The sequence below is a fragment of the Corvus moneduloides genome, chromosome 24 (assembly GCF_009650955.1).
Source record: "Corvus moneduloides isolate bCorMon1 chromosome 24, bCorMon1.pri, whole genome shotgun sequence".
Lineage (NCBI taxonomy): Eukaryota > Metazoa > Chordata > Aves > Passeriformes > Corvidae > Corvus > Corvus moneduloides.
Window position 1 is genome coordinate 1,225,164 of NC_045499.1, and position 58,028 is coordinate 1,283,191.

The 58,028-nt window shown below is 59.0% G+C and overlaps 4 protein-coding genes across 13 annotated transcripts; all 4 read right to left on the reverse strand.

The window, feature by feature from the left end:
* Positions 1-5,848: 5,848 nt before the first annotated feature.
* On the reverse strand, positions 5,849-17,437 carry TNNT2 (troponin T2, cardiac type). 6 transcript variants are annotated; one of them, XM_032133121.1, is made up of 18 exons: positions 16,965-17,437; positions 14,680-14,727; positions 13,758-13,768; positions 13,624-13,641; positions 13,020-13,049; positions 12,229-12,285; positions 11,680-11,712; positions 11,166-11,201; positions 10,881-10,902; positions 9,910-9,970; positions 9,689-9,805; positions 9,000-9,077; positions 8,787-8,897; positions 8,302-8,411; positions 7,699-7,789; positions 7,266-7,306; positions 6,622-6,627; positions 5,849-6,061 (listed from the first exon to the last, which is right to left on the reverse strand). In XM_032133121.1, exons 2-18 carry the CDS (start codon positions 14,715-14,717, stop codon positions 6,013-6,015), a joined length of 909 nt encoding a protein of 302 aa, XP_031989012.1. In that variant the 5' UTR covers positions 14,718-14,727; positions 16,965-17,437; the 3' UTR covers positions 5,849-6,012. The 6 variants fall into 6 exon arrangements, with proteins under 6 accessions (XP_031989012.1, XP_031989013.1, XP_031989009.1 ...); XM_032133122.1 differs by lacking the exon at positions 13,020-13,049; XM_032133118.1 differs by lacking the exon at positions 13,020-13,049 and having other exon boundaries at positions 12,229-12,357.
* Positions 17,438-17,530: 93 nt separating this feature from the next.
* On the reverse strand, positions 17,531-28,637 carry LAD1 (ladinin 1). 2 transcript variants are annotated; one of them, XM_032133117.1, is made up of 10 exons: positions 28,161-28,637; positions 24,927-25,067; positions 23,183-23,678; positions 22,632-22,772; positions 21,871-21,920; positions 21,005-21,077; positions 20,545-20,676; positions 20,128-20,217; positions 18,946-19,023; positions 17,531-18,626 (listed from the first exon to the last, which is right to left on the reverse strand). In XM_032133117.1, the coding sequence occupies exons 1-10, from the start codon at positions 28,196-28,198 to the stop codon at positions 18,618-18,620; spliced, it is 1,248 nt and encodes a 415-aa protein (XP_031989008.1). In that variant the 5' UTR covers positions 28,199-28,637; the 3' UTR covers positions 17,531-18,617. The 2 variants fall into 2 exon arrangements, with proteins under 2 accessions (XP_031989008.1, XP_031989007.1); XM_032133116.1 differs by having other exon boundaries at positions 22,632-22,775; positions 28,161-28,634.
* A 7,124-nt stretch (positions 28,638-35,761) lies between these two features.
* Positions 35,762-42,827, reverse strand: TNNI1 (troponin I1, slow skeletal type). Of its 4 annotated transcripts, XM_032132941.1 has the most exons (9): positions 42,656-42,811; positions 40,153-40,181; positions 39,439-39,442; positions 39,299-39,340; positions 38,650-38,781; positions 38,474-38,563; positions 37,827-38,003; positions 36,445-36,555; positions 35,762-36,132 (listed from the first exon to the last, which is right to left on the reverse strand). In XM_032132941.1, exons 1-8 carry the CDS (start codon positions 42,794-42,796, stop codon positions 36,448-36,450), a joined length of 723 nt encoding a protein of 240 aa, XP_031988832.1. In that variant the 5' UTR covers positions 42,797-42,811; the 3' UTR covers positions 35,762-36,132; positions 36,445-36,447. The 4 variants fall into 4 exon arrangements, with proteins under 4 accessions (XP_031988832.1, XP_031988831.1, XP_031988830.1 ...); XM_032132940.1 differs by lacking the exon at positions 39,439-39,442 and having other exon boundaries at positions 42,656-42,827; XM_032132939.1 differs by lacking the exons at positions 39,439-39,442; positions 42,656-42,811 and having other exon boundaries at positions 35,762-36,129; positions 40,153-40,386.
* An 8,835-nt stretch (positions 42,828-51,662) lies between these two features.
* On the reverse strand, positions 51,663-56,765 carry PHLDA3 (pleckstrin homology like domain family A member 3). Its single transcript, XM_032132943.1, has 2 exons — positions 52,738-56,765; positions 51,663-52,357 (listed from the first exon to the last, which is right to left on the reverse strand). Exons 1-2 carry the CDS (start codon positions 53,087-53,089, stop codon positions 52,236-52,238), a joined length of 474 nt encoding a protein of 157 aa, XP_031988834.1. The 5' UTR covers positions 53,090-56,765; the 3' UTR covers positions 51,663-52,235.
* Positions 56,766-58,028: the final 1,263 nt, after the last annotated feature.

Consider the following 58,028-nt stretch of genomic DNA (forward strand, 5'->3'; position numbering starts at 1 on the left):
GTACCCAGTGCTGCTGTTCCACCTTCCTCTGGAGGGGTTCCACAAGGACTGGAACTGGGAGCTCTGTGTGTGTGGAGGTACCTGCGTGTGTCTGTGTGTGCACACGTGGGATACTGCACACGTGTGTGTGTGTCTGTGTGTGCAGGGCAGCCCAGAGCAGGAGGTGTCAGCAGAGAGCAGCAGGAATGTCCTGAAATCCGTGGCCTCAGAACCGCAAGGGTGGGCTCTGAGCCCTGTCCCTGAGGGGTTTGCCAGAGGTGACACCCTGGGGACAATGCTAAAGGCTCCTGTCTCACACTCACTGCTCCCGCCGAACCTCGTGAGCAGCTCAGCCGGGGTGAGTCCTGCCTCCCTGGGGTGAGTCCTGCCTCCCTGGGGTGAGTCCCAGCTCCCTGGGGTGAGTCCTGCCTCCGTGGGGTGAGTCCCATCTCCATGGGATGAGTCCTGCCTCCCTGGGGTGAGTCCCAGCTCCACGGGATGAATCCTGCCTCCCTGGGGTGAGTCCCAGCTCCACGTGCCTTTGGCAGGGGCGTGGGCTGGGAGCTGGGGCTGAGCAGGACCAATTCCCTGCAGTGCTCCAAAAGTGCCCGTGCCATCCCTTGCCTGTGACTGCCAGAGCCACCACTGCAGGGATCACTTTGGGGCTCAGGTCGGGCCCACAGGGCAGCATCACCTGCACCAGTCAGGGGCCTCAGGGACCCAGTGCTGGGCAAAGGGCGGGTCCCAGCTCCAGGCAGGACTCGACCCCCTGGTTCTCCTGCCAGGGGCTGCTGCCCTACGTGGAGGAGCAGAGTTTACACCCGGGCCCCACACTGAAACCAGGGCGTGAGAGCACACGCAGAGGCAGTGATTCACACATCACCAGGAAGCTCATTTTCCTTCCACCAAGTGCCAATAAAATGCTGCTTCCAGACAGCAGCCAAAGCCTCTTCCTTGCATCCCAGAGCATCGCTGCCTGCTGTGTCAGCGGGGCTGGTCTTACGGACACGGGGCATTGCGTCGGTGCCAAACCCAAACCATGCTTGGGGTGCATTAAAGTCTTCATTGGTGACTTAACACATCTGTGGAATCAGCAGAAACCATGGGTGACTTTAACCAATTAAAGGCCATTAATTGAGACCTGCGAATTAGCTGCTACGGGCAGTGATTTACAGGGCTAACGCTCAATGAAACTGGAAGTTTTATAAGGCATTTAAAAACAATCATGAGAAACTTGCAGACGTCAGATGTTTGCAGGAACAAACGGAACTGGGCTGCAGGGGCTGTGTGAGAAGGCCATGGCACAGAAACACCAGGACTTGGGGCTCTGAGGGTGAGGGCTCCATGCCTAGAAGGTGTTGCAAAGTTCAGCTTTTACATCCTTTTTGTCTTTTAATCTGCAGGTGGTTGTTGAACCTGACCTGCAAGAAATCCAAGGCTGTGCTTCTCCATTTTCTGCAGTTTTTGGTTGTCATTTGGCCTTGACTCGAGCTGGAGGCTGGGCACCCACTGCTTTACGTGGGGACAGTGGCACTGTGGATCAGGGCAACACAGGCACCCTGTATATGAATTCATGGGTGCTGGAAGCTATGAATCCCACAGGACATCTAAAGGATGGGCAATTCCAGCTGCCCACAGCAATGGCATCCAGGGCCACCTGCCCTGTGCTGCCCTGCACACACTGGATGGCACCAAACGCAGATCTGGGCAGTAGGGACTGTGCTAGCCCTGATCCACCACGGGCACAGCAGTCAGGGCTTGTTATCCTGCAGTGCTCTGCTGTTCCCTAGCCCTACAGGACCCAGGTTCCCCATTCTGCACCAGGAATGGGGCTGATGGGCTCCCCAGGGAGATAGGCAGGAGAGGCAGAGCAGCCCACCCACCTGGGATGCCCCAACCTCTCCCTGCTTGAGCAGGGAGGTGGGACTGGATCACAGAATCATGGACTCTCCTGAGTTGGAAGGGATGCACACGATCATCCAGTCCAACCCCTGGCCCTGCACAGACACCCCAACAATCCCACCCTGGGCATCCCTGGCAGCAGTGTCCAAATGCTCCTGGAGCTCTGGCAGCCTCGGGGCTGTGCCCATTCCCTGGGGAGCCTGGGCAGTGCCCCAGCACCCTCTGGGGGAAGAACCTTTTCCCTGAGATCCAGCCTGACCCTCCCCTGGCACAGCTCCATCCTAGCAAACCTCCCTTGGCCCCTCCCAACCTTCACCATTCCATGATCTGCCATCTCTGAGCTGGAAGTGAGGGGATCCCTCACTCTGTGCCCCAGCTGATGGCCCCAGTGAGAGGCCCCACATCTGGTGAGACCCAGGGGCCCTGGCAGCATTCCAGCTTCAAGAGTTTCTGCTCCATTGTCCCACAGGGTCTGTGGGCCACTGCAGCCCCATCCTGGCCCATAATGCTGTAAATGGTGGCACTTGCATGACCCTGGTTCCTTGGGACATGCATTGGCCAGACGGCCCCAGAACAGCAATCCCAACATCTCCCATGCTGCCCAGAGCGCCCCTGGGTAGCGGGAGCTGGCCAAAGGCACGAGCAGGCAGTTGCTGTGTGTGGATGCAGTGGCAGCACCAGGCTCTGCAATATTTCACCGTGGCTTTGCTCTTGATCTTGAGGCAGAGAAGAGCACAAGGCTGCCTCACTCCCAGCGCTGCTGTAGCACAAGTATGGCCTGAAACATCGCCCCAGGATTTCTCATCACCTTTTCAATACCAAATACATCCTCCCTCACATCCATTCCACCCCATGGGGACAGTGGGACGCTGGGGAGCACCCTGGTGTGGGAATGCATCAACAGACCACGAGCTGCAGGTTTGTGAGCCCTGGCACAAGTCTGCTGCAGGCTGGGCTCCTCAGCAGTGCTGGGACTCCTGTGGTGGACACTGCGGAGGAGGATTTGTACCCTGGGCTGGCAGCAGCCTCTGGAGCTTTGAGCTCCTGCCAGGACATGGGCACCACCCTGGGGACGGCACAGCCCTCCTGTGCCACACAAGCCTTGCATGCAGCCACCAGCACGCAGCATACCGCAGCTCCTGCCAGTGTCTGCACTGAGGAGCCCAGAGCTCCCGGCAGCCTGCACTGCTCAGACCCTGTGGGACACAGCCTGACCCCGGTGCTCGGGCTGAGACTCCAGAACTCCTTGAGCATGCACTGTTCCTGTGAGCTGTGCTCCAGAGAGGCGCTGCACAAGGGGCTGCTCCTCAAAGGACCACAGGATGGAGCTGGAGCCGGACTCAACGATCCTTGTGGGTCCCCTCCAATGCAGGGAATTCCATGAATCCCTATGTCCGTGTCCCATGGCAGAGATGCCACTCCTCTGCAGCCTGTCAGGAAAGTTTCACCTCACAGCTCCTGGGACTGTGCCCTGCTAGGGAAGGGCAGAGCTCCCTACTCCTTACACCAGAGGCAGTGCCTTGATCTGGCAGCCAGAGGTGCTGCTGCCCATGGGGACAGTGAGACCACACAGCAGAGCTGGAGGACACCAGAGCACTGCAGACATGGAATCACTGAACCACGGAATGAGTTGGGTTTGCAAGGGATCTTAGAGCTCATCCCGTTCCACCCCCTGCCTCGGCAGGGACACCTTCCACAGACCAGGTTGCTCAGATCTCCACAATAAAGCACTTCAAGGCTGTGAACACCCTGCACGACCCTCCCCAAGCTGCTCCTGGGGTCCCTCACTCTGGGCTCAGCAGTGGGGACATTCCCTGCTCCGTTGTGCTATCCCAGACTCACCCATCTGCACCTCGTGCTCCATTGGCAGGCGGGGACAGCTGCACACCACAGAATCTTGGAATGTCCTGAGCTGGAAGGGGCCCACAAGGATCATCCAGCCCAACCCCTGGCCCTGCACAGACACCCCAACAATCCCACCCTGTGCATCCCGGAGAGCCTTGGCCAAACGCTCCTGGAGCTCTGCAGCCTCGGGGCTGTGCCCATTCATTCCCTGGGGAGCCTGGGCAGTGCCCAGCAGCCTCTGGGGGAAGAACCTTTCCCTGATCTCCAGCCTGACCCTCCCCTGGCACAGCTCCAGCCCCTTCCATGGGTCCTGTCCCTGCTCACAGAGAGCAGAGATTGGAGCTGCCCCTCGGGAGGAGCTGCAGCCCCTGGAGAGGGGTCTGGGGCAGAGCTGCTCCCCAGCACCAGCACAGAACTCGTGCCATGCTCCAGCCAACCTCGACACAACCTCCTGAACCACTGCAACCACCCCACAGCCCGTGCAACACCCGGGATGTTCCCAGCACCCAGGGACACCCCAGTGAGCACCCCAGGCTGCTCTGCCGTGTCCCAGAGGATTGCAGCATCCTGCTGCCACTCTGCCGTTCCCGAGCACGGCAGCAGCGCGCTGGGAGTGGGAATGCCCGGGCTGCGATGGGCGGGGGCCAGGGCCGGGCCGGGCCGGGCCGGGCGCTGACTCAGCTGCGGAGCCCGGCGGTGCCAGCGCGCAGCGGGCGCACGGAGGGAGGTGCCGGGCGGTTTCGGGCCCGGCACAGGGATTCGGGCTGGAGCGGGGCCGGGAGCTGCCGGGACAGGCAGCGCTGTGGGAAGCAGGGAGTGCCCGGGTACCCCCGCCCTGGGCGCTGCCAGCCCCAGGGACGGGCAGAGCGGCTGCGGGGTTGCTCTGCGGCACCGGGCACCGGCACGGCCCTGCCTCCGCCTGCCGGAAAAGCTGGGACAGTGGACCCTCAGAACCTGCAAAAGGGGTTATTGTTTTCCAAGGCAGACACAGCTGAGCGCCCCGAGCGCTCCTGTCTCCTGTTGCCATGCATCAATCAGGCAGGGTGGGAATGTCACTTGCTGGACCATCGCTCAGCCACCCTCTGGATATTTCATGTCCCAGCTCTGCCACCCTACCCAGCTCTACCCTTTGCCCTCCACACCTCGGTTTTGAGGAGGTAGGTGGTGGGGAGCTGGTTGTCCTCCACTTGTGCCTCACTGATTCTGAGCTTCCCAGAGCCTTATTCCCCAAAACCTGGTGGTGTGTGTTGAAGTAGGGAAAACAAATCCTCATCCAACAGGAGCACAAGGCAGAAACCTGCAGGACACCCCCACATCACCAGGCAGGGAGGGGAGGACAGGCAGCCCCAGCAAGGGGGGACACAAAACATCTCGCCAAGGAACAAGATCCACCACCCTGTGCATCCTCCTTTCCCCAGTGCTCTGGGAAAGGCTTCACAGATGCTGTTTATCCAGGGCAGTATAACAGCCCTCCAGGACTTCTGGTGCCTTGGGCTGGCTGCCAGTCCAGATCCAGGTCCAGATCCACCAGGAACACTGGGGGGTCTGCAGCTGATTGTCCCCAGGGACAGCACACATGTGACGTGCTGCAGATCCCCAGCCCGATGGAAGAGATCTGCCCCTAAAGCACAGAGAAGTGGCCTCTCCACGTGGCTTTATCTCCAGGCTTCATTGCATGCCTTCAGTAACATGCAGAGGAGGCAAACACGGCTGCTCAGAATGGAAATAGGAATGGAAATGGCCTGGAAGGTGAGTTAGTGACTACTCCGTGGGCCAAGAGGCCTGGAAGCAGTGCCCCTGTCCATGGTGTCCCCCAGGGCCAGCTCTGACCAGAGAGGAGCAAGGGGAGCTCTGGTACAGCAAAATCAGAACTGAAGTGGCCATGATGAGGATTGCCCCAAAGTGCAGCAGGAAAAGCAACTCAGACCACTGAGGTCTCTCACCAAACCAGCCAAGGACTGCAGCTGAGATGATGCTGGGAGGCACAGGGACAGTTACTCAGGGGGTCCTGCGTGGTTGCTGTGACCTCTCAGAGCCCGGGGAGCAGGTGGGCAACTCGGTGAGCTGTGCTGAGCCTGTGCTGTGCCCTCTGGGATCAGAGCCTCAGCATGGACACCACACCTGCACCCCCTCACCACCTCTTTATTTACAGACACAACACCACTGGGGGGTGGAGATGGGAAGCTCAGGAAGCCTGAGCTGCCCCCCAGAGCCTCCGTTCCTGCAGCCAGGGTTCTGTGCAGCCGCTGCAGCTCCTGGGGCGCGGCCTCCTCTCCCCCTGAGCTTCTACTTCCATCGGCTGCCCACCATGGTCTTCCCACGGGCGCCCTTGGACCTGCAAGGGAAGAGGAAAAGCACGTGCCAAAAGGCATCAGTGACCACACGGAGGATGAGGTGGGTGCTGTCAGTGGTCCTGCAGCCTTTTCCCGTTGGATGTGCACTGCCCTGGGGGCCGAGGGTCTTCACTGGCCCCAGGTAAAACCTTGGGACCTGAGTCAAAGTGTCTTGGGACTCTCTGGAAACAAGCTCATGCAGTTGCCAGGCGATTCTAAGGACCCACCATTTCCTTCCCATGTTTATCCCCCCCAAAAATCGTTCAGAGAAGAATTGACAAGTTGCATCTGTGGCTGCAGAGGGATAAAAGCAGCTGCAGGATCCTTTGGGACCCAGCACATCACTCCCTTGAACCAGCCCAGGGGGAGCAGGCACTGCTTGGGCACAGGGCAGCACAGAGGAGAAGGAGGAGAAGGTTTGGGTGGGCAGTGAAGGGCATTTCTGGGTGCCAGTCCTTGGGATTGCCTCGTCCCTGAGCCCTGCTGCTGCTCTGGGGTCCCAGTGTCCCTGCAGCACACATGCAGGGGGACACACACAGGCCTCAGAAATGCCTGTACTCACCCTTTGCTGCAGGATCAGGCCGTGGTGGGGCAGGAGAGAAGAGAAACTTGGTGTGAGCGGGTGGGAGATGTTGCCCCTGACACATGGGGTGGGCTGAGCACCTCCCACATGAGGGGGGGTGGGATGGGGATGTGAGAGCACCAGGGTGCTCCTGGGAGGAGGGGTTAAACACCCTCCTCCACCCTCTTATGAAGGGTTCCCCAGCCACATGCAGGGAACATGGGCACGGGGACAGGCTCCCCTGGCCTTGTGGGCCTGCACAAATCCCACAGCCCATGGGATTTCCCCTGCTAGACAAGCTGGGATCTCCAGCACCTTCCTGAGATGCTGGGCAAAGCCCCTGCAGGGATGGGGTGGCTGGAGACTGGAAGGACCCCACAGGACACAGAGCAGAGGTGGGGTCTCCCCGGGGTCCATCCCCAGCTGGGGTCTCTGGGGAGGGGGAGGCCATGGAGGAGCAGAAGGGCAGGGACTGAGGTTCCTGGGACAGACCTGCAGGTCCAGGAACGCCAGGCACCAGCAAGACCAGAGGCAGGAGGGGGAAGGAGAGGAGGTGGCTTAGCAAGGGAGATCCATAGGGAGGGAACTGGGGAGCAGGAGCTGGAAGGACAGAAGATGTCGAGGAGGGATGTGCAGCCACTTACACCTTCTGGTGGTCACTGATGCGGTTTCGAAGGACATTGATCTGCAAGAAAAAATGGTGGGTGGTGAAGTCTGGCAAGGTGCCCCAGGCTGGGGACAAGGGCTGGGTGAATATGCATCACTGCTCTCTTTTCCCCAGCAGTTTTTCTGTGGGGTTTAGAATCCCAGAATCTCAGGATGGTTGGGGTTGGAAGGGACCTTCAAGCCCATCTCATTCCACCCCCCGCCATGGGCAGGGACACCTTCCACTGTCCAGGTTGCTCAGGGCCCCATCCCCGCCTGGCCTGTGATGTGTGCTCCCTGTGGTGGTGCCAGGTACACGTACCCACGAGCTGGGAGATCGCTTGGACGCCCCAGCTCATCTCCTGGCTGGGGAGCTGAAGGAGCAGCCAGGAACACAGAGGGTGGACAAATCACAGAGGCCCCGGGGCTCACCTCATATTTCTGCCGCTTGAACTTCTCCTGCAGGTCAAATTTCTCAGCCTCCAGGTCATGGACGTTCTGCCACAGCTCCCTGGCCTTGTCCCTGCAGGAAGAGCCAGCTGGGGACGGGGCAGGGAAGGGCTGTGGCTCCCAGGGAGCTCAGTGCAGGGATGGGGCACTGATGCCAACCCCTCACCTGCCCCCTGCGATGGGGCTCTGGAGGCTCCCAAGCAGGGATGTGTTACCCAGGCAGTGAATCCGGGGACCAGAGCCACGGGGGAGGTCAGTACAGATGGGGACACACGTCCTACCCGTGTGACCCTCGGGACACACCTGTCCCATGTGTGAGCGTGGCTCCCTCAGGACACACCTGTCCCACCCGTGTGACCCTGGCTCCCTCTCATGGCTGGTGCCATCAGCCGCAGCCCGGCCGCGGTGGCCCTGCACAGCCTCGGCGCCCGCGTCCCCCGTGGGGTGTCACAGCCCATCTCCAGCTGTGCCATCCCCCTCGGCTGGAAGCCCCAGGGAGCCGTCCCCCACCCGGGATCCTGCCCAGGAGCTGGGACCCAGCACAGAGCGTCTGCCCTGGCCATCCCTCCTGCAGCCCATGCTCACCTCAGCTTGTCCTCGCTGAGGTGGTCGATGTTCAGGGGCTTCCGTCGCTCACCGAGGATCTTCTTCTTCTTTTCCCGCTCCGTTTGCTTCTTCCCCCCCTTTTTCTCTGACTGAGGAAACCATCAGTCCACTGGAGAGAAGGAAGTCTGCCCAGCCTTTGCTCTCCTCCATCCCCAGTTCTGCACCCAACACCCTCAGCTTTTGGAACTCAAGAAGCACGTGAGGTCCTTGAGGACATTTTGGCAATAGTGGACAAGACACCTTGTCCTTGTCTCCATCCCCGTCCCTGTCCCTGAGGCAAGACTGGAACTGCACATCTGCAGAGCTGAGCTCAGGGCAGCTCTGAGCTCCCTTTGGCCCTGTAACCCCTGACCCAAGAGCAGTTCCCTGCCCTCTCCTGCCTGGAAACCCCACAGTGTCACATGGATGAACCCTTCCCAGGAGCAGCAGTGGCTCCATCACAGCCCCCTTGGGAGGGGTCCCACCTTCTGCATGTAACCCCCGAAGTGCAGCATGTTGGAGAACGCCTTCTTCTTCCGCGCCTCCTCCTCTGCCCTCTTTCGCGCCTCCTCTTCCTCCTTGCGAGCTCTTTCTTCCTGCCAGGGTCAGAAGCCGGTCAGCAGTGGACAGATGGACACACAGCTCGCGTCCCCAGACTCCCCAAGCCCATCCCAAGCCCCATTCCAGAGGACACTCACGGCCATGCGGGCCTGGCGCTCCTTCTCCCGCTCGCTGCGGATCCGCTGCTGCTCTGCCCGCTCCGCTCGCCGCTGCTCCTGCACAGGGAGGGGATCTTGGCTTGGACACCGCAGGGAATCTGCATCCTCTCTGTTCCAAGGGACAGATCCCTGACCCCAAGAGCCCTGAGAGCCCCAAGGGAGCCTGGGGACAGTGATCCCAGAGAGAGGTGCATCCGCATCAGGCACCGCAGCACCACAGCAGCCACACCAGGGGCATCCCAGTGACCGGGGACAGAGAGGGAATGGGTGGAGCTGTGCCAGGGGAGATTTGGCTGGATCTCAGGGAAAGGTTCTTCCCCCAGAGGGTGCTGGGGCACTGCCCAGGCTCCCCAGGGAATGGGGACAGCCCCGAAGCTGCCAGAGCTCCAGGAGCATTTGGACAGCGCTGCCAGGGATGCCCAGGGTGGGATTGTTGGGGTGTCTGTGCAGGGTCAGGGGTTGGACTGGATGATCCTGTGGGTCCCTCCGAGCTCAGGGAATTCTATGGTTCCCAGGCACTGGGGTACAAAATCTGGCTCAACCCTCAGGCTCTGTCCTGTAGGGACAGGGATGTCCCAGGTCTGCCAGGACAGTGGGGAAGGGACAGTGGCTGTGTGCCCACAGGGACAGGGTGGCAATGGCCAGAGAGGGGAAGGCTGAACACGTACAATCCTGTCCTTGAGGGACAGGAGCTCCTCTTCCTCCTTCTTCCTGCTCTCAAAGTGGGCTTCAATGAGGGCCTGCAGCTCGTTCAGGTCCTTCTCCATGCGCTTGCGGTGAATGTCCTGCACCAGACACAAAGAGCCCGAGCCTCCAGGAGCTGCCAGACACTGAGGGGGAGCGGCAGGAGGGCATCATCCTCAGGGGTGGGAACTGGGGCACAACTCACGTCAAAATCCAGTCTCTCGCCATCTGGGATTTTGGGAGGCACCAGGTTGGGCATGAAGACCCTGCAATGGAAGGGGAGCTGGAGCACGATGGGGCTGCAGCAGACCTGGGACAGAATGTGCCTCTCACCCATCCCAGCCTCCCGTCTGAGCCCTGCAGTCCCCAGGGATGCAGAGTGGGCACAGCTGGAGGATAGGGAGTGCAGTGCATCCTGCTGGAGGTGCCAGCTGGGCAGCCACAGAGGAAGACCTGTGGCATTCCTGGGAAACACTCCAAGGTGCCCACATGGCTGGAATAACTCTGCAAGCTGCAGACAATGTGGCCAGGGCCCTTTGCCAGGCCCCCTGAGCTGGCAGCTGCCCCACTGCTCCCCACAAAGGGCACCAAGGAGCCGTGTGTGACCTGGCACAGGGAGCTGGACCCTCTCATCCTCCAGGGCTCGAGGAAGGGCAGGAGAAGCTCAGCCGGGACACAAAGGGATGCAGGGATGATGGCTGAGGGCAGATCTGCCTCCCACACTGCAGCATCCCAGGGGCCCAGGAGGACCCCCCAGGCTTCTGGCAATGGTTCCCAGTCCTGCTCCCTCAGGCTCTGTCCCTGGAATGCTGGGACTCCTGGAAACGTGTGCCTCATGCCAGCCACAGCCAGGACTCTGTACCCCAGGCTGGGATGCACACACACACACTCGCACACACTCACACATTTCTGTCACCTGCAGGGTCACAGGGCAGCTGAGCTTCTCCCAAGGAGCATACAAAATGCTTCAGAAGTGCCTAAAGACCTCATTCCCTTCACACTCCATGTTTCCCTGTCCGTTTCTCTCCCTTTTTCTCTCCATGTCCCAGTCCCACCCTGTTTCCATGCTCTGGAGGCTCCCTGTGCCCTGCCCTTTACGGGCCAGGCTCTGTCACACGGAGCCTCTGCCCCGGCACAGCTCAGACCTTGCCCCAGGGAAAACCCTGCCACACTTACTTGGGCTTTGGCTTCGATTCACCTGCAGGTCCCAGGAGCAGGACAGAAAGACAAGGTCAGTGTCACCGAGGGGTTTCCTGTCACACCTTGACCCAACCCCCGCCCTGAGCCGAGCCCTCCCTCTCTCCCAGCAGCAGGGGCTTCACGGGAATCACTCCCCAGCAGTGAGGTGCCAGCCCTGTGCCAGAGGACACGCTGTGCCTGAGGCACAGCTGGTGCTGCTGGCTGGGCAGAGAAGCCCCTGGTACCCACAATCAGGCAGAAGGAGCAATGGTGATACTTCACCTTCCCCAGGCTCCTGCTCTCGGTCTCCCTCTCCACCTGTGCAAAACAGGAAGCTTTGTGTCCCCGTGGCCAGTCCTGCCCAGGGACACTGTGGGGTAGCTGTCCCCCTCTGCCCCATGCTTGTCGCCACTGCAAACCCCAGCTGCATCCCTGCAGGATGGACGGGGAGAGCAGGCCCCTGAGGGACATCCCTCACTCACAGGGGGGCCCGGACAGCTCCACGTCCTCTCCAGGAGGAATCCAGACAAGTTTTGCAGGAGCTCAGGCTGGAGAAGCAGCAGTGCTGCCCTCTCCTGCTGTATTTTGGGTGAATTTCTGCCCGAGGCAGCACAAATCCACCACTCCTGTCCTGTTGGGGGATGTGGCCAGGGCAGCTCTGCCCCATTTTCCACAGATCATCCCTTCGGCAGCAAATGAATTCAGCACCAAAACCCCATTCGAAGGGCCCAGTGCCTCAGGGACTGGGATCGGGACTGGAATGGCCAAACCCATCTCTCCTCCGCTCCCGCTTTACCTTCTCCTGCTGCATTCGTTTCATCTTCTTGTTCTGTTTAAAAGCAATGGGAGATCATGAGCACCCCTGGGTGAGGGCAGCCACATCCCCCAGCACAGAGGGGTCCCAGCACCCTGACCGGGGGTCACAGCCGGGATCTGAGCCTGCTCCAGCAGCAGTGACAGCACAGTCACACACCAGGCCACCCCTATGCCCCAAAGCCACCTCATGAAATCCAGTGCTCTTTGGATAATCAGACACATCAGAGCTCAATCCCACCTCTGGAAATCCCCTTGGTGAAACAGCCTTGGCCCCTTTCTGGCATTATTTCAGAGGGCTGGACGCAGCCACCAGCAGCAAACACTGCATCCTCACGCTTGTAGGGCCCAGGCAGAGCAGGGAAGGGCATCTCAGTTCAACAGCCCCTTACTGGACAGCAGGTCTGGGGGACAGCTGCCCCTCTGTGCTGATGTGCCCCGGTCACAGCCACGCTGGACGTGCCAGCCCCCACCTGGAGCAGAGCATGGCCCCGCCAAGCCACGGGAGCTCCCTGGCTCAGCCTCCACTCACCTTCTGCCTTGGTTTCTTCGGTCTCCTCCTCCGCCTCCTCTACCTGCTCTTCCTGGCCTGCGGGATAAGGCGCAGGGTGAGTCCGGCAGCGCCGTTCCCCGGCTCCCTGCGGCTCCTGCTTTGGGATAACTGCGGCACGGAGCCAAGAGAGACCCGGGGAGCCGCAGCCACGGGAAAGAAACAGCGGCTCGGGAAGCAAAGGGCTCCTCTCTAACCTCACCCAAGGGCTGCTCTGTGCTCGTCAGGGAAAAGCCCCCTCAAATTAGTGAAATTAAAGGGTTTATCGCTACCTCCTGGCTTGTCCCTCACCCCCTCTCACGCTGCCATTCCCTCACACCCCAGGAAGGGAGGAGGGATTTCTATTGCTCTGCTCTAGCAGTGAGCTCCACGAGTGGCTGAGGACGCGCCTTCGGCACCTTCCCGATCGCGTCTGTGACACTGCTGGAGCCTTTTTCCACTGGAGGGAGCAGTGTCCCCACAGGATTCCTCCACTGGAGCCAGGGTGATGCTGTGCCCGCGGGCCCTGGGGACACTGCAGGTGCCACAGCCAGACAGAAAGGAAGAAAAAGAGGACAGCAAAGACAGCAAACCATGGCTGGCAGATATAAGAGACAAGGCACAGACAGAGGATGGACACACAGCACAGCAGGGCATGGGTGGAGTGCAGGAAGAAGAGAGAGAAGTGGAAGAATGAAAGAAAACCATTCCCCAACCAGGGAGAGGCAGAACACATCGACCCACGACTTTTCCCAAGAGCAGAGAGAGGAAATAATGAAAGGTGCAATAACTACCGTCGTCTTCCTCTATCCATTCTTCCTCTTCTGAGCCAGGGAGGACGGAAGGAATAAGCACAGGGATTAGTTGGGTGCCACAGAGTTTTGGCATGCGTGAGGTGAGCACTCGAGCACTGCAGGGGCTGCCCCCTGCACCTCCCTTCGCTTTTACACTCAGGGTGTTTTGCCTGGCAGTGCCCGGGAGCAGCCAGAGGCTCAGCCCAGCCCAACCCAGCTCCCCAGTCCAGCCCAGCCCAGCCCGTGCCAGGGTTGTGTCTCCATGGGGCTGAGGCAGGTAGTCTGAGTTTGGGCAGACTGTCACACGTTCAGCAGAGGCTCCAGCTCCCGTTGGGATATTGGGATCACACCTCTGCCAACACTCATGTCCAGCATTGCCAGCCCTGGTTTGAGTCAAGGGATCACTGACAAAAGAGATCCTGAGAAAATTCAGACTGGTTTTGGTCCTACTGATGTTTCAGGTGCAGGCATCTCAAACATGGTCACATCTGCCTTTCCTGGACATGATTTGCCCATTGCAGCCCAGGAGCCAACCCCCAAATCCCCCAGAAGAACACTGAAGCCCCAACACTTGGCTCTTGGTCCTTGCAGGTGCAACTCCTACCTTCCTCCACGCACTCCTCTTCACAGAGCACACAGGGCATGGACAGAGAGAAGGGAAAGAAGCCTCAGGTTATTGGAGTTGCTCTGATCAGTTTTTGGCCTCGGGGCAGCTGCAGGTGCTCCATGTCCTCTTACCTTCCTGCTCCCTGCAAAGCACAACAGGAATTTACAGAGTCACACCGAGTTGCTGGAACGGGGCCCACGTGTCCATCAGTGATGCCGAGGGGAATTTGGGATTTCCTCAAGGCTGGCACCCCTTTCTCACAGCACAGGGCCAGGACTGCTGGGCAGCTGCTGGGTGGGTGGCTGCCAGGTGGCAGTGGGGACAGGGACAAGGCCCAGGTCACCCTGCAGGCTGTGGAGAGCAGGGGCCGAAGGTCTGGACTGACACTTTGACAGCGGTCAGGGCACCCCACCAGTTTGCAGCATGAGAAGATGAGTGACCTTGGCCTGTAATCCCAGAAATGGGCATCTCACATGCCACCTTTGCCCCCAAGTCCTTCCCCGACCATGGGGGAGATGCACAGCCTGTCCCAGGTGTGCCCAGGGGACAGACTGGTGACACACATGTGTCTGGCGTGGCACTGAAACACCAGAGGACTCAGGTCCCCTTTCTCTGCTGGGGGAGGAGAAGTGGGAGCTGTGTTCAGACTCACCCCTATAACCCCAACCCCATCTCTCCAGGATGTGCCTCCTGGCCCAGCAGCCTCCATCAGCAGAAGCTGCTCTCAAATCTGGGCCTTGGAGAGTGATGCTCTGGATGTGGCAGCAGGACCCCATCAGCAACACACTGGTGGCCTCAGGTTTTCCCATCTCTGTCTCACGGATTAAGACTGCAGCATTTTTAACACAGGAACCATCCTGGTCCCGCCCATGGGTGGGGACACAGCTCCCAACACAAATTCCCACTGCGGGGGTCGGGCACTGCCAAGGCAGAGGGGCACAGGCGGGGGGTCCATGGTGGGTGCTGGCCTAACAACGAGAGCACTTCCAAGCAATGCTGCAGTGGGAAGGTGGGAATAGGGGGAGAGGAAAGGGTTAAAACCACCCCACTTACTGCTCGTACTCCTCGGTGACCTCCTCCGTGTCTGACATCCCTGGTTCTCTGGCAGAGTTGGAGGCAGATTGGAAAAAGTGAGGGTTAGAAGCGAGATAAGGGCCAGCACAGCCTGTCCCTCAGCACCAGGACAGGGGCACAGAGATGCTGCCTCTCTCCAAAGCACTTGGAGCTTCCAGCTGTCCCCAGCCAGGCTGTGACAGCGTTATCTCAGCAGAGATAAGGCTCCCGCCCCCCTCCCGTCCCAGGATCACAGCTTGCCCCAAACAGGAGGCAGGAGATCGGACACAGACTCCTGTCCCACTGATAACTCTGTCAGGAGCCATGTCCACGGCACTCAGCCTCCCTGGCCCAGCCCTCTCAGGGCTGTGTTTGCTCAGGGGCAGGAAAATCACCCCATTGCAGCTTGTTTTGCTTCCTGACTATTCTTAGCTCAGGGACGACCCCTTCTCTCAGATTTACAGCCCTGCACCAGGCACAGCACAAGAGCTCAGCAAAGCCTGCCAGCCCAGCCCTCCAAGTGCAGAACTGCTGGGAAAGGGACAGCCTGGGCTCAGCAGAAGCATTTCTCCCCTATTAGCTGAAAGGAACAATTACAACCTGGTTTAGTAATTTAGCCCTGGTTTTAGGGCTAAAACCTCTCCAGAAACAGCCTTTCATCTTCCCAGCACATCTGTCTCCCTCCCAGCTGTGCTCAGGAGGACTTCGCTCATCATCTCCCCCCATCTGACCTTCACCCAGCACTGCAGTGTGAGATCTGCACCCACCAGCCCCATCCCCAGGCATCCTGGAGCAGCCCAGAGCCCCAGCCCCAAGCCCAGCCCTGTCCCCTGCTCGTGCCAGCCCTCAGCAGGGCTGAGATGCCACAGGACGACGCAAGGCAGCTCTGGAAATAACTTCCATGTGCTGAACCACCTGTTCCTAGAGCAGCAAGGCTTCCCTGCTCCTGCTGCCCAGAGTCTGGGAACAACTGCTCCTGGCTACATCTGTTGAGCATTTATTACCCAGGATGGGTAGGACAGGCCTCAGGACTGCTTATTCAAGATGCTGGATCCAGGGTTGGAATGCTCAGGCATGGGAAAGGGGCATTCCAGGAGGAGAACCTCAGCATAACAACGCCTCGAGAGGGTTCTAATCTCACTCTGACTCACACGGTGTTTTTTGGAGACAAGTAAAGTCAGAACTCGGCCCCCTCTGCCTCAGGGTCACTGCCTGCTCCTGCCATCACTGTTCCCTTTCCTGTAATGGCTCCAAGCACCCCCTCCAGCACCATCCCTGGGATCTCTGCTTCCCCACAAGCATCAGTTCTCACTCTTCCCCCAGGCTCAGCATGGTCCTGATGCCTCGAGTTTGGCCAAATCATTTGTGTGGCCTCTGAGCACCCAAGGCTCCACATCATCAACTCATGACACGGGAGAGGAGGGTCCCCGCTCCCGACAGCATGAAAGCCTCTTCCTTCCCCATCGCCCTCCTCCCTCAGACACTGCTGGATCCCACAGAGCTGAGGGAACAGCAACAAATCTGAGACTGTTAAGAGGGTACACAAGAGAAAAAGTGGCTCGAGAAAGTATTTATGCATCCTCTGCACAGAAACACATAAACCTTTCCATTAAAGCTCGGAAATCTTGATTTGGTAGAATTAGGAGAACCCAGCAGATGTAATAGAGCTAAAGAGAAAACATTGCACTGACAACAGAAAATCTCCCAGAATTTGCTGTGTACTAAACAGTCCAGATATTCCTCACACTCCTTGAAATCCCCCTCTCCTTTAGCTCAGGGCTGGCTGCTCACAGCTCTGGGGCTGAGTTAATCCTCCACAGTTCTCAGTCTCTGCTCTCCTCCAGGCAGACATGGAGCTCTCCTTTCCCACCATTTGCTCCAGGAACGGGTCATGTCCCTGCTCCAGTCCTGCTTGGCAGGGTCAGACCAGGCACAGGAGCATCCCATCCCTAACCCACCCCCTGGGCTGCCAGAGAGCCAGGGCCAGGCTGGCCGTGGGCATCACATCCCTGCTGTCCCCTGCAGAGACACAGGGCACGGGGACCTGGGAGATTCCCCCAAACCAGGGCAGCCAAAATCCATCTGAGCCACCTGGGCACCCATGGAGGTGGTTCGAAAGACAAATTGCAAATACAGCCCGCTGGAGAGGGTGCTGATGCTTTATGCGTGGCAATGCCTCCATGGCATAAAACACTCAGCAAGCGCGGCCGGGGAAGCCCCTGAGCCCTGCCGGGTCTGGACCCAGCGCATCCCACCCCGGAGGGGCGGGCGCGGCCCAGCCGTACCTGTGCGCGGTGATGCCGGGGAGCGCGGGGGAGCCGGCGGGGTCTGGGAAAGGCTCTTTGGGGCAGGAGGCTTTAAGGGGGCTCCAGCGCCCACCCCGGGGCGGGCAGCGCCGCAGGAATGTGCCCGGCGCCCAGCGAGGAATGCAACACTTGTGAGCTGCTATTTCGGCAGCCGCGGCCCTGGCCCCCTCCGCCGCTCCCCCTTCCCCCCCAAGAGCCCATATAAGCCCAAGCTATTGTGCGGCCTCAGAGATTTGCTATTTTAAACCCTCCGGACCGAGATACGTGAGTGCCCGAGGGGCTGACACAAGCCAGCCCAGCTGTCACCGGGCCGGGACGCTGATAAGGCAGCGCTGTCAGCAGTGCAGGAGCAGACCCTGCCCGGCAGCTCCCACCCGGCTCCCTCAGCCGCTGCTCCGAGCTCGGGATGCTGCAGCGAGGAGGGAAGAGTCTGTTTTTAACCCCCCAGGACACATTTGGTTCGGGTTTTTCCCTATTTTCCCCTTGTCGGGAGAAGGGAAGGGAACAGTTTCCAGTCCCAGCCCAGCAGTAGGTGACCAGGAGTGTCTTAGAAAGAGCAACTTTTACTAGAAAAAAAAGCACAGAGAAACCCAAGTCCTTTCCCAAGCCCAAGAAGAAGGATCAGCTCCAGGGGCAGCAGCAGATTCCCACACCAGATTTGTCACTGCAGTGGTTGCTCAAGGCACAACCCAAACCAAAGAATGGCCCCAATAGGAGGATTTGAGCCCTTTGCCCATGGCACCCTAGAGCCACCCTGAAGGCCTCAAGAGAGCATCCCCCATCCCTGCTGGGTGGGCTCAGCAGCCCCGGGAATGCAGGATCAGGGGCTGCACAGCAAAGGGCTCAGGAGGAAAGGCAAGAGGGAAATGGGGCCCAGCACTGGGCACTCAGCTCCATGAAAGCCCCAGAACAGGGCCATGGCCATGGCCAGGGCCAGCCCACCCTCCCTGGATGACTGAGTGAAGGGTCACTGCTTGTAGGGGCAGGGGATGGCAGGGACAAGGACAAGTCTCTGTTTCAGCTGCGTGTGGAGGGAACACCAGGGCCAAGTCCCGCCTTCTCCCATGAGACATCTCCGAGCACTTGTGTGACTTCACAAACATTGGCCTTTGGTCAGGTCACTCTGGCAGTGACAGCCTGGCAGGGGGGTGACACCCGCCTGCCCCACCTGCCCCAGGCAGCAGGGACGGATGTGGTCCATGGATGTGCAGCTGGAACTCCCTTGGCCAGGCAGGTTCTTGCCCCACTGACATCTTCCAGCTGCCAGGGAGCCGTGTGGGGGATCCCCTTTGCCAGGGCAGTTCCGGAGCACAGGCAGAGGACAGCAAACAGGAACAGAACAGCAAAATGTGGTGGGCAAACAAGGCAGGAGTTTGCCTTCAGCATCTGCAGGGAGCCTGCAGGCCTGGACACCCCCAGACAGGCAGTGAGTGGGGATTGGGGGCACAGGGAGACTCTTCCAGGCTTCTTCCTTCCCATCCCACAAGCAGAGGACCCCATGACCTGGGCTGCACCCAGGTCACGTGTGGCACAGGGGACTCATGGCAGTGGCTGCTGGACGGTTGGGTAGGGCTGGCTTTGATCTTCGGAGCAAACCAGTTTTTCCCACATGGTCTGATAGCACAGCTGGTATTATTGCAACTGGAAAAGAAAGTGGGAACCATTGAGGCTGTGCCTGAGGCTGCAACCCCCCCAGAGGCAGCTGCTTTAACCAGGACTGTGGCTGTCCCTAGCAGGGCATGGGGCAGGCAGGCATCCCCTAAATCCCATCACAGGCCACTTCCCTTCTCCTCCCAGAGCAGAGTCCTTCTCTCCCTTACAGATGCCTTCAGTTGTCCCCTCCTGCTGACTCCCCCAAGTCACGGGGTCCTGATGACCCCCACATCCCCTCTCCCCCCATATCCTGGCTCTGCCCCTGCCTCAGAGGATGCACCAGGTTTCAGAGCAGCTCCATAGCTACCTTGGTGTCTCCAGAGGTGTCTCCAGGCTGCTTTATCCAGACATCTCGCTTTGCCACGCTGTTGATTCTCCGGATTTCCTGCAAGCAGGAGAGTCACAAGTGACAAGAGAAGGTTTTCCCCATGCATTGTGTGCAGTGTTGCCTTGGCCTGACTTTATCCACACCTTGAAGCACACATTGTCCTGGTAAAACCAGCCAGCTTAGGGATCCTGCACCTGGGAGGCCCTCAAGGCCAAGTGCAGCTCCAGGCACAGCAGTGGAGCAGGTGCTGCTAAAGGGAAACTGATCAAGGAGCTGCAGGCTTTCCCCAGGAGGGACCCCAGGAGCAAATCCTTTGCTGGCACAGCTGCCTGGCACAGACACATCTGGGCAGTGCTGATCTCCCAGCCCAGCCTGGACTCACCTTCCCTGGCTGCAGGGCTGGGCTGGAGCTGCACCTCCTGGCCCAGGTGGCTGCAGGAGGCTCTGCCAGGAGCAGTGGCCAAAGCCCTCCCTGCTGTGAGCAGTGAGACCTGCGCAGGACCTGCTGAGCCCCTCCTTTCCAAGAACACCAAACCACCCTGGGGCCAAAGGCTCTCCTGTCCCTCTCCTGCACGTCCAGCAAGTAGCCACCATGGCCAAGTGATGACCTCTGAGTCCCCTTAGCTGGGCACTTTGCACCCACAGCCACAAGACCCCCTATTTTTGAGGTGCAGATGACCCCAGACCCCTCATGCACCAGGACCTCTCCAAGCACACACAGGTCTCCAAGCCCCTCAGACCCGAAGGACCGAGCACACAGCTCCTCTCCCATTGGTCTCCAGGCAGAGCTGCTCATCCAGACAGAGGTGGTGGGATGGCAGAGATGGGATCAGGCTGGGGTGGCAGGCTCAGGCACCCCCGCATGTCCTGGGATATGCACCCAGCTTGCTCCTGCTCCCTCCTCACCCCACCAAGGCATGAATCATGTGTCTTAGGAATTTTGGGCTCAGTCAGGACACAGCAACAAGTAGAGCCTTGATATCTCATCATGGTGGCCCTGCAGCTCTGAGACCTCCAAACCCGGCTGAACTGCTCTCAAACCCTTCAATAGGCTCAGCCAAGGGTTCATCCACCCTCCAACCCCACCCCCAGGTGCAGCACCATGTCCTGTGAGACTGCCTGGTCTCAGGGCTCTCACTTGAGGTTGACACAAGCTGGTACCTTGCTGTTTTCCTCCTTGACAGGCTCCTGAGCTCGACTGATCCACAGATTAATGCGGGATGTCACCGATCCCGGGATCTTCAGGTTGTCCTGTGGCACAGACAGGGACACCAGGGTTACAGCAGTAGCTCTCCCCCTGCACGAATATAACCCGGCCCAGTCCCCAGGGCACGGGGAGACTGAGCGGAGCTGCAACACGCAGAGCCCAGCCCACACGTTGGCTCCATCCCAGCTCCTCAAATTCCAGCTCTCGGCAGGAGCCCACACAGCGCCGGGGCAGTTCCTGTGTCCAAACCCAGCCCTGGCACCCAGCTCTGAGCCTGGTATCCGCAGAGGGGAAGGTTTTCCCCGAAGCCAGTGCCTGCCCCAGCCCAGGACCTGCTGGGAGGCCCTGGCCCAGCGCAGCTCCTGCCTCACCTTCCTGGGAGCCGCGGGCTCCGCCTTGCTGGGAGCGCTTCCCTCGAAGAAGTTGCGTTTGCTCGCCACCCCCTCCGAGGAGAGCAGGCGACTCTTCTGGACTGGCACGGAGGATTTCACCCCCTCCGAGCGCTGGGAGAGAGAGGGGAGTCAGCAGGGCTGTGCTGCACCCCGAGGAGTGAAAAGGAAAGTCCAGCTAATGGGTCACACCCTGAGCCCCTTGGGGTATGCTCCCCCCGCCCATCAGCAGCACTGCTTCCCCCAGTGCACCACGCAGCATCCCCAGACTCCCTCCAAGGGTCCCTGCTCCTAAAACCCTGAGGCCAATCCCTTTTCCTGCCTGGCACCATCTCCTCCATCCCCACCAGCTCTGGTATTTGGTGCAGCTCAGTTCCTCCCCTCCCCATCTCCCTACATGTCCCTCCCACCCCAGCCTAGCTCTGCTAAGGGCCTTTGGTACCTGCACAGCCGAGTTGTACTTTTCCAGCTTCTCCCCAATGGTGCTGTTGCTGCCTGGGATCCTCAGACTCGCACTGGTGAAGGAGAAGGAAGAGTTGAAACCAGCCCCCTCAGGATCTCCTGGGACTCAGCCCATGGTCCTGGGGGGCTGCACTTGGCAGGAGAAGGCCCCGTCCCACCCAGGCACTCCTGCATCTATGTGCCTGGTGAACCAAGCAGTTCATTCCCTGCTGGGGACTGAGATCTCTGGGTGTCACCACCTTTCCAGGGCCATACTGAACACTGAAATATCTCGGCCTGCCCTGGGTTCAGCTCTGCCAGCTCTGAACTGCATCGCCCCCAATGTCAGCGTGGCCCTGCCTACAGCATGCACCTGCCCATGGGGGTATGGAGGATCCCTTGGTCTGGTCACCAAAGCCAGGTCAGGTTGCTCATGGACCCGTTTTGATGTCCCCATGGATGAACCCCGTCATGGTGCTGCACCTGTGCAGACACAAGCACCAACATGGAACTATATGACTCAGGAGACAGTGGGGGCTTGCTGGGGGATATTGGAGCAACCTGGGAGAGTGGAGGATGTTCCTGCCTGTGGCAGAGGTTGGAATGAAATCTTTAGGGTCCCTTGGAACCCAAACTGTTCTGTGATTCCAGGATCTCATTTGGATGCAAGCTGCATGTTGGACATTGTCCTGTCCTCTGCCAAGCATCGCTGCCCGACCAGCCCAGCACCCCAGGGACCAATGTCCAGCAGATCTGTGCAGATCTGTGCCAGGCCTGTCAGGCCCCATCACCTCCTCCTCCCTTGGAAAACAAAGGAAGGCTATTCCTGCCCAGCAGGACCAAAGCAACATGATGAGAGGTGCTGACCTCCTGGTGAGAGGGCTTTGGCTCTCTTCTTTCTGCTTCCTGGAGATGATCTGGAAACACAAGGAGAGGAGATCCTGCAGTGAACTGTGGTTATCCAAGATAAGCATGGGAGACACTATCTCACTGATCTCCCCCAGGAAAGCTCCATTTGCACCCACACCAGAGCTTATCTCATATCTCAAAGCTCCCCAGACTAAAGACACTTTACGGTGATAACAGTTTTATTCCCAATAAAGCCTCATGGAAGTCAATCAAGCATAACCAGTCAGCCCTGATTCACAGCAGGGAGGATCTCGACAGTTCTTGGTTTTCCCAGCCTCTCCAATCACTTTATTCCAGAGATCTGTTTTGAAATGGAATATATTCTCAGACTGTAACATGGGATGAGAGGGAGGATGGATGTTATTTTTATCCTGTGCTTTCAGATAAGACTGGAAAGGCTGGAAGGTGGATGGTAATTCCTGTGGCTCTGGAAATTCTGAGGACAATGAGCTCCCTGTTCTCTCATCACTTCCCATGAGTTTTCTCTTGGCCAGCACAAGGTGTATGAACTGAACATGTTCATCCTCACACACCTTCGGTCAGACACGGAGACGGAAAACAGGGGGAAGAGGGAAGCAGAACTGCAGTGCCCAGACCAAGGGTAAATTTTGAACACACTTCTGGGAACAGGCTCTGCCCACATAATCCAGAGGCCAAAGCAATCGTTCCTTCCCCCCATCCTCCACTGGAATTCTTTCCCCACCTGCTTTAGCTCTTACCCGAAAGGAGACGGTTCTTGGGCTGGTCCGTCGGATGGAGCTGCTGAAGGTGACGTGAGTTGGAGAAGGGTCTGGCTTTTCTGCAGGTTCATCTCGGGGCAGGGACAGCTGGATTACCTGCTTTGAGGGGTTCCTGGATGGCTGCTGAGGAAAAAGGTATCAGATGCATCCCCGCAGAGCCTGCAGAGAAGACTGAGGTGCAGGAGCTGAGCAGTCAGGGCGGGAACTGGGTTTGAGGCGGGAGTTTGAGATCAAAATCCTCCGAACCTTTCCTGTCTCAGTTGGACATACAGAGTCCCAAACAGCTCTTCAGTGTCACCATGATGGCAATCAGAGGGGCTTGCTGGAGAGGTGATCAGGACAGCACAGGCCAGGGAGGGGAAGGAGGTTGTGGGACCCTCTCTGAGGTTTGCAGCTCTCAGAAAAACCTTCCCCAAAATCCTTCAGGTCCCATTTCCCTCCTGGTACTTTTGGGCTGTCCCTCTCTCTGGTCCTCCCGGCACCCAGGACCTCTCCCCCCAAGGCCTGGTGCCCCACCCATTCCTGCTCACCTGCTGCTCCGGAGATGAGCTCACTGCCGAGGTTTTCTCCTCTGTGCTGCGGTTTCCCACCCTGGTGAGGATCTTCACCTCCCGGAGCCGGCAGCTCCCCACCTCTGGCGGCTCCTTCGCCTCCTTCCTCTGCTCCCCCTGAGGAGTCCACACTCCTTGGTCTTTGTCCTGGAGCCGTGCCCTCACCACCACCTTCCTCTCGGAGGCTGGCTCCAGGTTCTTGTCTCCTGGCGGGTCCCCTCTGCCCTTGGCCACCTCCTGACCCCGCTCTGCAGCCCGGCTGCTCTCCTGCCTCCCACGGGGCTGTGGCCCTGCCTCCAGGCAGTTTTCTGCCCCCCCTGGCTCCTTCTGCTCCTTCTGCTCCTTCTCCTGCCTCAGCTTTTCGGACGTGGGCGGGAGGCACCTTGTCCTTCTCCCTTCTTGTGTCTTCAGCACCTCCGGGAGCTTTCTCTCCTCCCCATCCTCCGGAGACTGCGGCTTCACCAGGGATGGAGGTCTAGGAACAGGGACAACATGGGATGACAACCTCAGCATCTGGGGCTAGAGGGGCGGATTTCATGCTGCAAGTGAGGCAAAAGGCTCTGGGGAGGGACATAAAAATCCCACCAACATCCTGGAGTCCTCCCTGCAGACCAGGGCTTGCAGCCACACTCATCCCCATGACCCCAGCTCAGCTGTCTGAGAAAAAGTTTGGATTAAAAGTCTTTTTTTTCCTTTTTGTCGTAGAGATGAAGCATTTCCGCATCCTTGTCCCAGGACACCAGCACCCACCAAGTGCTGTGCCAAGGAGATCCAGGCTCAGGGCAGCATGCTGGGTCTGCTGCTGGATAAGAAGTGTGGCTGTGACTCTTCCCACCATCTTTAAATGGGAAGTGTCAGTTGGAAGTCAATCTGCTCTGGCAGCTCCACCCACAGTCCCAACATGACCCGTGAAAAGCTGTTTCCGCTCCTTCCCCCAGGCAAACAGGCACAAGGTCTGGGAAGGGGCAGGCTGTGTCTGCACACTCCCAGGATTGGGAAGGAGGTGGGATAACGTTTGCCCTCCCCCTGAATTGCAATCACCACATGGCCAGCCTGTGTCAGCACCAGGGAACACGGACTTGTCCTTCCCACCTGGTTCATTTTAGTCATGTCCAGCCCCCATATCCAACCCAAGCATCCTAACTCCATCCTGTCTGAAACACAGAAACACATCTGGAGTGGGAGTCTTACTGTGGACACAAACCATTTAAATACTGGACACTTCCAGGATCAATTTAGAGAGTGGGTCAGGTTGTGTAAGGGCAGCCAGTCCCAGAGCACCTCCAAATCCCAGCTCCCTGCAGCCAGGAACTTTGGAAGCACCACTGGAAAGCCCTTGGGTCACATCCCCACTTCAGCCAAGGTCCCACAGCGTCACTGTGAGGTTCAGAGGGGCAGCACAGCCAGCCAGGCTCTGCCTGCTCTGCTCTCCTGCCCTGCAGAGCTGGGCACCCCCTTACCTGCTGCAGATCCCACCTGGGCGTGGCCAGCACCCACCTGAGTTCTGCCCTGGCACCAGCCCTCCCCCAGCACTCCTGCTCCTGTGCCATGGACAGCCCCCCGAGCCATCCCCCCGTGCTCCTCCTGGGGAGCCCATCCCTCCTCCCAAGGGTCATTGGAGCTCAGCTCTTCCCACCGTCGGGAGCGATTCCCACCCTCCACAGCAGCAGCTGCCAGGGCTCAGGGTCAGGAGCGAGGCCAATGCCAGCCAGACCCCACAGACCTGCTGGAAGCCGGGCTGGTGTCTTTGACAGGGCTGGCAGGTTCCTCATCCGTGGATGTGGAGGACAGCAGGTTCCGGTGCCTTCGCCGGCGCTCTCTTTGCTGCTCTTCCTCATCCTCCAGGGTCCTCTGCCTGGCCAGGCTGTTTGGGAGGAAACACCAGGACATGGGGAGGCTGTGTCCTGCACGGGGACCCTGAAGCCCCTGTGCCAGACAAGAAAGGAACTGCAACACCCTGGGCAAGGCCAAGGGGCTGACAGAAGTCACCTTGCTGGAGGAGAGCAATGCCAGCATGAGCCAAGCGTCCCAAAGTGCTCTCACTCCACCCAGCTGATGCAGGCCCTTCCCAAAGCAAGCACTTGACTTCCCAACTCCTATTTTCTCCTGCTGGAGGGAGCACTCATTTCAAAGGAATCCCTATATTAAGCAAACCTTCCTGGGGAAGGATATTGAACCTGTAACTCAGCCAGACCAGGAGCCTTGAGCTATCACACAAACTAGAAGGGTAACCACTATGGCACAAGATTTTAGCCCAAAAATAAGCTGTGATGATGGAAATTTAATTTTTATAGAGCAAAAAGCCTCAGATGCAAAAGTATCAGAGGCTGGAGGCAACTGCTGAGAGGCTCTGCCAGGGGATAGGGCTGGCAGGGCTCCTCTTCCTCCCTGCATGTGCCTGGACTGGGAACTGTTTATAACCACAGACTGAGCTAAAAAGACAAGGTTTGGAATCATCTTTGAGCATTTTATTTTGCACAAGCCAAATGTAGTTGGTTTGGGTTTTGTTTTGTTTTTTTAATAAAATGCCACTAGGAATAAAAAGTTCTCTGGAAAACAGCAGTTCTGCCACCCTTTCTCCACTGTGCTAAACCTGCCCACCCTCTGTGCCGGTGCATGAACTGTCTTGGAAAACAATTTTATTGGCTGGATGGAGCTTTTCAGAGCCGGGTTCCTCTCCCCCAACACGCCCTCAATCAGCCACAAACACTGCAGGGAACGCCATGGAGCGCCCGGCACCCCAGCAGAGCCTCCCTGCGCAGGGTCCATCCCAGCACCTCATCCCAGCTCCGTCCAGCGGCACCCAGGCTCAGGCTCTGCCATGAATTTGACTTTTGGCGAAAGTCAGGGGGGTAGGGCCGCGTTAAGGCAAGCGCGGCGGCGAGGACTCGCGCTGGTGCGAGTTACTGAGTAATCCCAGCCGGTCATAAATTAAACCGCTTTACCCCCCGCGAGTGTTTGCGGCTTCTGTTCTTCCTGCTCGGGGCAGGCGGGAGCGCGGCGGGGCCAGCGGAGCGCGACGGGAGCGAAAGGGGGCCAGGGCCCGGCGGAGAGCTCAGGGCCGGGGACAGGACAGGGCAGTGTCCCGCTTCTCCCCCGCTGACCCCGCAGCCCAACAGCCCCAACAGCAATCGGACCCGCTGCTGGGGGGCTCCGGGCGGTCTCCGATGGCACGCTTGGTACCGGGAGAGACGGGGCTGGCGAAGGCTGGGATGTGGCCAGGGAGCACCCCCGGGTGGGGAGGCAGCAGGGCCGTGCTCGCACAGCACCGGGGCAGCGATCCCTGCGAGCACAGTCCCAGCCGGCCGCTTCCCGGCTGTCCGGGGGGACACACACACACATGCCGGTGCCTCTGCACTCCTGTCCCTCAGGCAGTGACAGCACAGAGCACTAATGCTGGGCTAAATCCTCATGACGACCAGGTACCACTTTGTGTATACAATCACAGGCTCCTTCGAAGTGAAAATGGGATTTTCCTGCCTTGAATTACCGTGGCTTCTTCTGAGGCAGCACAAAGCCTGGCACTACCCACAGGCAGCTCCTCGTTATTTGTAATTAAGTGATCCACCCATCAGGCTATGGATTTGCTGTGCCAGTCTTTCCCCCTTCTTTTCAAAGAGGGATTTATTTTTTGCTGTCTTACCTTTTTTAACTCAAAGAGATGAGTAAAAAAAGTTTGGCAAGTGTCCCTGCCTTGTCCTTTCCTGCCCTGTCAATGATTAGTGCAGAGATTTCTGACATTTCTGCTGTTTCAGTGCTGCCTCATCTCAGGAGAGCTCAGGAAATGCCTTCCGGGGTTGTGAAGCACAGGGGGTGCAGGACCCAGCTGGGCTGGTGTTGGGGTAAGTCCACGGCTCAGAGCAGATGGATCTGGACAGGGCTGAAATGGCCTCTGGATCTGTCCCATCCATGGCAGAGGCAGCTGAGAGCTGGTGGCCTCAGAGCAGTGGGGTCTCAATTAAAATAAGGAAGTTTTTCACAATGAGGGGAGGAAGGCCCTGGCACAGGGTGCCCAGAGAAGCTGTGGCTGCCCCAGCCCTGGCAGTGTCCAAGGCCAGGCTGGACGGGGCTTGGAGCACCCTGGGCTAGTGGAAGGTGTCCCTGCTATGGCAGGGGGTGGAACAAGATGAACTTTAAGGTTCTTCCCACCCAAACCATTCTGGGATTCTGTGAACTCCCCTTTTTTACACCCAGTACCGAGGTTTGCAATTAAATCTCGGAGCCATCACATCCACTTGGACCAGGATTCCTGCTCTGATTTGTGGGACAGCGTGGCTGTGTTTGAGTTTCCATCACTGCTCCTGCACAGCCGGGGCTGCCCTGGGGTCTGCAGTGGGTCAGGGCTGATCCCTCTTTGCTCCAGCTTCGTGCGAGCCCCTAACCCACCCCAGGATGCCCAGGAGCCTCCCCTGCTCTGAATCACTCTTTGGGAAGGCCGAGGGAGCGGAGCTGGCGGTGCTGCGGGGATTGCTCAGTCACTGCCGCTGAATCAGGGCTTGCTCAGCACAGGATGGGCTGCGGTCTCCGCAGGGCAGAGCAGGACACGCACCCAGGGGCTGCATGGGCATGGGGGGAGTGGAAACGCCCCCAGCCAGCTCCAGAGCAAGTCTGGAGGCACAGCCCAGACACTCTGTACCCCAAAGAAAAGGCAAAACAGACCCAAAATGTATCCAGCATGGGGCGAGAATGCTTATCCAGGTAATTCTCCTGTGCAGGGCTCAGCTTCCCCAGGCAGCAGAAACAAAAACGCCTCTGATCCTACCCAGCCACAAGAAACTCCAGCAGCGCCGAGCTCTCCGTGGGGCTGTCATTCACCTCTGCAAACAACAAACAACACCCCCAGCGCAGCTGCCCCCTCTTCCCATGCTCCCCAAAAGCCCCTTCGGCCACCAGCAGCCCACCCTCACCCCCTCCCTGCGCCGCTGGAAAGGGTTAAGCATTAATCCACAGCACTTACCTGGAGAGATCAGACCAGTTCCTTCTGCTAAAGGACATTCCTGCTTCCTGGGAGTTTCAGAGAGCCCCCAGAACCCGAGCAGGCATCCAGGCCAAGGTGCTGTGGGAGCCGCGGGGATCAGCGCTGCCCGAGAAGGGAGGGAGGAACTCCCTGCAAGGTTATTTCCCTGTGCACCTTTACCCTGCCTACCACCCGCTCCCCACCAGCTGCATCACATGGTTCCTTATCTACCTGACCCAGGCAGGGCTGTGATTTGTGAGCCAGCGGCGCGGGGCGAGAGCTGCCCTGCCCAGCAGTGCCACGCAAAACCAGAGCCCTCCTCGCTGCCAGGCTCCGAGCCGGGACCCGCGGCTCGAGCCATCCACGTCTCCCAAGGTTTCGGAGACAACTCCCTGCTGAGAACCTGTTCTACCAGCCACAATCCACCAGTCAACAACTCCTGCAGCCCGGCGGAGGAGGTGAATTACCCCGGGCTGAGTGGGAGGAGGTTGGCTCCCGGGGATCCAAAACAGTCATTAAAACACCTCCGGCTGGGCGCAGTCCAGCCCTTCCCAAAGAGCTTGGGAGGGTCCCCTGCTCCTTCCAGCCCTTTCTAGATGTCTTGGATGGAGCTGTCAAGGTCTCCCCATTCTTATGAGCTTTGCTGCAGCAGTGAGCACTCACTGAGTCTCAGGGGAGGGGGCTGGAGCATGGGGGGATCCAATTTTTGTGTGCTGAAACCCTATGCCAGAGAGGAGCTGTGTGCCCAGGCTCATCCCACGCCTGGACCCAGCCCATCAAACCCATCCCGGCCTCTGGATGTGCCCCGAGACCCCCACCCTTCCACAGGGCAGCCCCTCCTGCCAAGGGCAGGTGTGAAGCCCTGGGGGCACTGCCTTCAGTGGGGAAATGGGGGTTGTCTTAGTGGGGATGGGGGGCCAGGCACAGCAGAGCCAGGTCCCAGCCTGGATTTTCCCACAGCATGGCCAGGACCCCAGTGCTCCCACTGCTCGGGCAGCCAGGCACTATTCCCTGCAGGAAATGTCATCCAGGACCCCTTGAGTAGAGCCCCTGCTCCCAGGGAGCACCATCCCTGCACCAGCCCGAGGAACTGGTTGTGAGGCTGGGCTGGCCCTGCATGCCTCCAGCCCACAGGGGTGTGCCATGACCTGAGCAACGATTTTAATCAAAGGTTCCTGATTAAAATCCCATTTCTAGGAGATAGCCCTGTCAAACAAGCTGCCTGCTCCAAGCAGGGCTTGCTCTCTGCTTTTCTGTCTTCTTGCAGTAATCGCTCATCTTTCACGTGTTTTCATATATAGAGAGAATTCAGCCAGTTGTGGCATAAGGGAAAAAAAATTACTTAAATAACCTTGCAAGCATCCTGCTAATTGCTGACAAACTATATATAGCAGTCCAGCATCAGCAGCTCCTCTAGAGCAATAAAAGCTCTGTGATTAATGCGCAGCAAGCACGGCGCTTGCAAAACTCATCGCCAAGGGATAGCACTGGAGCACAGGACTTAGCAGGGTTTTCCAAAGGATTACACTGAACATGGCAGTGAAAGAACACCCCCAGCTAGGATCTACACGGCAAAGGAATATAAAACCTCCCAGTCTGCGATTCCTCTTGTTATTAAGTTGAAGAAATTCTAGACGGGCATTTAGTGCCTGGGGATTAGGCAGAGGATGAGCTTGGCTGACACTCGCCCCCGTGCTGACACTCGCCCCTTCCCAGGGCTTTATTTGCAGCTCAGAAACCTTTGGAGCTGAACAGAGTTTCCTCTTTATTCAAGATCCCTCAGAGTTTGCCCCGTTTCCCTCAAACCCAGGAAAATGGTCAGTAGAGCAAATATCCTTCAGCAAGAAGTCCCCAAGGCCTATTCCCCACTGCTGGAAATCTCCTCCTTTAACCTGGATGGGTCCTGCTGGGCTGTTTGACAGCACAAAGCATTGATCTCTCATGGCTGGAGATCTTTGCTGCCAGGGAGCTCCTGTTTTCCCTGATGTTCCTCACGTCTTTCCGTGTCCACCATAATCCCAAAATTTCGCTCCCAAGGAGGCAAAGCCAGCCCAGAGCCCCTCATCTCATAGATGAAGTCATGCTGGATTTTTCCCCTGTGAGTTACTTTATACCCCTCCAAACCTCCTTTGCCACTTTATCCCCAAACTCCAAGTGCTGCTGCTTCTGAATGTCTGCATCATCAGTCTTCCCCTCTGCTATGATGAAATCAGAGGAATTATCAGCAGTTTGTTATCTCACTACTGTTTCCACTTTGCTGGTTGATTATTTAGCTCTGCTTGGACTTTCCCTCTTAACTGTGCTTGACCTAAAGGTCTTTGCTTCTGGAACCCCAGGAAAATGCTTGTCTCCCAGGTCACCCTTATCCACAGGCTCATTGATGCCTTCAGCAAACAACAGTCACTGTCAGACCGGATTTCCCTTAACAAAGTTATTTAGGCCACCCTGAGCTCATCCCCAAAGCCCAGCCCAAGCTGCAGGTCCCCAGAGCTGAGGGTGATGAAATCAGGCAGAGAGATGAGTCTGTGGGGGAAGGGATGCCCAGAGAACCAGTCCGATGTTTATCCAGACCCGCTCCCTGCTCCAGACTGTCCCATCTGCTGTTCCAGACCCACTTCAGACTGTCCCATCTACTGTTCCAGACCCACAGCCCCAAGGGAAAGGTTCTGTGCTCGTGGCTGAGGGAGCAGAGCCACAGGATGTGCCCTAAGCAGGGAAACTCCAGGGCCAAACCCTTCTTCCCTGCTCTGCCCAGGGGACCTGCACCTGCCCAAGGAAGAGCCCAGAGCTTCCCCTGGTGTGATCAGCAGAACTCATTAATACCCTCTAAGGAGCTGGACCAGTTTCAGCAGGGCTCGTTTTTCCCTTGGGAACAGTGTCCTGTGTCTCATCATGGTGCAGAGCCTGTTTCTTTGGCTGCAGGGTGGTGGAGAGCTCCCAGTTTCCACAACTGTGCTGTAATTACGGCATTCCTCAGCTTCTCCCGGGGCCCAGCCGTGAACCCTCCACCTCCAGCCCTCGTGCTGTGCTGGTCCCTCAGCCATGGCTCAGCTCCTCCCTGTCTCCCGAGGCTCATCCCTGCTGCTCTGCCATGGGGGAGCAACACTTTCTTCCCAGGCTTCCCCCCTGGGCTGGGACATGGGGCTCCCTGGCCAGGAAAAGGGGTTTTCACTCTTGCTCGGCTCCATCCCAGCACTGCAGTGGTGCCACAGCTCCCAGAGGTCCCACCAGCATTGAAAAGCTCTGGGGGGAGCTGGAGGTCTCCCTGCATCCCTGGGATGGTGCTCTGCAGGCCCTGGAATGGCCCAGGGCTCTCCTTCCCCCTAAAATGCATTCAGCCTTTGAGGAGATCTGTGTGATGGTACAGAGAGAGCTCCTGCTGTGAGAGAAAGCCAGGAAGGCTCTAGAATTGGTGCTTGCTCAGAAACTGAACCAAGCCCGATCACGGCCTTTTCTGTCGGGAAGGAATATCCATTGTCTGAACTGCCTGGCACCAGCTGCCAGAGGGCTTCTTTTCCTTTAGAGTTTAGCTTTTTATTCAAAAATAAAGACAAATCTTGCTTCGGAAATTCCACCATGGTGCCTCATTGTCCTTCAGGTTCCCATTCCATTCCCTGCAGACTGGCCTCCAGATGCCGTCCCTGGGATACTCTGGGTCTAACGATGGCAAACGAGGCACATTCCCCAAAAGGGACATCAGTGCAAACTTCTCAGGTGATGGACAGAACAGGCCTGGCTCACTGCCAGCAGCTCTGTGACAACTGCACCCTCACAGCACAGGGAGTGACAGAATCCCAGGGTTGTTGGGGCTGGAAGGGAGCTCTGGGGATCAGCCAGTCCAACCCCCTGCCCAGGCAGGGTCACCTGGAGCAGGGGACACAGGGACACATCCAGGTGGGGCTGGGATGTCTCCAGAGAGGGAGACTCCAGCCCCTCCCCGGGCAGCTGTTCCAGGGCTCTGCACCCTCCAAGGAGAGAAGCTCTTCCTCATGTTGAGGTTGAACTTCTTGGTTGAGTTTGTGGCCATTGCTCCTTGTCCTGTCCCTGGGCACCCCTGAATTGGTTGTGATGCCTGAGGAATCTGTGAGCAATGAGGGACAGGGCTCAGGCCCAGCAAAGGAAGCTGGACAAGGGGGATATGCCCTGCTCACCCCGAGCCCTGCTCCTCCCCGGGGCTGCAGCACCTGAGCCTGGGCAGTTGCAGGAGGGGAAAATTCCTTCCCGGTTCTTACCACAGGGGACACACAGAACCAGCAGTGACAAGTTGGGGGTGACAGGGGCTTGTGCCATGGCCCTGCCATGGGGTCTGATCCTGCACCCAGAGCCCAGAGGGGTTCCAGGGGTGATGTTTCACCTTCACCTCGGGGACTGCAGCCTGTGCCAGCCCTGTGCAGGGCAAGATGCTGCAGCCACCTGCAGATGCCATGGAATACACTTCACCCCCTTCCACCCCAAGGTTGCCCATCACCACTGACCTTTCTCCCATCCTCCCTTTGCAGTTCCAGCCTCCAGCTGAGCTGCAAATATTCAGGGAAATATTTGGGCACAGTTCAGGTGTCCCTGAGCATGACTGGTCAGCAAGGGGGTCCCACAGCCCCTGTAAACTTGGAAGGGACCACGTTACAACCAACAAGGAGGGATGTTTTTCCGAAGTCTATCCTGTCTTGATGATATATTTTTCCCCTACTGTTCAATTTAATTTGAAATCTGTGTAATTTTAAGATTCTAGTGCTTTGCTTTCTTTCAGGGGTCTAGGCTGCAGTGGAGCAAACTGCAGGACAGTGGGGACTGGACTCTGCTCAGCTCAAGGAGACAGGGCTGACTTCCAGCTCCTCTAGAAAGAGACACGACTGACTCCTCCAGCATCAGTCTCTCTCCCTGAGAAGAGCCTTGTGAGTCCCCCATTTGGGCTGAATTTCCAGTAAAAATGTGTTGGAGGGTTCCTTTCTAATTCAGTGAGCAGAAACTGAGATTGTTGTCACCTGGGAGGGAAACAACCCTGGGACTGCAGAGCTGTGGGGTGAGGGAAGCCAGGAACATCCCGGGATGAAGGGCTCAGCCTTTCCCTTTGCCAAGGGGAGAGCTGGGATCCCAGCTGGCCCAGGGCCACAGGAGCAGCTCCAGAGCAGAGATGGAGAGGAAGACTTGGATCCCAGTCCCTGATCCAGCCAGGAGAGCTCAGAGCTCGCTGTTGCATCTTCCCCTGGAGATTCAGTCCCACTAAAAGAGCATTTTCCCCCCACACTTTTTCTGTGTTCCTAATAAAACTGAAATCCGTAAAACTTTGTTTTCCCATGGTAGTCAGTGTATTCCACCAGAGAAGGATGAAAATGGGCCCCAGTGACTGGAGAGCACTATACCTTGAAAACGTAGGGAACCTTGCAGTAGGAAAAGTTTTGGGGGTGGGTTTTTCTCTCCCCACTCAATCTAAAACACAAGGTGGCCCCACAAAGCCACCTGTAGCCCATGACAAGGGCATGTGGGCCCTGGGACCTTGCTGAGCACACCTGGCTGCCCTTGCTGGGGCTGCACAATCACCCTGGGGAGCCCCTAGGTTTGGCTCTGCAGCAGTTTTGGGTGAGCAGGATCTGAGGGCAGGCTGGGCACAAGGAGATGGATGGGGACAGGGACAGCCTGAGTGCCCAGCATTGACCAGGACCTGGTGCACAGCACCCAGCACCCCTATTGCCTTTCATCTCCCTTCCATCCTTCCCCACCCCACAAACTCCACCCCTTTTTTAATTACCAGATTAGCATAATTGTACTAAACTCAGAGAACTGTTCTCAGCCCCTGCTGGGCAATTTTCTGCTTCTGTTCCAGGCCTGAAGAAGGCTTTGTTTCCATGAAACCTCTCTTGCATTTTCCAGCTCTACCAGTCGGTCAGGTCATGGTTATTAACTCTCCCTGCACATCTTTCTTCCTCTGCCAGGACCTGTGTGAGTTCCCTCTGGGGATGCATGGAGAGATCCCAGGATTGGCACCACTCCTGCCTGGGCCCTGAGCTTGGAGGTGAGCTGCTACCCAAAACCTTCTGCCTCCAGCTGGGGCAGGCTGGGCCACGGCAGATCCTGGGATGTCACCAGGCACCATCTCTGGTCACCTCTGGGAGCTGAGCCACCGGTGCTGGCCAAGACAGAGACACTTCCCATGGCTGGGCCTGCCTGGAGCCTGTCCTGGGGTGCTTGCAATGAGGACAGAGGAGCCCTGGCACCCTGCTAGGCTGCAGCTGCTTGGCCAAATTAAGCTTGAAAAGATAAAAAATGGGCAGGAAAGGCTCTGTGTGCCATGCAGCTGCTCCAGTCCTGCAGGAGGATGCTGAGGGGATGGAGGATCCGGTGGAAGGACAAGGACTGAGCCAACGGAGCAAATGTGCATTTTCCGGTGGCAGCCTCCTCTGATCCATCCCTGATTTGGGGAAGAGTTTGCATATGAGTTTTGAATCCCCCATGAAGGAGCTGCAGGGTGCTGTGGCAGCTCGAGTGCTGGTGGCTGGGCTAGAGAAGTGTCCCCAGTAGTCTCCTCCCTCATCATCAGTGCCCTAGGACAGTGAGCGGCTCAGCTCAGCATCCCTGAATTGGCCAAAGGAAGGGATGTGATGCTGGAAGAATTCAGCTGTCTTGGAGCCAAACCCAAACCCACCTCCCAAAGCCTCTCCCTCACTCCCACTGCCAGCCATGAGTCTGCTGTGGGAGGTCCTGCAGGAGCCATCTGCATGGGGCCACCCTTTCCCATCCCTTTCTTTAGGGAAGGCAGTGTTTTCCTGGGAAGGTTGATCTCTCTTGGAGCCAGCACTTTTTGATGCCGTTTCCTTCCAGCCCTGTCCTTTGCTCCCCGTTTATTGCATTTTCTGCACTTTACAGGCTTGCTCCAAAGGGATGGAGGTGCTGCAACACACCCTGATGTGGTGTGGGGTTGAGTCTGTGGATGCTGCAATTCCCCTGGATACCCTGGGAACACAGAAAAGGCACTGCTGCACCTACCAAGAGCAACGCTCTGTGGGTGTGGGCTGAGCATCTCCTGCAGTGCCCCCAGCCAGGAGACCCCACGTGGTTTGAATTCTCACTAATTCACCCCTCCAGCCCTGCTCCGGAATGAGCTGACACATTCCCAGCTGCTTTCACTGACCAGCTGCAGTCTGGGGGGCTGTGACACAGGAAATGGTTGGGCTGGGGGGGAGCACACGATGTTTGGCCTGAAATAGGGATTCATCTCTGCAATCAAGCCTTGAAATGGAGCTGTCCCAGTTGCCACAGCTCCAGTGCCTGTGGTGGGGCAGCTGGTGAGGGAGTTGGTGTCTGGAGCTCTGAAGGCTTTTCCAAAAGCAGAGGAGAAGCAGGGCTTGGAGAACAGGCAGCTCCATTCACCAAGCCTGGTGGTTGGGAAGCTGCTGCACCCCTGAGGCCCAGCAAGGGTGGCCCTGAATGGGGCCAGGGGGCTCAGCAGAGCTGGTGGGACATGAGGAGCAGCCTGGGCTGCAAGGGATGAGCCCAAAGCCTGTGTGACCCCAGGGTGTGGTGTCTGAGTGCCAGCATGGGGACACTGCAGGGTGACCTGGCCCTGGCCCTGGGCAGAGTTCCCCCAGTGATGACCCCACACGACCTCGGCCCAGGACACGTCCTTTAATACCCGTGTGGCTGCACAGGGACATCTCGGCGTGACGCAGCTCAGGCTGAGCCGCCGGGCATGGGGCATGGGGGGAGCAGCAGCTGCCTCTGGGGTGTCTGCAGGGCTGGGAGGGGAGGGGTGGCCAGTGGCCCTTGGGGACGGCATGGCCTGTGCGGCTGATGCGGCGGGGATGCCGTGCAGGAGCAGGGCTGAGGGCACTGCTGGAAGGAAGAAGCTCAGGTCTCCTTCCCACACTGTTGTCCTTGTGTTTCAGCTCAGTGGGAATTCAGGGAAGGGCATGAAGGGACGGAGGAGCAGCGAGGGAAGGCTGGCAGCAGGGGTGGGACGGTCTTCTTCCCAGTGCTTCTGTGGGAAAGAAACAGCAGAGGGGCAGCGGGGGCGGCTTTGGCTGCTGCCAGCAGCCTGGCGGTGGTGCCAGCAATGGCCATGGGATGAGGTGGCTCGGGCAGCACACCTGGAGGGGAGCGCCCAGGAGAGGAGGAGAGGGCCTGGCAGGGACTCCACAGCAGGGAGGTGTGGGACAGACCCCCAGCCAAGTGTGGGGTGGGACATGGGCATGGGTTGCCTTTTTCTGTAGGGAGTGGGGGCATTTCTGCACCTCCCCAAGCACAGCCCAGGAGGCTGAGAGCGCACAGTGGGATCAGGACCCGGCCCTACCTCTCACTGCCCCGTGGGGGACTTGGCAGCGTCGAACATCTTCTTCCTCCCCTCCATGCCCGACATGGCTTCCACGTTCTTGCGCCAGTCACCCACTTCCACAGGGCGTTCCTGCGGGAGAGCCGGGGCCGGGGATGAGGGTCTGGCAGCCCTGCCCCATCCCTCCCCCTGCGCAGAGCCCTCAGCTGGGGACACAGCTGCCCCTCGCCAAGTCCCTGTCCCTCTGCCGCGTGTCCCTGCACGAGGAGCCGGCTGGGAGGTGGCAAACAGCAGCCTGGTCTCCACAGGGAGATCTGGATCCATGTGGATACTCCCCTCCTCAAAGCCTGGCCCAGCTGCATTCATGCACCAGAAGGCTCAATAATCCCAGAAAAATGTCTTTAGGAGAAAGAAACCATGTGGGACTTTGGGTTTACACCAGCACAGTTGGGCAAACGTCGGTAAAAACACTTCCTGCATTGCCCTCCCAGCCCACATAAACCCCACCCCCACTTTCTCTGAGCCTTTGGTGGGGACTGGGATTGTTGGTGTGACAGTGGGAGCCTGACAGACACTTCCAGAGCAGACAGGGGAGGTGACACCAGCTCTGGGCAGGTGACAGCAGCTCTGGGAGCATGCCCAGGTGTCTGCTCTGCCAACCCCCAGCATTTGTAGATTACAAGCTGTGCCCCAACACCATCTCACAACATCTAAAACAAACCCAGGTCCATTCTCCACCTGGTGCCCAGGGCTGTCAGCACAGTTTTCTGTCCAAAGGGGTGGAAAAATGCTATACCATGATGGGGGGACAAAGGAAAAACAGCTGAAAATTGAGATTCTCATCCAATCTGCTGAGCTGGAACCAGCTGGTGAAACCGCTCTGCGGAAAGGCCCTGGGGATGAGGCACAGCTCCTGGTGCTGGGGCACCTGCACACCCCGGGCAGGTTTGGGCATCGCTGGCATTGACACTTTCCCCTCTCACATCTCTGCCAAGCTGGTGGGAACTGGGCCATTTATCTCAGGCCAAGTGCTGGGCTTCTCTGTCTTATCTAATCTGGGTTTGGGAGTTCCCTGGGAGTTTTCTGGGTGTGATTGTGCCCAACAGGAGCTCTCCTGGTTCCCTACAAGATCAGAGATCAGATTCTGCATGTGCAGCTCAGCAGTGGTGCCAGGGGGGCCCAGGTGAGAGACCCCCACATGCTCTGGGAGGGAAGAGCACCACGGACACCACCCAAGATCTCATGTTAGCATCCACCAGTTGCCTGGCCCAGTCTAACTGGTCCTACGTGGTCCCACAACATCCCACAATGGGAATGGCCTCACAAGGCTCTTTCACCCCGGAGAAGGGCAAGGGCACCCCTAGGAAGTGTGTCCATCTCCTGCCTCCAGAGGAGTCACCCACCTTCTCTGTGTCCTCCTTCTTGACAGACTTCAGGTTGGCCCTGAGATCCATGGACACCTTGTGCTTGGAGCCCAGCAGAGCCCTGAGCATGGCATCGGCCGAGACGCGGACCCGGCGCAGGGGAGGGCGCTTGAACTTCCCTCGGAGATCAAGAACTTTGATTTTCAGATCTTTAATCTGCAGGGGGATGGGAGGAGGAGGAGTGGGAGGTCACTGCTGGGCTGCCTTGTACAAAGAGCCCCTGTGGGAAGCAGGAGGCTCTGCCAGCACCAAGCCCCGGAGGGGTCTGCCCCTCTCCTGCAGGACCACCCCCACCAAGGCTCTGCCCACCCAGGCTCAGAGCTGGGCCATGGGCTGGGCCCAAGCCTGCTCAGGTGGCAGCTGTACTGTGAGAAGCTCTCAGACCCACAGGGGTGACCAGGAGGGTGAGGAACCTCTCTGTAGATCCCGAGGACAGTTTGAGTTCCCTTTGGGCAGGGATGAACCTTGCTCTGAGTGGTGCCTTGCAGAGCAAACACCAGCCCTGAGATATCCCTGGTGCCTGTCCCACATCCCAGCTCAGCCTGGTCCATGACACATCCCCACAGAGGCCAGAGCTGCCATTGGGAGCGAATTTCCAGAAGGAACCAGCCTGTCCTCCTTCCTACCTCCCGGGTGTTATGGTTGCATTTCGCTTCAATGTCGTATCTCTCCTCATCCACAATTTCCACCTTCTCGTGCAGCTCCCTGCACAGGTCCTGGGGGCCGAGGGCACAGGAGAGCGGTGAGCAAGGCCCCTCCACGCTCCCAAGGAGCTCCCTCCACCCTTGGGCCTGAGGAATACCTGGAGCTGGCTCAGGGAGAGCCCACTGGTGTGCAGTGGGGTGACCCGCTCAGACAGGTACCTCTCCTTCTCTGCCTGCTTGTCCACAATCTCCTGATCCCACTCCTCCTTGGCCTTGGCCAGCATCAAACTCTGTGAGCACAAGGAAATGGCAGAAGTGTGAACTGAACAGGCTCCTGGTTCCCCCCAAGCCACTCACACAGCGTCTGTAGGATGGGACAGCCTTGTGTGCCAGCCCCCTCCCTGCTGTCCCCAAACACACATCAAAGCCTCCCCACAGCTTTGGTGTGGGGTGCTGAGGGCAGGCGGGGCCGTGGCACTGGGGGCTGTGGGACTGTGGTCTCGCTGGATGCTGACGTTGGCTCTGCTGGGGCAGGGAATGTTTATCCCAAGCCAGAGCCCAGGGAGCTCAAACGGGCTGAGGCTTCAGAGCTGAAGGTGTGGGGGTCTCTCCCCAGCTCTGTGAAGGGGAGGTTTGTTTGGACCACAAATCCCACATGAGTGAGAAGAGAGAGGTGGGGTGGGAGCTGCTCCCCACAGCCCATCCTTGTGCTGTTCCTCATGCCCGTCCCACCGACCACGCGCTCCAACCCGGCTCCTTTCCCCCAGCAAGACAAACCCCAGGGAGTTTCCAGCCCTCGGGACTCACCTTCAACAAGAGTTTGCGTGAGGCTGTGATCTTGGATTTTCTCTAGGGGAAAGGGGAGGGAAAGAGAACACCCTTTGAAAATAAATGCACAGCAAACACAGAGCAGCACTGAGATCTCTCCCAAAGGGAAAGGCACTTACCTCCCTGCAGGCAGGTGAGCAGCCCAGGAGGAACAGAAAAAACAAGAGAGGAACAAGGCATCAGGAATGACAGTGAAAAAGAAGGGACAGGCAAGGAAAGCATTTCGTGTGGTTGCAGTTGGTTCCTTATTTCTGTATCTCACAGCTGCCACCAGCACGTGAGCCGGGTCTGAGGTGAAGGTGCCCTCTGGGAATGCAGTGGGAGCTCAGGGCCACAGCTAAGAAAGCCCAAATGTCACTCAGGTGTGACAGGTGAGCTGGCACTGTGCCCATCGTGCCAACCCCAGCTCAGTCCCTGCAGTTCGGTCACCCTCATTCCCCTACTCCCACTGCAGCTGGGGCAAGATCCTCGGATCCTGCTCGAGTTGCAGGGCTGGGACATCCCCATGGCACTGCTCCAGAAAAGCTCTGCAGGAGTTTCTCCCTTCTCTGCTCGCCAGTGAACGTGGTGTATTTGTACAATGTGCTACAGAGAGCCTCACGGCAAATCCAGAGGGCTGCCCACCCTCAGATCCACATTTTGGGATCTAGGAAAGCCCCAAGGTTTGAACTGGGACATTGAAAGGGCGAACAATTTGCATTTAGAGACAGCTTTTGCAAGGGCAATGGCACAGAGGTGTGGGGCAGGGCAGGGTCTCCCAGCCGATCCTCCCCAAAGGGACAAGCGCAGCCGGGCGAGGGTTCATGGGGTGCGAGGGGACTCCAGCTACTCACGGCTCTGGCATCGCGGCGTGTGCTGTGCCCTGCCGAAGAAAGGGAAAGGAGCTGAAACAAAGGTGCGAATCCCAAGTGCACACAAAGGCGGAAGGCAGCGAGGAGCGATGCCGAGGTGCGGTGCTGCCCCGTGCTGTCAGCGGAGGGAAGCAGCTCCGAGCCTCTGTCCCGCTGGGAAACACGGGACGAGCCGCCGGCTCCGGGAAAACCTGACTGCATTTCGGGCAAGCTCCAGCGTGCCGCCAGCCGGCCCCGCAGGGCTCGGGCTCCTGCTCCTCGGGGCTTTTCCCAAGCTCCGAGCTGCTCCCCCGCCGGCTGCGTCGCCCTCCCCAGCTCGGGGCAAGGGATGGAGGCTGGAAATCTCAGGAGAAATGGGGTGCCTCGGGGGTCCCCCCACTGTGTCGGCTCAGGGAGTCCTGTCCCGCAGCTCCCGTGGGCAACGGCAGGGATGGGAGAGCCAAAATCCACCCGGGGAGTGCCGGAGCAAGGGGCAACACCTCTGCTCTGGAGCCAGGCTGAGAGGGCTGGGGGTGTCCAGTCTGGAGAAGAGAAGGAGCCAGGGAGACCTCAGAGCCCCTTCCACTGCTCAAAGGGGCTCCAAGAGAGTGGGAGAGAAACTCTGGGACAAGGGATGGAGGGACAGGACACAGGGAATGGCTTCCCACTGCCAGAGGGCAGGGTTAGATGGGATACTGGGAAGAAATTCCTCCCTATGAGGGTGGGCAGGCCCTGGCACAGGGTGCCCAGGGAAGCTGTGGCTGCCCCTGGATCCCTGGCAGTGTCCAAGGCCAGGCTGGACGGGGCTTGGAGCACCCTGGGACAGTGGAAGGTGTCCCGGCCATGGCAGGAGGTGGAACTGGAGGATCTTTACGGTCCCTTCTAACCCAAACCATTCTGGGATTCTCTAAGTCAGAGCCCACAGCTGAGCAGGTTCCTTCAGCAGCCACATTCCAGGTGAAACACTCAGGGTTTCCTATTTTACATTTGCCTGGTGATCCCAAGCCCTGGCATCTGCTCCATCCCACGCTGCTCCCTGCTCTGACCTCTCCTGTGCTGAGCAGCGAGGGCAACCTGCGAGCCCAAGCAGCTGAAAAATGTGGGGGACATACCAATCCTTTTAAATTTTTTTCCCTCAAACAGCATTTCCCAGGTGTGGGTTTAGTCCTTTTCCTTAGGAGTGAAATGGACGAGCTGGGATTTTTTGCCTTGATCCTTTTTCATTCCCTGAAATTTGGAAACTGCTTTAGACCCCAAAGATTTGTGCTGGGGGAAATGAAAAGCTGATCTCAAACAGCTACTCCCAGGCTTGCATGGAGCCTGTGCCAGGCAAATCTCAGGGCACCTCCTGGCTCTGTCCCCTTGTCCCTGTTCTCTCCATGCCCCCACAGCTCAGCCAGAGACATGTCCTGAATCAGTGGAGTTTGGTGGGGGGAAAATGTCATAAAATCCCAGCAGGAATCATCTCCCCCGGAGCCTCCCAATCCAGATCCCTGGATTTACAAGGAAAAATCCCAAGAACAGGAATTTCTTTGTCCTCAAACCACATCAGACAGATCCTGTTTCCTGCCTTTGTGGAGGTTTTTGGTGCTGTGACAAACATCCCAGAGGACACGAGGCAGCACTGGTGCCTTGAGCAGGCTGGGTCCCAGCTGCTGCCCCCCAGTTTATTTCGGGGGTGGCAGAGGAGCCTTTCTCTCCCTGGAGCTGGCGAGGGTTGGGCGCAGCCCCTCAGCGTTTCCATTGTCCCCTGCTGGAACAGAGCCCGGCATTCCTTGGGGTGGGATCCACGCCACATCTCGAGCTCACGACCTCTACCAAGGTCAGTCAAGTTTTAGGGCCAAATAGTCCTAAACTGGCTTCCCAAACAACAGCAGGGACTCGGCTGTGCCAGTGAGACATCCCCAGCAATCCCCAGTGCCAGGACTTTTGGACTCCAGCTGGATCTGGAACATCCACGAGAGACTTCGCTCCCTGATGGGGATGAGAGGATCTGGACAAGCTCTTTCTGCACTATTTGCACTGCCCCAGCTGTGAAGAGCTTGTAAAGTTTATTGAACCACTGGATCATGGAAATCCTTAAAAGAAATAATCCCATAAACCCAAACACAGCCAATCCTGACATCCTCCCCCATCCTGGGAGGCTGGAGACAGACCACAGGCACTCTCCCAGCTACTCCACACTCTGCTCCCACCCTGAACCTCACACCAGCAAGCCAGACTGGAACACTCGGACAAGGGCTCTCCAAACAGTCCTGTTTGCCACTTTTTGGAAAAAAACCAGTCAAATATCAGCTCCAAAGTCTTTGTCCCCATTGCAGCCTCACCAATCCCCTCTCCAAGAGCAGAAGAAATGTCTGATCCACCTCAGAGAGGGGGAGAAATTCAGGCAAATTCACGTGCTGGGGGTTCCTCCCTGTCACGTGCGAGTGCCAGGGGTCTCGTGCCCATGTCACCACCAGCACACGCGGAGGGGGACACGGGGCAGTGGCAGTGTCTGTCTTACCTGGCTGTGCAGGAGGGAGGTGACGCCTGGCCTCAGGACAGCCGCGCTCTGCTGGGGCTGTGGCTGAGGGGGGATATTGAATCCCAGCCCTGCCTGCAAGTGGTCGGTAAAAATAGCACAAATCCCCTCCTCTGCAGGCATCTGCTGCAAGCCCCATGAGTGCTGGGACTGCTGCTCACACCTGGGGCACCGCCTGGAACACAGGGACACACACAGGTCACCCGTGTGTCACTGCACTCCTGTCCCAGGGCACCCACAACCCTGCTTTGGTTCGGAGAATTCCAGGGCTGTTTACACGGGAATCATCCCGGAATGGTTTGGGTGGGAAGGGGCCTTAAAGCCCATCCAGTCCCACCCCTGCCCTGGGCAGGGACACCTTCCACTGTCCCAGGCTGCTCCAAGCCCTGTCCAACCTGGCAGTGGACACTTCCAGGGATGGGGCAGCCACAGCTTCTCTGGGCACCCTGTGCCAGGGCCTCCCCACCCTCACAGGGAAGAATTTCTCCCTACTATCCCTCTATCCCTGCCCTCTGGCAGTGGGAAGCCATTCCCCTTGTCCTGGCACTCCATCCCTTGTCCATAGTCCCTCTCCAGCTCTCTTGGAGCCCCTTTGAGCACTGGAGTGCCCCCAGCTCGGACAGCACCTGCTCACACGTGGGGTGTTGGGGACACACAGGCTCAGGCTGACCAGTGCTGGTGATGCCGTGGGGATGGGGTGGATCCTCTTGGCACCTCTGCCTTGCATCTGTCCGGTGTGACAGAGCTTCAGAGATGCTGGAACAGGCAGGGGAGGGGGTGTGAACAGCCTGGGAGCTCCTGCCGTGCTGACCCCTGCACGATGGGGCACACAGCACAGCGCTGGCCAAGGGGCCTCCTGGGAGCCACCAGAGCCACCAGAGTGAACATCACCAGGCCAGGCCACAGTGCTGAGGGGTGATGGCATAAACGAGCAAATGTGGGGTCACACTTCATGCCAGGTGGGGTTGGGACCAAGGAGGGCACAGTCCCCTCTTTAAGGAGAAGGACCAGCCCCACTCATGCAGCACAGCTTGGGATGCTCAAGCACATCCCAGTCTCTCACAGGCCCTGAGGTTTTCCCCATGAAATTCCCAAAAAGCAGTGACAAAGCTGCTGTTTGTCCCCACTGCTCCCACAAAGCCCCTTGCCCGGTGTCCCTTTGCATGGCAAGGACTGCAGGGCAGGCAACACCTGTTCCCCAGGATATTTTTAGGGACAAATTTAGGAGCAAACAATTCCCAGTGTGGGGCCCAGCAGGGACAATGCCTGGCATGTTAATCCTGGGGCTTTCATGGCCGGGAGGGACACGCAGCTGCAGGAGTGGGGCAGCTCCCATGGTGGGGAGCACAGACAGCCCCATCCTGCAGAGCCTTCCTGGCTCCTTCCCCCTGCCTGGAAACCAACGGGAGCTCTGGGGATCCCCACAAGCTGGTGGGAGATCGGTGACAGTGGCAATGGCAGTGGCAGTGCCATCCTCGTGTGAATTGCACCCAGCAAGTCCCAGTGGCCAGGGGAGAAGCCCCCCTGCATCCAGCCCAGCCCCGGGACCCCTGCAAGGACCCTTCCCTGGCTGCAAACGCCAGCACGGGGGATCTGCTCTCACCCCCGAGGAGGAGGAGGCTTTAACCACCCCGTTAGACCTTTATAAGGAAAAGCCCCCGCGGGGCCAGGCCTCCAGCATCTTTCCTCCCGGATGCCTTGGGATTGTTTTAGGAGCACAGAGGAGCCAAAATTAGCCCGTGACAAAGGCGCCGCATTCCCGCAGCTCCGGGGATGGGGCGGGGGCTGCTTCGGATGCCATTTGCTCCAGTCTCAGGTTTCATCCTCTGCTGGGACCGGGAGTGAGGAGGAGGAAAGGGCAGGAGAGGGATGGGGCAATGGGACCCCTCGATCTGGGGTTTTCCCATGGGTTTCAAAGCGCTGGCTCTGCCATGGGGGCTGCACAGAGGGACTGGCAGGGGACCGAGGTCTCCCATCCCTCCTCCCCAGTTGACACAGAGTCCCCATCCCCATCCCTGGTTCACAAACCCCAGGGAGCTGCCTCCAGGTGAGGGGTTGTTTTATCAGGTGCCACCTGGGCCTTGGACACCACTCTGAGCTGCTGGGGGTGGGAAGGATCAGCCTGGAAATCTCCAGGGAAGAGCAGTGCTGGGGGCAAATTCAGAGCAAAATAATAAAAATCTATCTGGGATTGGCTCAGTTGGTCAGAGCTGGGTACTGATAACACCCAGGTCATGGACTTGATCCCCATTGTTGGTTTGGCACAGCCTGCTTTTTTGGTAGCAGGGGAAGGCCACAGAAGTGGCTTCTGTGAGAAGCTGGTGGAAGCTTCCACTATGTCCGGCAGAGCCGATCTCTGATGGCTCTGAAGATGGACATGCTGCTGGCCCAGTTAGAGAGGTTAGGAGCACCTCTGGGATGACGTATTTAGGAAGAAAATCAGAACAGTGTGGGGGCAGTTTTTTCCAGGGGTGGCGAGGCGCTGCCGCCATCTCAGTGTGGCCTGTGGCGAGCTGTGCCTGCCTGGCCACCCCTCGCCAGCCGTGCCGTGGGCAGAAGGGCAGGGGCGGCAGCGGCCTCTCCTTCTCGGCGCCCCGCATGAGGAGAGGCGTTAAATGGTGCCAATGCCAATGCCCCGCATGAGGAGAGGCCTTAAATGGTGCCAATGCCACGGCGGCCAGCACTGCCCACACGGTGGCAGCGAGGCAGCCTGGCCGGCAGCAGAAACATGGAGAGAGACCCCCTGGCACAGAACCTAGATGAGATCAACCTCCCGGTGCTGCAGGATCCTGCAGGAATCTTTGAATTGGTGGAACTTGTTGGCAATAGTACCTACGAGCAGCAGTTTTTCTTCTAGTCAGAGAAGAGGAAGAAGTGAGAACACGTGAGGGAGAAGAACATGGCAGCACCAAGGGCGGTGGAGAAGGAGGGGCAGGAGGTGCTCCAGGCTCCGGAGCTGAGATTCCTCTGCAGGCCATGGGGAGGACCATGGTGGAGCAGCTGTGCCCCTGCAGCCCCTGGGGATCCACGGGGGATGCAGAGATCCACCCGCAGCCCCTGGGGATCCCCGGGGGATGCAGAGATCCACCTGCAGCCCCTGGGGATCCATGGGGGATGCAGAGATCCACCCACAGCCCCTGGGGATCCATGGGGGATGCAGAGATCCACCTGCAGCCCATGGGAGAAGTGCTCACACCAGAGCGGGTGGATGCCAGAGAAAGCTGGGATCCGGTGGGAGACCCAAATGGAGAGAGAGGGCCCTGCTTCCAGAGATAGAGGGCCCTGGCTTCCAAACTAGAGCAGCCTGTCCATAAAAGACTGCACCTCACAGACTAGTGACCCACGGCGCAGCAGTTTTGGGAGGACTGTGTGTCCGTGGGAGGGGCTCACGTTGCAGCAGGTTTGGCAGGACTGCTGCTCGTGAGAGTGGAGCCACGCTGGAGAAGTTCACAGAGAACTGTCTCCCGTGGGATGGACCCTGTGGCACAGCAAAGGGAGGGCTCCTCTCCCTGAGTGAACAGAAGAAGATCTCAAACTGACCAACTGACCAAACCCCCACTCCTTGTCTCCGTGCACTGTCAGTTGGAAGGAGGGAGGGGCTGGGGGGAAAAAGGTGTTTTAAAGGCTTATTTTACTTCTCCTTATCCTCCTCTGACTCTGTTAATTATTAATTTACTTTATACCTTTAAATTTGAACCTGTTATGCCCTTAGACTGTTTTGTCCCAGTCCTCATCTCAACTCATGAGCCCTTCACTAATTTTTTTCCCTCTCCTCTGCCCAGCTGAGAGTGAGAGAGGGTAAGCGAATGGCTTCTGTGGGTGCCTGGCGTTTGGCACCCATTCACTTAAGGGTTGGACTCCATGATCCTTGTGGGTCCCTTCCAACTCAGACTGTTCTGTGGTTCTGTGATTTGCCCACGTGTTGCTGCTGCTGCTACAAATCAAATATCCCCCTGCTACTGGCAGTCACTGGTTGAAGGGAAGGGTTCCCCATGAGCTGCCACCAAGGGGATGGATGCCAACACAAAATTCCCAGAGAGCTGTATGGGGAGGTCAGACCCAGCCAGGACCAGGTCCCCAGGGACAGCTGCTTGTCCCTGAATGTCCCTGTGATCTGCAGATCACCTGTGTTCAGTCTTTTACAAGGGGACCTCCTGGCACATGTTTAGATGGAGGGGGCATTTTCCCCCTCTGGACCTTCCATGTCCCTGGAGGGTGTTGGTGCATCAGCCCCACACCCATGGCAGGGGCTGCCTGAGCTGCCCAATGGTCCCTGGCTCCTCAAGGGCTTGGGACTCCAACTGCAAGGTACCTGACCCCTGTGAGCAGTTCAGCTGCCCCACATGAAGCCAATCTCCCTGAAGAAATGGACTTGAAGCAATGCTGGAGGGATCTCTTCCCCTGCTCTCAACCTTCCCACCCATCCTGTCCTCATCCTCTCCCAAGCACCATCCTCGTTCCATCAACCCTGATGGAATTCACAAAGACAACAGCTCCCAGAGCATCCAGGACAGACTTAGAAACGACAGCTGAGCCTCTGGTGTCCTTTGGGACTGAGCCTCTGGTGTCCTTTGGGACTCACTCTCACATCCATCCCCCCCCACTGCCACGCTCAGAGCCCAGCGCTGCACTGGGTTTGTCACTGGACTGAGACAGATGATGTCTACAGACTCACCATGGGATGGGAGAAGGTTTTCCTTCTGTGGGACAGCTCAGAGATCAGAGGACAGTGAGGTCACCTCCTAAGCCAGGTGATGGCAAGGCTGCAGGGTCAGGTGGCAATGAAGTCATGAAGGGCCGTGGGACTCGTCCTGAGGAATGGTCCCATGTGGGTGTTTCTCCTGCAGACCCTCCGGCAGCTCTCACCCCTCCTGAGCTGCCAGAGGACTCCAACCTGTCCCACCTCCTCTGTGGATTTGTGACAGTGCAGTGGAAGCTCCTGGGATGCTTCTCCAAGAGCCAAGGCCTTCTGCAGCCCTGGGGGGAATTTTCTCACCCTGCTGCATCTGTGAAAAAGTCCCACCAAAGCTGAGGGATGCCCTGAGATGGAAAGGGGGCCAGAATTTGGATAATCATCACAGCCTGGCCTGGGAACCAGCACAGCCCCAGGCCAGACTCCAGACATGCCCCATGGGGCTGAGAGACCTCTCCCAGCTCATCTGCCCCACTGATCTTCACCCCATTGCATCAGCCCCACCAGGACATCCCCATTTCCCACTGCCTGCTAGGGCAGAGGTTTCTCATCCCTTTAGGATGTGCTGCTCCTTGCCCTGCTCCTGCAGCCACAGCCCCCTGTTCTGGGAGCCCCGAGCTCTGGACACCCCCATGGGCCTGGTGCAGCTCAGGACTGTGCCCACGCCAGCCCCTCCATCCATGGGCATGGACTCACCCTCCCCACCTGGCTACAGAGAGCAAATCCATGTGGAGGCAGCTCTGGGGCTGGATGCCAAAGCAGGACAATTATCCCAGAATAAAGAAACACCTTCCACTTCTAGAAATATCATGGACAGTTTGATTTTCTCTGCTTGAATACTTGGGGAAGGCTTGAAATATTTGCAGAAGGTGCCAAAGCCGAGGAGGGCTCCCCAAAAGCCACAGCACCCTTTAGGAACAGCACAGGCTCCTGCCTCGTGCCACTGGCACATGGAAAAGGCTTTGTTAAGTAAGGAGGAATTACCTACTTTGGGACAGTGGAAAGACATAATTGAAATGGAGCTGAGCCACTCGCTGAAGACTTTAAGCTTTGCCAGTGATACATGAGACCTTCCCAGTGCTGATCCTGTGGGCTTTTCTCACCAGGAGGGGGATTTGGGCTGTTCTGTGCCAGTGGCAGCCGTGGCTCAGCAGCGACGTCAGTTTGAGTATCACAAAGTCCAGGCTGGTTTCCAGCCTAAGGCAAAATATCATCCAAAAAAAAGGACTTTTCCAAGTAATCCAAAATTTCTGGCCCAGGCAGGGACCCTGTCAGAGTTTTTTGACATTTTCAGGATATTTGCAGGCTTTTCCATCTGTCTCTGAGACACATCTCAGTATCCACTTCTGGTTGGGCTGGGCCACCCCTACCCCCAGAGCAGCATCGTGGCTCCTGCTCAGGGATGGTGGGGGACCGACAGGTGCTGGGATGTGCTGGTTGTTCCCTCTGCAGCTCCAGCAATGTCTGGGCCCTGGTTTTGTTTCTTCCTGGTGAGTCCCTGCCCTTCAGTGTGCTCCCACAGCCTCAGCTCCACTGCTGGGGAATGTCTCAGCCACAGTCCTCAACCCCCCAGGACACTCCAGCAGGACCCTGTGGTTGGGGAATCAATGTGTAACCCCTGCCCTGATGCCCTCAGCATCCCGAGATCTGTGGTACAAGGACAGTTATTCCTTCCTACACCTCAGTGCAAGAGGATTCATTGGAGATGGCCAAGCTCCCCACAGCAGTGGGGGGGACATACCAGCCTCTGCTCCCCTGGAGCGTGGACACACAGACATAGCAGAGCTCTGGGCAGGTGTTGGGTCCCAAACCAAAATCCAGTGATTTAGGAATTGTAATTAAGGATGGTCAACAATGAAATCATTTTAGGAGCATCTGGAGGAAGTTGGACAGTTGCCCTAAAGCCAAACAGCAGAATACTCCTTGTTACAGATGGGATTTTTTTTCCTTTCATTTTTATCCAAAGAGGAACCACTCACAAGCTCAGGGATGATCCCAGGAGAAGCGGGGCACTGCCAGGCTCTCTGCAGGGCACTTGGATGTGGAGGAGGCCCCACACACGGTCCCACCTGACAAAAGCATGGGCACCATCAGGCTGCACCTCCCTGTCTCAGCACTGTGACCCCACTGCCCTCCCTGACACTCAGGGTGTCCAGCCAGCCCCAAAGGGATCCCAAAGCCAGACCTGGGATGTCATCAGGTGGAAAAAACTCCTGTCCCCTGCACCCACTGCACCCTCATGGTGCTGCAGGGAGGGTGCCAGTCCCTGTGGGTGCTGGCAGAGCCCCGGCCCAGGGTGGGGGGCAGAGGGCAGCCCCCCAGAGCAGCCTCAGCACCGGGGCACCCTCAGAGAAGTGTGGGGAGGGCTGATGGACTGAGGGCACCGTGGGCTGGGAGCAGCAGAGCCAGATTTTCAGGCTCCTGCCTTTGAATTCCAGGTGCCTCAGGGCACCTCTCTCCTCTCTGGGGCTCTCCCTGGGGGCCCCGGGGGGGTCTGGCCAGCCCCTCCCCACAAACCCACAAACCCACCCCCATCCCCCTGTTGTGCCTCAGTTTGCCCACCTCCGGGGGCATTGGGAATGCTTCCTGTGGGTCCTCTCCTGCTTTCCAGGCTGCCTGGGAGTGTGCTGGCACCACGTCCCTGGTGCTGGGGGATGCTCCAGCCTCGGGCCCTGGCTCTACTCCACTCCCTGGCCAGGTCTCTTGGCTGTTTATCTGTTTTTCAGTCTTGGGGTGACTTTCCCTCTGCACAAGACATTCAGCCCTCCCAGGGGCAGATGAAGCCACCACACCTCCCACCCCCATGCCGCTGGCTCGGCTCTGACCCCCAGCCCCTGCTCCAGGGTCAGGCTGGGAATCCACGCACTGAGGGTGGGTCAGGCAGGTGTGGGTGTCTGCTCAGGAAATCCCAAACCTGGAGGCTTGGGGAGCTCTAAAGTCCCTGGGGGATATGGGGTCCAGGCAGGGACCCTGGATGTGTGTTGGTCTGGATGCGGGGCTTGGGATGAGGATGGAAAAGCTTGACCTTCCCCAGGCCTGGACCTGAAACTCTGACACGGGATTTGTGTTCTCTTATTGTCCTCTCCCTCCACTGACTGCCTGAATTTCCCCCCAACTTTCGGGTACCGTGGCCTCCCTGCTGCCTCATCATCAGTGCCTGGGGATGTGCCACGACCAGGGCTGGTGCTTACACATCCCTTGATCATCTTTGCCAGTTCCTTGCTGGCAGTTGGAAAACAGAAAATATTTACAGGGAGCAAGAGAGCAGAAAAACTGAAAAAAAGGAGTCACACTGGATAAAACTGGTGACTTTGGGAACCCCCTTGCACTGGGTGCTCCCCACCCTGGCATCCACCATGGCACAGGCTTGGGATGTTCACAGGGCTTTGACTGAGCCTCACTGAATCTGCTGACTCTGGGAGCTGGGGATTTAGGGGAGACTCCAGCACAGTGATCCTTGCCCTGGAAATGCTGTGTAAGCACCAGCACCCTCCTGACCACCCCACTGCCTCCTGAAATGTGTGCAGGGACCTGGTCTGGGGCTTGTCCACACAGGGCACCACACCTGAAGCATGTCCTGTGGAGGGTCCCCCCATCCCTGGAGCCCCCCATGTCCCCGTCATGGCACTGGGATGGGGCAGAGCTCCGTCTGTGCAGGGTTTGGGTCCGGCTTCACCTGCAGCCCCCAGCCTGGCCCCCCCACTCCTCTCCACTCCCAGCCGGGGGGTCTCAGTAAATGCAGCCCTGAGGACCGGTTGCCCAAGGAGCCTTCCCTGGGTGGCCCCCACCGCGTGCCTGTTTCAGCAGAGCCAGCACGGTGAGCAGGCTCCGGCCATGCCACCGTCGCCAAAGCCACCCGGTGCTGCCCTGGCACCGTGGGGTGCGGGCTGGGGCGCGGGCTGGGGGCAGCTGCCGCGGTCCGAGGCATCAGGACACCGCGCTCCGTGATTCCCACGCGGCCGGGAAATCTCCGGGAGGATCAGCAGCGCCTCCGGCCCCGGCTGGGCTCAGGCTCCGGCTTGCGGAGCGCGCTGGTGGCTCCAGGCGCGGCTGTCTGCGCTGCCTGTCGGGGCAGGGCCATCCCTCCCCTGCTGCAAAGCCACAGCGCTGCTCCCGCGTCACCGGCACACCGTGGGAATCCCTGGGGACAGGGGCGCAGCGGGATTGGTGACCAGGGAGTCTCGGGGTGCCAGTGCCGGGCTTTGGAGCCCGACTGGGGGATGCTGGCAAAACTCTGTGCAGGATTTGTGCTCTCCCGTGCCCTGTGGGATTCCACAAATCAAAGCAACACCAGGGTAAGAAGCAGAAAGTCCTGTTTGGGGACACGTTTAGTACAGGGAATTGGGGTCCCCAGCATTTCCCAACAGCCCAAGGACATCCCAGGGTGAGACAATGTCCTGCAGCACGGCTGTGTCACCACACCATCAGTTCAGTGCCCTGCTGAGGGGTCCCTGCTGCAGCAGCAGCTCTCCAGCCCCTTTTTAAAATTGGGACCCAGCCACATCCATCTGTCCCAGTGTCACTGTCACACGGGCAGAGCTCCCTGTCGCACAGATCCTTCGGGCACAGCCTCATCCATCCCCTGTCCTGCAGGAGAGGCCTGGGGTCCCCACCAGGGCACCGAGGCCCTGCACACGTCAGCTGAATGAAGGGTGGTGGGGCCCCAGGCAGGGATGTCCCCTCCTGCCTTGTCTGAAGCCCCAGGTGGTGACGCTGCCTGTGTCCTTTGCCCCGTTGTGCCAAGGGGAGGTGGCTGTGCCAGCCCAGCTCTTGCGGTGCCTCTGTCCTTCACCCGGCACAGGGGGAGCCAGTGCCAGCACCGGCCTCCCCGGGCCACTGTCCTCGTCCCCGGGCTGCACAGCGGTGGCCTCACTTGCCCGCAGGGATCCCGTTCTCTCCAGCACCTGCCGAGCCGAGGGCCATCTCCATCCGACTCCTGGGAAGCTGCGATTCCCTGGGCTGTCCCACCGGAGCTGCGCCCAGCTGCACCACTGCGGAGAGAAGGCTCCTGTCACCCGCTCGGCCAGCGCTGGGATATGGGGCATCCTGAGGGGACTGGGGAGTGGGGCCAGCCACCATCCCCACCCCACGTGCAGGATGGCAAAGGGCCCCGTATCCCTCAGGCCACCCCAGACAGAGGGAAGATGTTAGAAAGTCCCTCTGCAGGGATACAGAGAGGCGATACCCATGGGGGGGGGGGGGGGTGGGGTCCCAGCCAGTGCAGGGGGACACGGGAACATCAAGCTGCAGACCCACCCCGGTCCATGGGACCCCCTTTGGGATTCCCCAGACCACTCGGGGATGGGAACCTGCGGCCAGGGACCTCATCCTGGGGTGGGTCCTGCTCCCTGGCCCGCGGGGGCTCCGGTACCTGCTCGGCAGCTGTGCCGGGCGCGCACGTCCCGCATCGCCTGCTGGTTCTTGAAGCGCACGAGCCCCATGGTGATCTCGGCGTTCCAGCCCGGGTCCTCCTGGGCGCAGCGGAAGTCGATCTCGAGGCTGTCGTCCATCACCACCGTGAAGTAAATGTGCCGCTCCTTCCACTCCACGCACTCCACGGCCTTCATGCGGGCGAAGCTCAGCTCCTTGCGCCTTGAGCCCTTGGGCTCGAAGAGCTGCAGCCCTTTCTCCGTCAGCAGGCACCGCTTCTTCTTCCAGAGCTGCAACAGCCCCCCGCTCCGCTTCTCCAGCACCCCCTCCCTCAGCACCTTCTCGGGGGTCATCGCGGCTCCTCGGCCCGCCGGGATCCTCACTCAGCGCCTCGTGCCGGCCCGGCCGGGCATTCCCCGCCGGGGCGATTCCAGCCGGAGCCGCGCTCCCTGCGGCCAGGAGCCCGCGCTGGCCGTGCTGCCCCCGGGGACTCGCCACCCTCCGCTCCGGCTCTCAGAGGGGCTGAGCCATGGGGTGCCCCATTCCGGCCGCCAGCCCCGTGCCGGGGCTCTGCTCCCTGCCCGAGCCGCGTGTGGGATCCGCGCTGCCAGGAGCTGTCGCTACTTGCCCGGCCGCTCTCCCACTCGCATTCCTGCCGCCTCGCCTGGCCCCTCCTGCGCTCAGGCTCCCTTCACGCCCAGGCGAAGCCCGGCCAGGCCCGGCGCAGCCCCGCTTCACCCGGGAGGAGCTTTTGGGGTGCCCGAGGGCAGACACTGCCTCGGGGTCTTCGTGTGAACAGGCAGGGTGTGGGATGGGGCTGCGTGGCAGTGGTGCCAGGGCAGGGCTTGGGGACTTCTGCACGGGGTGCAGGGACAGATGTTGGAGGTGCAAGAGCAGCTCTTGGGGGTTGCAGCCCCACGGGCACAGGGCTATAGGGTGCAGTGCTGGTGGGGACAGTGGGCTGTGGGGCACAGGGCCGACCGGGCAGGGGGCTCTGCATAAAATGCCAGCTTGGCAGGGGGTACAGAGTGCAGTGCTACCGGGCTTGGGGGGCTGGGGGTTGCAGTGCCAGCTGGGACAGGGGGCTGTGGGTGCAGCACCAGCCAGGCAGGGGCTGTGGGGGACCCCTGAGTGCAGCCCAGGAGGGGAGACAAAAGCAGAGAACAGACAGCAGCCATGGGGACAACCCCTGGCAGCCACCCACACCCCAGCTACTCACCCAAGGGTGCTGGGCCACCCCTCAGCACACAGACCTCCCATCCCTCAAAGCCCCTCGGAAGGGGGACTTGAAGCCCCCAGGCAGTCCCACAGCGAGGAGCAGCATCCCCCAGCCTCGCGTGACCTGTGCAGGGGGAACGAGCCGCCGCGGGGCCGGGGCAGCGCAGCCTGGCCCTGCCTGACCCTCCCTCCCCTGCAGCCAAACACCGTCTCCTTTCCAGCCCGTCTCGTTCCCGGCCACCGCAGCACCGTCTGCTCCTGTGCCAGCGCCTGGCATCCAGGGGTTCCCCGGGCCGGGCCCGGCTGCCGGGGGGCACATCTGGGGACTTGTGCTGGCCGTGGGCTGCCAGGGCGGGTGACAGCCACAGGTGGCTGGGCAACGGGATGTGCCCCTGCAAATGCTGAGGGTGTGGGTCCTTCACCCAGGTGAGGTCCGCAATGGGAAGAAATCCCCCCGGGAATGTGCCGGGGTCGCTCACGGGGGCTGGATCAGCCCCTGGCTCCCTGGCACAGAGCTGCTGTCCCAGCGCCCACCTTCCGGCCCACCCTGCTCATGCACCCCTCGCAGACCCCAACCCCGTAGAGCCCCCGGCTGGAATGCCTCCTGCCCCAGCCCCTCCATCACTCCCGGTCCCACCGGGGGCTTTGCCGGCAGCCGCCATGGCCAGGGGGCAAGTCTGCAGCGTTGATGAGATGCACCTCATTATCCCTCATTAAGAGGGCAGGGCGGCTGGCGGAGCCAGGAACTGGTTCGTGCTCCCTGGGGCCAACCTCGCCACGCTGGCAGAGATCCCGGGTGTCCCAGGAGACCCGGGCTCCTGACGTCAGGCGGCCTCGGAGGTCACCCTGAGCACCCCAGCGCTTCAGAAGGAGCGGAGCAGAAGTGTGGGTTCCCCCACCGAGGCTGTTTTCCCACGCACAGGGAACGCTCAGCTCCAGGGATGCCGAGCCCTGGGAGCTCACGGGGAGCAGCTTTGGGACTGTTGCTGTTCTGGTTAGCTGGGATGTCCGTGGGCAGTTCTGGCTCACCATCCAGCTCCGGCTCCATCCTCACAGCCCGGGGCAGAGCCAAGGGCTGCCAACCCCTGCCCGAGACCCTCGCTCCTCTGCTCACTGCAGTCACTGCTTCTCCAGGCACCAGTCACCAAGGGAACGTGGTGCTCCCGCAGCCCTGTGTGCGAAGGAGCTTTGACAACGTCCTTCTCCAGTCCCGTCTCCCCAGCTGTCCATTCCCAGACCCACCAGGCAGGAGTCCCATCCTGCCAGGCTGCCCGGGGGGCACATGGCAGCTCCTGCCCTGCAGCAAACCCAGCAGGACTCGCTGTGCCAGGCTGTGGGCGAGCCAAAGGCTCTGCTGCATGGGCTGCCCAGGGTTCATCCCATCCACACAGGGCCCTCAGGGCAGGCCGCGGGGCTGCCGGCCTGAGCCCTGCCCCGAGGTGACATCCCCGCAGAGCTCGGTGGCACAGTGACATCCCCTGTCACATCCCCGCTGGCCATAGGGCTCGGAGGCTCCAGTCTGACCCCTCAAGTGGTGCCATCACCCCCAGGCTCCAGGGTGCTTGGCCACAGGCCAACCTCTGGTTTGTCCCTTCGGGGGCAGGTTCGGGTGTCACAGCCCCTTTCCCAGGCTGCAGCTCCCGAGGGGTGGGAGCTGCTGGGCACAGCGCGGCTCTGCTGCCTCGGGGGGGAGCTGGACAACACCTGGGCACAGGTGGGCACACGCGTCTGGCTGCCCGGCCGGGCCCTGCCGTGCTCGCTGACCAGCAGAGGGTAGCAGATGGTCGGAGCTGTCCCACTGCAGCTTGGGCAGGAGATTCCCAAAAAGCACCTCTAGTCCCACCCTGCTTCTCCTGGGCCATGGCCCACCACCTCCTCCAGCCCCCCGCATGCCTGTCGGGATGTGCAGCCCCCGAGATCCCGTCCTGGTGTCCCCGCGGTGGTCTCTGTCACTCCCTAAGCCACTCTGAGTGACCAGTGCAGAGTCAGCAGGTGTGTGGCACCCAGGGCACACCCTCAGGGCACGGTCCCTGTTCCAGGACATGGTTTACCTGGGCCCTTTGGGGCTGGGAGCTCAGCAGAGACCCATCAGGCTGGAGAAAAGCGGACCTGGGGAGACTGAACTTCAGTTTTCCACTGTCTAGAGAAGGGTTGTGGAGAAGGGAAGCACAGCCCTGACTGGCAAAAGGACACGAGACACCAGGCACAAGGGCACATCAGGAAAATCAGGGATTCACAGAATCATTAATGTTGGAAAAGCCCTCCCAGGTCACAAGATCATCAGTTCCAACCGTTCCCCCAGCACTGCCACGGTCACTGCTAACCTATGTCCCCAGGTGCCACATCCACAGGTCTGCTGAACACCCCCAGCGATGGTGACTCCACCACTGCCCTGGGCAGCTGTGCCAGGGTCTGAGAACCCTTTCAGTGATGAAACAAGCCTTTCAAGGTTCTGTGGCACAATGCTGTGACATCATCCACAGTGGTGGGAACTCCACCCTCAGAGGGCTCGCATACCTGAGTGGACACCAAATGCTCTGTATCAACCTGACCTTTGGAGCCCTGCCTTAAGCAGGTGGTTGGAGTTAAGACTTCTGCTGGTCCCTTCTAACCTACATCCTTCTGTGGCCCTCTGAAACCCAAATCCAGCATTTTCTCCTGGCTTTGACCAGGCCTCCAGTGGAATTGGCCTCTCTGGGGTCTACCACACGTGATATGTCAGTACCTCATAGAACCACAGACTGGTTTGGGTTGAAAGATTACAAACTATCTCCTTCCACTCCCTGCCATGGGCAGGGACACCTTCCACTGTCCCAGGCTGCTCCAAGCCCCATCCAACCTGGCCTTGGACACTTCCAGGGATCCAGGGGCAGCCCCAGCTTCTCTGGGCACCCTGTGCCAGGGCCTCGGCATGCTCACAGGGAACAATTCCTGCCCAGTATCCCATCCAACCCTGCCCTCTGGCAGTGGGAAGCCATTCCCTGTGTCCTGTCCCTCCAGGCCCTCGTCCCAAGTCCCTCTGCAGCTCTCCTGGAGCCCCTTTAGGCACTGGAAGGGGCTCTGAGCTCTCCCTGGAGCTTTCCCCAGGTGACACCCCTGGCTCTCCCAGCCTGGCTCCAGAGCAGAGGGGCTCCCGCTCCTGCCCCCTCTCTGACAGAACCTCTACAGCTGTGTGAGGAAGAGACTACATAAAGACTCACTGTAGCTTTATTGACCAACTAGCACTGCCTGGGCACGATCCCATCAAGGGCACATCCAGCTGAGATGTGTCAGCAGCAGCACAGCATCCCCTGCACGCTCACAGAGAAGGCAGCAGCTTCCTGACCCCTCCATCCCTGCAGCAGCCCCCCTTCATCCCTCTGCAGCAGTTTCCTGAACCCCCCATCTCTGCAGGAGCTTCCAGACCCCTCACCCCCCCACCTCCATGGGGGAGCAGCAGGGCCTCTGCCGAGTGAGGGAAGCAGGTTTGGGTCTCCACACCAGGGCGGTACCTGAGCCCCCTGTGCTGCAGCTCCCAACCCTACCCGAGCCTGAGCTGTCTGCCCCACACACCACCAGACCCCTCACCACAGCCACCGCACAGCCCAGAGCAGTGGGACCTGCTAGAATCTAGAGGGGGGAAGTTTTTGCAGACAGTAAAGACTTTATTCCCCATCTCAGCCTCAAAAACACCATGTAAATCCGAGGGTGTGATGAACAGGAGAAAACGCTTAAGTGGATAAAGGAGCCCAAGTCCTGCCCCAAAAAGGGATTTCTGCCTCTGTTGTGCTTCCCAGAACACTCCCCATCTCATTTGCTCAACCACAATGTTTATAACTTTAAAAACCCCAGAACTCAATTCCCTGTGGAGTCCCTAACTCTGAGCTGCAGCGAGGCTGATCCGAGTCTGTCCCACCGGTCCAACAGGAGAATCACAGAAAGGGAGTGAAGAGTTTAGATGGAAACCAATTAAACCTGGGCAGCTGCCAAACTGGAGGCTTAATGATCCACAAGCTGCTAAAAAAGCAGGGAGTAGGTGAAAAGCTGTTAATTACTTGGCACTGCTGGGCATGCCTGCTTGGAGAGGTGCCACCT

What these genes read in the sequence shown, in the direction of transcription:
- TNNT2 (XM_032133118.1), bottom strand. Translation starts at nt 14,717, where the DNA reads ATGTCAGACACGGAGGAGGTCACCGAGGAGTACGAGCA. An exon ending in AGAGCAGGAGCCTGGGGAAG is followed by an intron (nt 10,903 to 11,165) that starts GTGAAGTATCAC and finishes TGGGACCTGCAG; the next exon opens with GTGAATCGAAGCCAAAGCCC. An exon ending in GCGAGAGACTGGATTTTGAC is followed by an intron (nt 9,806 to 9,909) that starts GTGAGTTGTGCC and finishes TGTCTGGTGCAG; the next exon opens with GACATTCACCGCAAGCGCAT.
- LAD1 (XM_032133116.1), bottom strand. Translation starts at nt 28,198, where the DNA reads ATGTCCTTTAGCAGAAGGAACTGGTCTGATCTCTCCAG. An exon ending in GCTCATCTCCGGAGCAGCAG is followed by an intron (nt 22,776 to 23,182) that starts GTGAGCAGGAAT and finishes CTTTTTCCTCAG; the next exon opens with CAGCCATCCAGGAACCCCTC. An exon ending in CAAAGCCCTCTCACCAGGAG is followed by an intron (nt 21,078 to 21,870) that starts GTCAGCACCTCT and finishes CTCCTTCACCAG; the next exon opens with TGCGAGTCTGAGGATCCCAG.
- TNNI1 (XM_032132939.1), bottom strand. Translation starts at nt 40,371, where the DNA reads ATGCAGTCAGGTTTTCCCGGAGCCGGCGGCTCGTCCCGTGTTTCCCAG. An exon ending in CACGCAAACTCTTGTTGAAG is followed by an intron (nt 38,782 to 39,298) that starts GTGAGTCCCGAG and finishes TTGTGCTCACAG; the next exon opens with AGTTTGATGCTGGCCAAGGC. An exon ending in GCAACCATAACACCCGGGAG is followed by an intron (nt 38,004 to 38,473) that starts GTAGGAAGGAGG and finishes ATCCCCCTGCAG; the next exon opens with ATTAAAGATCTGAAAATCAA.
- PHLDA3 (XM_032132943.1), bottom strand. Translation starts at nt 53,089, where the DNA reads ATGACCCCCGAGAAGGTGCTGAGGGAGGGGGTGCTGGAGAAGCGGAGC. An exon ending in CCGGCACAGCTGCCGAGCAG is followed by an intron (nt 52,358 to 52,737) that starts GTACCGGAGCCC and finishes TTCTCTCCGCAG; the next exon opens with TGGTGCAGCTGGGCGCAGCT.